The 65395-nt window shown below is 33.0% G+C and overlaps 4 protein-coding genes across 6 annotated transcripts; 2 read left to right on the top strand and 2 right to left on the bottom strand.

Moving 5' to 3' along the window:
* Positions 1 to 7018: 7018 nt before the first annotated feature.
* Positions 7019 to 19902, top strand: LOC110091921 (SURP and G-patch domain-containing protein 1-like protein). Of its 2 annotated transcripts, none has more exons than XM_028694624.1 (10): positions 7019 to 7173; positions 7405 to 7884; positions 8310 to 8436; positions 9306 to 9412; positions 9525 to 9683; positions 17240 to 17374; positions 17593 to 17772; positions 18559 to 18737; positions 18884 to 18933; positions 19726 to 19902. In XM_028694624.1, the coding sequence occupies exons 2-9, from the start codon at positions 7485 to 7487 to the stop codon at positions 18908 to 18910; spliced, it is 1314 nt and encodes a 437-aa protein (XP_028550457.1). In that variant the 5' UTR covers positions 7019 to 7173; positions 7405 to 7484; the 3' UTR covers positions 18911 to 18933; positions 19726 to 19902. The 2 variants fall into 2 exon arrangements, with proteins under 2 accessions (XP_028550457.1, XP_020671887.1); XM_020816228.2 differs by lacking the exon at positions 19726 to 19902 and adding an exon at positions 19625 to 19657.
* A 2276-nt stretch (positions 19903 to 22178) lies between these two features.
* LOC110091919 (OTU domain-containing protein At3g57810) lies at positions 22179 to 34907 on the bottom strand. 2 transcript variants are annotated; one of them, XM_020816226.2, is made up of 7 exons: positions 34716 to 34907; positions 30834 to 31534; positions 30604 to 30725; positions 30424 to 30464; positions 30141 to 30239; positions 22866 to 23016; positions 22179 to 22410 (listed from the first exon to the last, which is right to left on the bottom strand). In XM_020816226.2, exons 2-7 carry the CDS (start codon positions 31300 to 31302, stop codon positions 22402 to 22404), a joined length of 891 nt encoding a protein of 296 aa, XP_020671885.1. In that variant the 5' UTR covers positions 31303 to 31534; positions 34716 to 34907; the 3' UTR covers positions 22179 to 22401. The 2 variants fall into 2 exon arrangements, with proteins under 2 accessions (XP_020671885.1, XP_020671884.1); XM_020816225.2 differs by lacking the exon at positions 22179 to 22410 and having other exon boundaries at positions 22588 to 23016.
* A 5785-nt stretch (positions 34908 to 40692) lies between these two features.
* LOC110091924 (zinc finger protein WIP2) lies at positions 40693 to 47026 on the bottom strand. The gene is made up of 2 exons (XM_020816232.2): positions 46378 to 47026; positions 40693 to 41366 (listed from the first exon to the last, which is right to left on the bottom strand). Exons 1-2 carry the CDS (start codon positions 46906 to 46908, stop codon positions 40953 to 40955), a joined length of 945 nt encoding a protein of 314 aa, XP_020671891.1. The 5' UTR covers positions 46909 to 47026; the 3' UTR covers positions 40693 to 40952.
* A 17182-nt stretch (positions 47027 to 64208) lies between these two features.
* Positions 64209 to 65358, top strand: LOC110091923. Its single transcript, XM_020816231.2, has one exon. It carries the CDS (start codon positions 64437 to 64439, stop codon positions 64917 to 64919), a length of 483 nt encoding a protein of 160 aa, XP_020671890.1. The 5' UTR covers positions 64209 to 64436; the 3' UTR covers positions 64920 to 65358.
* The last annotated feature ends 37 nt before the right edge of the window (positions 65359 to 65395 follow it).

Here is a 65395-nt window from a genome sequence, read left to right as displayed (position 1 = left end):
GGCTTCAACTTAAATGAGCGTATTCATGAACTATTTCGTAGAGACAATCCAAGTTTTTTGTAGTTTAAAATAAAGATAACTATGATGAAGGATCAATGGCCCAATAATTAGAGAAGAAAAATGATTCTTTAAACTTATGAATCTAAATCCCATATTTTACATGTTATCCCTTAGCTTTCTAAGAGTAGGGAAAAAAAATGAAAATTGAATACACTGAAATTATATTAGGCAAGCCATTTGGCATATTTAAGATAGCAATCCTAATTAAACAAGAGCATAAAATAGATTAACAATATTTAATCGTGATTGGGCAGACTCAATGGAATAGAACCTTAAATTTGAAGTCGCAACTAATGCCCAAAAATACTTTGCAACTTCATATCTAAAGCCACTAATATAATTAATACACTACCTACCATTTAATGAAGTACGCTAGAAAACAATGATAAATCTTAGCCGATCCTAAAGTAATCAAAGCCAAAACAACAAAAATAAGAATAAGAGAAACAATACTAATAGAATCGAGCCATTTTGGTGACTTCAAAGAAGCTAACCTTCAATTTCTTTTCAAGAATCTCATCATCAACATTATACCAGTAGGTTACTGCTTATAGTCTCCTAAACAAAGATTTGGAATGAAGAGTTAGAGCATGCTCTCTACTTGATTCACTTCATTGCAGAGAAAAAATGAAAATTCAAATAAAGAGATGAAATCAACTTAACAAAAAGAGCGGTATCATGTTGAGATACAAAACCAAACAAGAAAAAAAAAAACGTTTAAAATAAAACGAAGAGTAATTTCATAGCAGAGCAAAAACCAATATAAGATTCAAGTAAGCTAATTACCTCTTATTTGATTTTGGAAAGATTACCCTTTCTCATTTAGCTGAAGAACCATCACCCTAATTGGCACTGATATCAGCTGGACATGTCTGTGACGAAGCAATCTATAATCATGAAAACCAAACAATTAATAGCAAAAAAATTCTTATTAATCTTCAAGAAGCGAATCACAAATGCAAACAAAATAAAACATCAAGATTGCTTACAACATTCAATGTGACTAAGTTGAAGGCCAACAATGCTGAAGAGCCCTTAGTTTCATTTCTTTGTTCATCAAGCCAAGTAACTCATGATTTATGAGCAGAAAATTTTTGGTGGCTGGATAAAAAAATAAAGGCATCAATAAAGAAGATATGACAATGAAAAAAAAGATGAATTTTATATATGAATTAATACAAATTAAAGATCTCAAACAATATTTATTGAATTGTGGATCTTGTCTTAATAATGTGAAAGGGAACCACTTTTGCATTGTAAATAATATAAAATAAACTTTTTATTTGATTATCATAAGGAATATTGATTTTTTTTGCTTTTCAACACGATTACTTCTAAATGGAAGGTCGAGAAGAATAACTCCAGTCTCCAAATGTGTGGAATTTGAAAAGGCGTGACTTTAAAAATGAAAAAATAGTGCTTACATTCGTTATTTTTGGTCTTTGAATCAGGAAGTTAATTGTCTGCATATTATGATTCATAAAAAAGAAGCTAGCGACCTACAATATTTAGACAAAGAACCTCGTGAAAGGGTTGAAAGATCATTTCTTTCACAGCAACCATCTAAAGCTCGTTCATGCAAGACTAAAGAAAAACGAAGAAGGAGAAGAAGCTCATTTAACGACTATTTCAAACATTGCCTTAATGCAAAGCAGAAGAAGAACAAAAAAGCAAAGCCCGAGCTCTCCCATGACTTCCGATACGACAAGATCGAATAATATATGTTAGCGACTCTTTTAGAACTCCTCCTACGAAGTGAGCTCATCTTTCGAGGATTCCGATCTGAAAGTAGTGAAGAGCTTATTTAGCGAATCTTTGAGACCGAAGCTAAAAAACATAATGGAAAGAGAAATAAATGGGACGGTGGGGGAATTCGAAGAGACAATGTGAAAACTTATATTTATTAAAAAAATTGAAGGGCCCCGATTGGTTGAGGAAGAATAACTCCGTAGAAGAAATGGAAAGGTGAAGGATTTAACGCATTGTGAATAAATTTAAGAGAAAGTGTTTAGTTTTTTTTAAAGCAAAACGTTGGGTCATTTAATAACCGAGACAAACCTTTAGTATATTGAAATGAAAATGCGCGTTTGGAGATTTTTTTTTAATTTATAAGTATTATTTTTTTGAATTATTAATTATTTATAATATAATAGATGATCAAGATGATTTAAGAAAAATAAAATGAATAGTTAAGATTTGCTTGGAAGGAAACTCAAGCCTCTTTTATAATAGTAGTATAGATTTTGAATAATTTTGCTAACATTAGTATCAATGTCACAATTAAATCAGTCAATAATAACATTTATCTCAAAAGTTTCAATGAGAGTTTTAGCATGAAGCCAAGGATCATATAGGAAGGATAAGTTATTATCAGTAACACTTAATGTGATCAATGAATTCATTTTTCTAGAAACTTGACATATAAATTTCATAAAATAAGTGACAATGTTTTTAGGCTTGACCCAAATAGAGTAATTATTTCCATTTAGCCAATTAGCAAAGAAAGTATTCTGATTATATAACCTCCAAATAAACTTGCATTTGCTCAAAAATGAAGATTATTAGTACAAGGAATGTCAAGTTCTCCATATAAGCAATTGATTTAGTGCTGTTACTCCAAGATATAATCCTCAATTTTTGTCATTACCATTATTATATAAAAAGTTACTCATATAGCTAGAAATTCTAAATAACATATATGGAGAGGGTATTAAATCTAAATCAATAGTGAAGATAGTTCTAGATAAAAGATAAAATCAACTGTAACATACTTGTAAAAGAAAGAAAACATTGTTTCCACCTACTAAGCTAGTTATTAAGCTTATTCATAACCATAGAACGATCGTTGGAATTAAGTTTAGAGTTATAGACAGTGTGCAAATATAATACTGAGGTAGGTTCTTAGGTTAAAAGCCAATGATGCTGCAAGTCTAGTCTTTGGAATTCATGTTAACGAAAATAAATGATTGATTTGATAGCATTAATATGAAGAACAGAAGACTCTTTGAAGATATCTAGGATATAAGGAGGTAGTTAATAGTTGTTGGATCTACTTTGCCAAATATGAAAAAATGTTCATCAACATATATAAGATGGGAAATAGAAGTATTCCACCCTTTATAACTTTTAAATATTTATATCTCATAACATTTTTTCATTAATCTAGAAAATTGTCCATGCCAATAGTAAAGCGAAAAGGAGATATATGACATACTCAGTGTAGCCTATTAATGAAAGAGAAGTACACTCTAAGTTTGTCATTGATGACAATAGGAAAATATATTGAAAGTGCAAGCTTTGATCCAATCAATGAACTTGAGGAGACATTCATATTTATATAACCTGTTATAATGAAACGTTCAATTGATCTTTTTAAAAGCCTTTTTATGTCAAATTTAGCGCAAAAATAGTTTGGAGCATTTTTAAGTTTGATGTTGTGCATCAGATTATTAGCTACGATAATATTATCAATAATATCATTACCATATATAAAATCAGACTTAGCATGATGAATTAGCTTATAAAAGAGAGGGTTTAAACTACCATCAAGAAGTTTTACAATGACTTTATAAATAGTGTTGCAAGGAGAGATAGACCTATAGTTATCAATGTTTTTATTATGAGAGTTTTTAGGGATCAAACTAATTGTAGAATGTTTTATCCTCCTAGGCAAAGTAGTTGCGTAAAGAAATTAAAAACAACATTTGTCTAAAAGTGACTAGTAATCTCATTAGCGTCTTTGAAGAATTCAAGTGTAAAACTAGCAGGCCGAAGAAATATATTAGAATCAATACTAAATAGACCAATACTAAATAATGCATTCTTAATCTCATCATTAGTGAATTGAGCTAGGAGATAATGATTATTATCTCCTCATTGAAAACAATGGAAAATAAGAAACAACAACATTATAAATTATATTATGAGAGCAAAGTTGATTGGCATTGAATTTATATTTCTTTGTTGCAATTCTTATTAGTTTGTTATTTTATCCTTTGTTAAAGGAATTTTAAGATGTAATTCTTAATAGTTTGGTGATTTCTTCTTTGGTAAAGGAATTTTAAATCATTGTCCCCTTGCTTAAGCCAAAAGCTTTGGGCTCTTTGTTTGATCCATCAACTTTCACAGCTGGTAACCTCAATAAGAGCTTATTGATTTATGATGATTTTATCAAATTTATTTCTATTAAACAAATGAGATTAGCATGAGAATCATTAATAATATTACCGTAGTGAGTGATTCTTATATCACCATTAACCCCTTTACTATTTCAAGATGTTATGTCAGTATTATGCATAAGGTATTCATATTTGAGTATCTTATTTACTCCTAACCTTGCTTTTCTTGGAAGTAGAGGGGATGGCTTTTTGAGCCTATTACAAGGTATCAAAGGTAGAGATAGAAGGGTCTAGGATGTTAGATGAGTTGATGTGGAGCTATTTAGAACTAGACAACAACATACACATAGCTTGGTTTGGGGGATGAAGTATGGATTTGGATGTGGAATAGTGATGGTTGGCACCATTTTGGTGTAGAGCATTAGTAGTGTTTAAAGAGGAGGACAAATCTATTAAGTGACTTAATTTAGGTGAAATGGGTGAATAAGAAGATTCATTACTACATGCAACATTTGAAGGAGGCTTATTAAGGTCTGGTTCATCAGTTTGTGCTTGAGGTATTTATGAGGTAGGATAAAAGTTGACTACTTTAGTAGTTATATTTTGTTTGGGGTTGATGCGATAAACTCTTCTAATATTCATTGGTTGTGTAGTTTCCATAACTTTTTTTGGACAATTGGCAGCTTTATGGGCAACAATGTTATATTTACTTGTGGAGGGAGATTCTATTCATAAACTGTAGACAATAGTTGTATTTCTTTGTCTTTTATAGATACGGTGATAAAACTAGGGAAAAGATAGGTGTTGAAATGTGGATAGAAACCCTAGTGAAAAGTAAGCCTTGTCCTTTTTATAATGAGAGAGCCAAAGATTAAGGGTATGCTAGTTTTGCTTGTTATTTTTGATATAACTTTCTTTAACCAACTACACAATGGTAGGTTAGGAATTTTAACCTATATAGGTACTTCCGTAAAATCTTCTTTTAGTTTTAGGGGAGAAAAATCTGACATCGATGGCTTGAAAATAAATGGAATACTATTGATAAATCAAGGACCACTAGATAGAACTATATCGATGTCTTCTGCCCATGAAAATTTAAATAGAGAAAACTCATTTTCAAGAGAGAGTAGTTTGAAGTTAACTTTTAATCTTTTAATTATACTCAATGTAGTTAAGAAGTTACCATAAAATGGTTGGCATTTGATGGTGTTTCCCACAAAGGAAAGGGTCTAGGATTTTGCTCTTTCCTCCACCTCATCAAAAATGAAATCTCATCATCTAAAGAATTGATGAAGTTAAGGGAGAATGAGGAATTGCTCGACACATTGGCAATAAGAAGGCTTTCTAATTAAGGGTTTGAGGTGAGAGAAAGAGATGTATGTGGTCTTTGAGTCCAAAATTGGGCGAATTATTACGCCCGGTGACCGGACGTCCGGACACCCAATCCAAAAGCGTCACGTCACCTTAATACACTGAGTCCCAACATATTTTGTTGATGTGACACATCTAAATTGGTGTCCGGACGAATCCGGACACCGAACGTAATAATTTGCCCAAAAATTGATGGTGGAACTATCGAGAGAGGTGAAAACACCAAATTATTCATACTAAACTTTTTAGCTCCCGTAAAGCAAAGAGCATGAGCTCTGTGATGCGAGAAACCCTTGCATAGCTTGCAAAAGGTTTCAAAAGCAACATATATATGATTTCTAGGATATTCGCTTGCTTTCTCTTTAGATGTGACTATGAAATATTTCAAAAAATTATATATTTCAATTCGTACGACTTACTATAATGAATATAAATAGATTTCTCATATAAAAATTGTCTTATTCGATCAATTTATGTGCTCTCTCTAAGCTCTATATTTGAAAAAAATATTTAGAGTTTTTTATGTAATTTGTATGATAAATTTTATTATGCAATAGTACATAATAAAATATTTTTTATTATAAGTTTATAGTAAACTATTATGCATTTCATTAATATTTGTTATCTTTAATTATGCATTTTATATTTATATATTTAGTGTCTTGTTTATTTTTTAAAATACATATCTTATTAATGAAATAAAAGTAATATTATTATTATTATTTTTTTTTATGAAAATAATTCAGGCATCCCTTTTCCCCACAGAAAATTTAGCCATTTCCCTTAGGGGTGTCAATTATTGACACGATCCAACAACCCAACCCAAAAAATTAGGGTTTGATTCGACCCGTTTAACAAATGGGTCGGGTTTTGGTCTCAATTTTCAACTCGTTTAAAAAACGTATCGGGTTCGGGTTAACCTGATAATCCGAAATTGACCCGTCTGCCAACCCGCCTCACGTATTCGCAATTTTGCATCCACGTTGGCACTACACTGTCTGCACCGAAGCCACCAATCGCGCCACACTTGACCTCGTTGTAGTCACCTAGTTGGCGCTACAACAAGCCCTATAACCCTGGTTATCAGGTCGCCTACGACATCTTAGCAGAGGTTCAAGGACACTCTTGTAGGCGCGCAGCTCTTGCTGACTCGCTCGAACCGCGCCAGAATCCTAATCTCCAGAATCCAGATCTAACTTTACGGGTTGATGGGGCGGGTCAGATCAACTAGATAATCAGGGCGGGTCAGATCAACTAGATATTCAGCGCGGATCAGATTGTAAATCTTAACCCATTTAGCTAAACAGATCAGATTCGATTCAACCCATTTACGTCCAAATTAACTCAAATTGAATCCGAACTTAACCAGTTGATCCGAATTGACAACCCTAATTTTCCTAGCCTTCGTGCGTGTTTATTGTTCCGCAGGTCACCGGAACGCTAATTCTCCGTTATATAAATAAATCCAAATACTATCCCTTTTTTTTAGTTGCAGTCATCTTCCTCGCGTACTTGTTCGGGTTTTTAGCAGTTCGTTCCAACTCTCGTGATCAACTCGAGCAACAAAGTCCTATCGAATCAAGTCAAGGACTGGGTTTTGTTTCTGACCTTTTCGTTCCTCCAGGTATGGCCAAGTTTTGCGTTTCCTAATCGATTTCCTCCCCGTCTAGGGTTTCCTTCTGACGTTCAGGCGTTTCATGTCGGAAACCTCGTTTTATTCCGTTTTCTTCTCTGAAAAATGTTATCGGATGCGTCTGGGATTTCTATGAATCTAATAAATTAATTGTACCCTGATTACCTTTGTTACTCGAGTGATTCGATTTGTTATTTTCTGATCGGAGCTTAAAGAATGCAGTCCGTTGAACAAAAACAAGCCTCCAGATTTGGCTTCTGCCTGATTTGGTTTCTCCAAGCGAGCATTGGACGAAGTCTACAATGGGGAAAGGAGCAAATCCAGATCTTTTTGTCAACGATGGCTCCTTCATGGAAAAATTTAAACAGCTACAGCAAGATAACCATGAGAAGGAGTTTTCTGAAGAGTCCAAATCTGGCACGACCACCAACTCGACCCTCTCCATAAAGCCTATCGCTATTCCGAACAAGAGACCGCTGGAAATTAAATCTACTGATATAAAGAAGCCCAGTCCTTCTGGATCCAGTGGGAAGTTAGCTTTCAGTTTGAAGCAGAAATCTAAGATTGTGTCTGCTCCTGTTAAACTAGCCGAAGATGAAGAAGATGACCGAGGGGAGTCAGAGGCTGGAATTTCTGAGCCTGCAAAGAGGCATAAACCGGGGCTGTTGAATGCTTCCAAGTCAAAACCAGAGAATGGGGATGGTAATGATTTCTTGTTTATGTATTCTCATAACTTGAGAAATATGGTTTTTTTTTTGGCAACTATCTATTTCCTGCTACCTTTCTAATCAGATGTGCTGGTTTCCTTTTCTTAAGTCGAGATTGAAACATCCCCCTCATTCGTTAAAGAATGATTGGCATGAAATTGTAAATTTTGGACATATCACTGCAGGAATGTCTTTTCAGAAGCTAATTGAGCTTTTTACGATAATATGGAAACAACATAGTATATAAATACTAGAACCTTGAAAGTGTTCTCATTAATGCAGCTTATATCTTATGTGTCCATCGACCTTGGTGGGAGATGTTGATTGAAAGATTTGGAAAATGTGGCACGCCTGCTACAACAGTAATTTGCATTGCCATGCTCATACTTTGGTATTAATCATTCTTTAAGTGACATGCAGCACCAGTTCCTCCTAGTGATCCTACAGTGAAGAATGCCGCGGACAAATTAGCTTGCTTTGTTGCCAAAAATGGAAGGTACTTTGAGGATGTTACACGGCAGAAGAATCCTGGAGATACCCCGTTTAAGTATGAATGCTCTTTATTTGCATAAAATTTCATTTAGAATTAGCATTTTCTATCAAAATTTCTGCTTAATAATGGCATAAAACTTTGTCTTATTTATTTTTTAGCCGATTGTTTTGTATGACTAAGGTTAATTTTTAGTTCTTTCCCTTGTAATGTATAAGATTTGAGGTTTCTGCATTGCACGGCCAAAGGACATCATTTTGGACATGAAATTTCATATAACCACATATGACATTTTTATTAACTTCTTTGGGATAAATTTGTGTGTCGTATTCACTTTCCTTGTGGAGTCATCTATTTTATTTTCTATGACCATCACTAATTTAGGTGCTTTGCAACCTCCAACCTTGAGCTGCTTCTTTAGAAGATTGTTTTTTTTTAATGATAATACATCATTGGAAATATTTCTAGTTCATATGCACAAATTTATGTATGCTTCCAGGTCCAAGTTGTGAATGATCTTACCTTGCGGTGAGGTTGGCTTGATTCTGTCATGTCTGGTTTATGGAGGGATTGATTAAAGCCATTCTTGGCTCATTGATTTCATTTGAATGCTCAATAGGAGCCAAAAAAATGATTTTGTTTTTTATTTTTGTTTGTCATTCTGATAACCGCAAGCAAGCTCACTATATTTTTTGCATGCTTCATATGTGCATGTGATCTATATGCTTGCGTACACACATACCAGTTTGTTTACATTCATGCGTACATACCTTTTTTTTTTCAATTATGAGCTTGATCTGATCCAGGGTTCTGTTAATCTTAGCTTGATTTGGGCCAAAAGTGAAATTGACAGTCCTATATACAGTTATGCTCATCTATATTTCTAAATGTATTGGGTTTTGTAACATTTATTCTTTTGCCCATAGGTTTCTATTTGACACAAGCTGTTCAGACTACAAATACTATGAGTTTCAGCTTCTTGAAGAGGAAAAGATCCAAGGAAAGTCAAATGATTCTCAAACATCACATCATGGTTAGCCAGCCCCTTAAATTTGTATGAAATTTTAAATGCATTATTTTTCCTCATAAAATTGAAAAACGTCTTCTGGCAACTTCTTTTTATGTCTTGCTGTTTTTATTAACAGAAAGCAGTGGTGTTGCTGCAAGTTCTAAAACACCAAATACTTCTCAGAGGACTCCTATACAGAAAAATTCGAATTTCCAGACTCCAGCATCAGCTTTATATGGTGTTGATGAGGACACAAAAACTTATGCTGCATCCATGGGGAAAACCTCCTCACATGGTATTGTTAATTCTGTCTACTATGTACTATGCTAAGACCAAGTCACTTGCTTCTGTTGGTTGTTTCTTAGTCTCCATATGGTGGATCTATTCTTTTTGGTTTGCAGTCTCTCATGGCTTGCCAAAATATCTTGTGGAGTATACTTATTTAGAGGCTGTTTGGCTGCATGTAATATAAGAATGCAGTGTAAGAGTGCTTTCTTTTTGCATTAAGCTGTTTGATTGAATGTGAGGTAAATTTATACTGGATCTATTTTTCTTGCTTGGTTGGATGAACAACGAAAAGTCAGGTTCTCCAGTGAAATGATGGGGTCAAACTTTGGATGCAGATAGGGAAAAGACTAAGGCTTTAATTTGCACATTAATTATTTAATCTTTTGTATAATCACTACGAATGCTTTTACTGGAATATTTTAAAGCTAAAGCCGATGCCATCTATTCCAAATTTGAGTCTCTAATCATAAACATAGGGGCACATTAAAGGTTTAAATCTACAAATTTTCTACAACTGAAAGAATACCCAAATCAATAGTAAAATTCTTCTGATAACACACTTGTAAGCCTCAACCTCTTAACCAAATCACAAAACAACCATGGATTCACTGAAACCTATCTAAAAAACCCCTAAAATGAAATCAAATACAACAAATACAAAGTTATTACCAATTTATACATATTTAAACAAAAACTGTTGGATATACTCTGAAGATTAAAACCCAAGCCACGTAGGATACTTTGTTTTAGAGGTGAACATTAAAGATAGGTTTGATATGAAAAAGAAAAAAAAGGACCAGAAGCATCTTGCATCTCATGGCATGGTAGAGAAGTTCTTTTACAGATCAGCTCTTTTATCTGAGTGCCTGGAAGAGCTTGAAGATATTATAATCAAAATCTTAAGCAGGAGCAAGGGACAGTGCAGTTGGAGTTGGTAGAGCTGTAAGTGAAAAACATGAACACGAGAATTGTTGCAGTTGTGAAGCATCGTCTTTCAGAATGGCCTTTAAATTGGCCCTAGAGTTGCTGCAGCCTCTTGATGAAAGGGAAAGGAGATATGTTGGAGAAAGTAAAAAAGAGGTTACATGATCATTTCTTTTTTGTTGTAAGATAGCGCCCATTTGGATGCAACTACTTTACCATAAGCTAGGCGTGATTTGGCCGTAGCTACTTTACTAAAAAAGTTGAGAGTTTGAGGTTTCTAGAATGCATTATAATTTTATTGTAGCTATTTTTTTTATTAAAACACATTTAGAAAAGTTAATTTATTTAAATGTATTTTAAAAAATAATAATTTATCCTCATTTATATCAAATCAATGAACTCCAGAATGGTACAAATTACATGGTGTGTTGAAACTTCAAGGGTGCTTTCCTTGTTTGAAGTTTGGTAGCTTCTTTCTCAATAAGATACCCATGTAGTTTCTTCCAGGTCTACCTTGATGCTCTTCATTTTATTATCTTATTTTTATTGAGACAAGATGAGGACACACAAACCAATTCAACTAATTGTTAACTGTTTTTACAATTATCCCAGCAGTCTCCAGAGAATGAGTTGCTCTGAGAAAGTTCTTCATATTTATTTTCTTCTCCTTTAAACACTTTTTTTTTTAAATTTCACATGCATGATGTGTGTTCGATTCTCCTTTTTGTTGGCTGGATGGGTAGGAGTTCTGATCTTTAATTAGCTTAGATTAGCTTTCAGTTAAAAGAATAATCAAATCATTTAGTTTTTCTATCATTTAGTCTATATATCTCTTATGTTGTACCTTAGTTGTTTTACTCTAAAAGTTTTGCTAAAGGGTATTGAGAAAAGTATTAATTCTATAGGTTTTTTATGAGAGATGTATAATAGGCTAGGCATTACAGAAGAAGAAAAAAAAGGTAGAAGTGATTTAGAAAGTTTGATCAAATTAGGTGCATTAGGAATGAATATAAGAAAATCTTTGTTAAAGATGAATATATCAAGATAAGTTGGAAGTATTACATTGAGAAATTATTAAGTGAGGGTTTTGGTGAAGAAATCATTTTTAAATAGTATAATGAATAGAAGAATGGGGTATATTATATATTTGATTAAAACAAAGGTGAAATTAGCTCTTAAGAAGATGCATAAGTATAAAGTATTAAATCTATATGAGATAGCTATTCAGATTTGGACAATTGTTGTGATATTGTTTAAGTTAGTTTGACCCACCACAAAAATTTTAATCGAATTTTGAGGACAAAATGCTTGTCAAAATATTTGGGAATCAACATTTTGGTGTTAATATTTAAAAATAAAGGAGATGTTCATGATTTTTGTTATTATAGAGAAATAAAATTTATAAGTCATATTATTAAGTTGTAGAAGAGTAATAAGACATGTACTTAGAAAAAACTATATTGGTATTAGAGAATTAATTTGGTTTCTGAAAAATCACTATAAATGCTATTTTTTGTGTTATGAAAATTAATGTAGGAGTACAGAGAGTAGAGAAATGTATCTTCATATTGTTTTGGGAAGGCATATCTTCAAATATCATGAAAATTAATTTGATGCACATTAAAGAAAAAAAGAATATATTTGAAGTGTTTGTTGAAGTTATTAAAGATATTGATAGGAAACACTTGAGTTCCCAAGTGTTTCTCACCAAAACTGAAGTTGATCCGATGGAAACTGCTGCCCACAGCAGAAATACAGCAGAAATCTGCTGTTTACAGCAGAAAAACAGCAAATTGACAATGAAATCTGATTGAAAACTTTAAGTTGGTTGTGGAGTGACAAAGTTTTTTCCAATTATAGTAGAATAATAGGTAGTTTCAACATTAAGTTCATTTTTTAATGTTGGTTATGCGATGCATTGGCATAAGTTTTTTGCATATGTTTGTTCTAATAAATGGGGCATTTGTTGAAATAAATGGTGTTATGACTTGAGATGGGAGGAGTAGCTTCTATTGATGATAAGGTAATGGGTAATAAGCTTAGATGATTTTTGACATTTTTACAACAAAAAGTAGAAAATATACTTATAAAATGGGTGGTAAATTTGGTGTCAAGGGAATAGGATGGATAGGCTTTAGGCCAAATGTATTATGGATACAAATCTTACCAAAAGAAATTGTGCAAAATAGGTTCAACATCTCATGCAGTACTTATTAAGAACAAATGGGGAATGAGGATTTATATAGGGGAGCCCAAATACTTAGGATAATTGCTAATGATGATTGTGATAATTTGTGAGGGAGACATAGTTTAAGACGATGAGAAGTTGTTCACCAATATGATTGGAGAAACTATCATACGCTGAATTCAAGAAGGAGATCAGCAGAGACTATTCTAAAATTTACTATTTCTTACAGAAGAACTACCATTATATGAAGTCTTCCAGATTTTTTTTCTGTTCGTTGATGTTTGTTTGAGAGGATAAGAATCACCAAAATTGAATGTCATAAATCAAGTTAAAAGCGTATGAATTTGTATCAAATTTATTTATTGTCAGCCCCATCAGTAGGATGGGTTGGTGAACTAATCATTTAATTATGCTAATGTTAGCTAACAACAACACTACCAAGCCTTTATCCCACTGTGGGGTTAGCTATTTGAATCATGTTTTTCCATTGTGTAATGTTAAGAGTCAAATTCTCATTTAAATTTAATAAAAAAAAGATCATTTTTAATATTTTCTAGCCAAGATTTTTTAGGTTTTTCTCTACTTTTCTTAACATATGCAAAATCTAATACATTTACTCTCCTAACTCAGACGGTCGAGTTTTATGCGTCTAAATCATCTAAGGCGACTCTTTTTAATCTTATATGCCATTAATGCTACTTCAACCCTTTCACGTACATACTCGTTTTGCATTTGTCTCTAAGAGTGAAGCCACTCATCTACTTGAGCATTCTCATCTCTATGACACTTAACTTTATGCTTCTCTTTTAATGGCTAACTTTCTATGTCATAAAGCATTGCAAGTCTCACCGCCATCTTATAGAATTTTCCTTTAAGTTTGAGGGGTACTTTTCTATCACACAACATACCTGGTGCATTCTTCCACTTCAACTGTCCAACTTGAATTATACTAATAATATCCCCATCAATTTCACCATCACTTTGAACAATAGATCCAAGATATCTAAAATGTATACTCTTATTAATGACTTGATCACTTAAAGTCACAATCCCCCACTATATTTATTGCTACTAAAAATACACTTCATGTATTTGGTTTTAGACCCTACTCAAATGAAAACTTTTGGACTCTAAGTTTGATCTCCATAATTCTAAGTTATTTCAAGCCCCTCTCTAGTTTTATCTACATGAAGAATATCACAGAAAAAAAAAAAACATACTTTGGATACCCCAGAGATTATCCTCTTGTAAATGTTCAGTAAGAACATCCGTGACCAAAACAAGAAGATATGGGGTTAAAGATAATCTTTGATGTAACTAATTGAAATAGGAAAATACTTGGTCAAACCACCTTGTGTTTGAACACAATTAATAGCTACTATATACATATATCTTTAATGACTTGAATTTAAGCATTATTAACTCATTTATCTTCTAGAACTCTCCAGAGCACATCTCTTGGAATTTTATCATATGTTTTATCTAAATCAATAAATATCATATGTAGATCCTCTTTATTCTCTCTATTCTTTTCTATTAAAACTCTTAATAAATTTATAGTGTCCATAGTAGACCTACCTGGCATAAATCCAAATTGATTTTGAGAATCCTTAGTATCATGTCGTAACCTATGCTCAATAACTCTCTTCCATAGTTTTAAAGTATGACACATTAACTTAATTCCTCTATAATTCACACACTCTTGTGCATCACTTTTATTCTTAAAAATTAAAATCAACTTACTTTTTTTCCACTCATTTGACATTTATAAGCCAAGAAATTCTTTAATCCTCTAAGTATTTCCACACCTCCATTGGATTATCATAAGGTATAACTGTTTTTCCTCGCTTCATTTTTTTTAAGACTTCACTAACTTCAGTTTTACTAATATGACAATAAAAATAACAATATCTATCTTCATTTAGGGTGTTAATGTCATTAAAAAGTTAATTGTATTATCACAATCTTCATTGAAAGCTTATCAAAATATCTTATCCATATTTGTTGAATATCATCTTCTAATAAAATTACTTTTTGATCTTCATCCTTAATGAATTTCATTTGAATTAAATTCTTCACTTTCCCTATCTCTTTCTTTGGCTAGCTTTTCTTAGTATTCAATTTATTATATAAATAATTAAAATCTAAATTCTTTACATTGAATATTGCTTTCTTAGATTCTTTGCGGGTCTTTTTATATCTTTCACAATTTACAGGCTTTTATATCAAATCAATTTTTATAACAAAACTTCTTCTTTTTTAATATTTTATTGCACATATTGATTTCACCACCAACTGTTTTTACTATTGGAGGCTTTTCCTTATGATATTCCAAGCACATTATTTGCAACATTCTTAATATCACTAGTTTTTTTCTTCACATTGCATTAGCTTCCTCATGCACAATTAAAATCTTTAGAAAACTGAAGGTCACTCTAACAAATATTTTTGTTAGTATTCTTTAAAGCCCTTCATTTAATCCTAAGACAACATTTTATTTTATTTTTTATATTCCGCCCCTTCATTTAATGTCTAAAACTAGTAAGCGATGTTGTGTTCATAAATTTTCACTCAGAATAATTTTACAATTTTTACAACATAAATGATATTATTTTCTTATAAGAAAATAATCAATTTAAGTTTTATTATATTCATTTTTATAAGTGATGCGGTGTTCCTCTCTTTTCTTAAATAAGATATTAATAATCATAAAATCATAAACTAGAGTAAAATCTAATATGTTCCTACCAACTTCATTAGTCGCTCCAAACTTATAGCCACCATGAATGTTTTTAAAATTTTTTACCACTCCACCAACATGATCATTTAAATTTTTTCCAATAAAAACTTTCTCTAAGAGATATCTTTTGTATTAATTCTTTTAAGTTATTCTAAAATTTTAATTTTGAGCATATATCCAAATCTTCCTGAGGAGCTTAAGCACTTATAATGTTAATATCTTAGCATTAGTAATAATCTTTGAAGCCATAATGGCATAATTTTATCTCCAATTATATTAATTTCTACATTATTATCTTTCAAACTCTTTTTTATAATCGCACATACTTCATTTCTAGTATGACTCTTACCTGAAAAGCATAGATTAAATCCTAAACTATCAATCTCCTTAGCCATTTTCAACTCATTTAATTTTTTGAATGTATAGAATATTTATCTTTCTATGAATTATAATATTTATTAATTTGTTTGCAAGATAATTTATATTCCAATTTCTTATCCTAATCCTAATTTCATGAACTAGCTTCTTTGCCTACGTCCCCACGTCCGTCCATAATGTGGGAACCCTTGCCTATTTAACACTGCACATGGGCATCGCTGCAGCGGCCCTTGCACACTTCTCGTAGTATTCAGGTCATACAATGTGTTGTTTCTAGGAAACATCTTAGCATTAACATAATGTATTAAATGATTCATGTTATGATTATTTGACAAGTTTTATGTTGGTTGTCAACTATTTAATGCATCCCCTCCACTTTTCTCATCCAGAATTTGGGACCTGACAACAACAATATTAAATTTCTACATGTGACTAATGCTAATGCTAGCCAATATGCTTAAATTTCTATTTGTTTTTTTGTGCGAACTTTTTGCATTATTGAATTTTCAAATTTAATTGCCGTTCTTCCCTTGGTATTATGGCCTTGTGAGTTGTGACTAAGGCTTCAGTTCATACAACTTTTCGTCTGTGGAACTTGTCCTTGTGTAGTTTTGGTTTATATGAAAATATGCTTAAAAATCAACATTTTGAGCATTTGCGTTCTTTTATGACATGAGCATTCGGATCAATTTACGGAGCGACTCATAATTCTATGTGCAAGTATGATAGATATTATTTTATTCAACACAACAAAAGTGCATAGTTAGCAGATTTGTACATATGCTTGTTGCTACCCTATCTAAGGTGGATTGGTGATTCAACACTGGTTAATTCAACCAATGCTAGCTAAATGATATATTATGTGATTTCTATGTTTGGTGTCGAGTTAATATATTCCTGTTTCATACTTCTAATGACCATGACCACAATGCATGCTGCCATGGTCTAAACATCCATTGGCCATTGTTGATCCGCTTCTAATATTGTTATAACAGAGTGCTTATGAGTTTCTACAGTTCTTACGCTTATGAGTCTCTACAGTTGTAATCCTGTTATAACAGAATGCTTATGAGTCTCTACAATTCTTATGCTTGCTATTCTGTTTCTTTCTAATTCTGTTATTTTTCCTTTCTTTTGTTTTCCATGAAAAACCAACTTTTCCTGGCACTCTATGAAAAGTTATATTGTTCAAACTGATGTATCTGTGGCTTCTATCAACTTTGCACTAAGTTGGAAATTGATAGACCGATCATTATATATTTTTTGAATGTTAAAGCAACATGCTTAATTGATAATCTGCATCTAGAAATTTAATCTGAATTTTCCCTTGCAGGTGAATCTAGCGGGCCTCCATCGTCAGATCCCATTGCAGTGATGGAGTACTACATGAAAAAAGCTGCTCAGGAAGAGCGGAAGAGGCAACCACGATATTCAAAAGATGAAATGCCACCACCTGCATCTCTTCAAGGTCTTTATCTTTCGCTATCTCTGTTTTCTGTCACTATTCTGAACTATATTTATGATATGTTTTTAGTGAAAGAACGACCAATGCTTATTCTGAAATCACGGAGCCGTACTTATGCTATTTGTTTGTACAATTTATCCTCCATCTTAAGTGTTCTATGGTTATTGGGATTTGCTAGTATAATATTGGATCTGTATCATTTTATGTTTGTTTCCCTGCAGCTTCTTCCAGAAAGGGGCATCATATGGGTGACTTCATCCCACAAGAAGAATTGGAGAAGTTCTTTGCTAGTTGCAATGATGCTGTTGCCCAGAAAACTTCTCTAGAAACTGCAGCGAGGTCCAGAATCCAATCCGACAATGTTGGGCATAAACTTTTATCTAAAATGGGATGGAAGGAAGGTAAGGCTGTTACACAGTTCATTGGATCTTAATATTTGAATCAGCTCACATGTGCCACTTTAGACCCCTTATTGTGTATGTTTCTCGGTGAATACTTTACTCTGGGGGTGTAAGTGAGTTAAGCCCATTTGAGCTCGGCTCAATAAATGCCTTGTGAGTTAAGTTTGATGAGCTAATGAGCCAACTTTGAGTTAGCCTCAACTTGACTTGTTAGTTTGTGAGCTTGCAAGCCATTATATATCCCTTATTATGTATGTTTCTTAGTGAATACTTTACTCTAGGGGTGTAAATGAGTTATAAGCTTACTTGAGCTAGGCTCAATAAATGGCTTAGAGCTCGATGAGCTAATGAGCCACGTTTGAGCAAGCCTCGACTCGACTCAACTCAACTCGTTAGCTCATGAGCTAGCTTTTTTAAAAAATATAACTATAAAATATATTAGAATTTAGGAGTTCAAATATAAAGCTATTAAAAATATTCTAAAATAACATCTCACTTTATTTCAAAGTTTTAGGAATCATAATCCATTTCTCTTTTATTATAAAAAAAGCTAGCTCAAACTTTAAATTAAGCTCGAGTTCAAATTTGATTATTTAATCAAGCTCCTAGGGGTGGCTCATGCTCGGCTCAACTCATTTACACCCCTAGTTGTGGACATTTTTTTATTTTTTTGCACACGAGCTATTTTATGAATTTTCTAATAAATGTTCTTTCATGAAGTTTATTGATATGAAACAATTCAGTAGGTTTCATGCCTATTTATATAGTAATATATGTTTATTTTAGGCGAGGGACTTGGCAGTGCTAAGGCAGGTCGTGCAGATCCTGTTATGGCTGGGAATGTAAAACTGAATAATCTGGGGGTCGGTGCTGAGAACCCAGGCGAGGTTACACCTGAGGATGACATCTATGAACAGTATAAGAAAAGGATGATGCTTGGTTATAAATACAGGCCAAATCCTCTGGTATTGTCTACCACCCACTCTTGCTTCTATTTATTTATTGGGATTATACTGGAAGAACATCTCCCTTGTACAACATGTACTGGGAGAACATATCTGTTTACCATTTTCAAAGTGCAATAGCTCATGGAGATTTGCTACTTTTGCAGAACAATCCTCGGAAGTCATATTACTAAGTGGAAATGGTGTTCCTCAGCAGGTACAGCATATCCTATGATGCTGGGTATATAAGTTGAACCCAATGCCATGCAATGTTATTTTTTTGAGATTTTTAAAAAAAAAAAAAAAAAAAACCGAGTCCTTGCTTCCAAATAGTTTTGTTGTGTTTCTGCTTTTTGAAATAGGATGGACTATTCTGTTAATATATATATATATATATATATCTCGTTAGAGTGAAATTATTTTGTATGGATATGGATGCTGTCGTCCGGAGGCAAATTAGAGTGCGCCACGTCACTCCTTTGTTGTATACCATGGCTATGTACCCGATGTATACTAGTTGATGTGGCACGCTTTAATTCGCCTGAGGATGAGATTTGACGTCCGCACAGAATAATTTCTCCTCGTTAGAACCGTGCATCTTGTTTTTAGTTTTCCTGAACGAAACTAAAAGAGTACTATAAAAAAGTATTGGGAAGTGCATTTGGATAAGGGCCTAAATTGATCGAACATGTTTGACCAAGAAAATTTTCATAGATTTTTTTTTCTCTTGCTAGAACTTTTTGCTCAGATTGCTGTATTGTTTATTGTTGGATTGGCTGCTTACATGACTAAATGGTTGGATGATAACCATTAAATCTCGGAAACTTCTTAGCTGAACTGTATGCAAGTGGATTTTTGTCCAAGCTTTTGCAAAGCTTTGCTGGAAATTACATTATTTTTTTTTTCAGGTATGCGTTCTTAGTGATAAATTTATGCATTTTTTTCTTCATAGGGAACTTGCCCGGCCCGTTTCTCTGTGAGCTAGCAGCTGAATATTACTGATATCCAGAACTCTTTCGATCCGGCTGTCTCGAGCAGATGAAGTGCTTCTGCACTGAAGCTTTATTTCGTACTGATTATTTGACCTGCATCTCTTATAAGAATCTTAGCAATCTTTATTTGTTTTAGGGGGAAAAAATCTTGCGTATTCGGAAAGCTAATCAAAGGTCTTAATTCTTCCGAATCAGTTCTCTAGCAAGCAAACGATTTTAGCTTCCTACAGTTAATATTTTTTGCTTCCTACAGTTTTCTTTTTTTTTTTTTTTTTTTAGCGATTTTGTATAGGGGAATGCTTCTGTGGGTCTTATACTACATAAATTGTGGATTTCATATTTATTGCGAGCCTCCAGCAGATCTATTGGCACTAGAGATGTTCTTGATCCACTTATCCTTATCTATCATCGCTCATTCTTGGTACTAAAAAAAAACTTTAGGGCTGCAGTCAAAGTTCTCAATCAACAGATAGTTTTCATAATGCGGACTTTGAATCTAGTTTTCAAATGAGTGAGCATAATTCTCATTTTTAAAAATAAATTTTGGTTTACCAGTATTTGTTAGTCTATTGTGCCCAAATTTTTTATAAAGTAGATGTGTTAATGTTTTCATTAATTGAGATAATTTAATAGCAGTTAATGCATAAGTTTATATGTATATAAGGCCTTTGAAATTAATATTATAGGAGTTAAACGATTCAATTATTTGTTTAATTTGTCTTTTTTGTTTCGAAGTGAGGTAGTTTAAAATTTAATAAGCATAAAAAGTTAAATCCAAGCTGTAACGGTAGTTACTAACAGAGCTCTATATTGGGTGCTCATATTCACACCTATTCATGTACTCACCCACATGTGTGGGTATGGGTATGCCCATACTCAACATCAGAGCACAAATCGAATTACATTACTAATTACCATATGCATGTAGTATATTATAGTAATCCTTATTACGCAGTGCGCAATACGAAATCTCGTCGTGATCACGATAAATTTTGATATGTGGCTTGAAAGTTTGCAGTCAGAGAAAATGACAAAAACCTCAAGGCCATTAATTCATGGCACACTGCATTTAAGAATTGTGAAAAGTGGGTGGGTGTGGGTGGATATGATATCCCGAAAGTCACCAAAGGTGGGCATGGGTGGGCAAAGCCCGCTAGCTCAGAGCGTGGTACCCAATGGGTACCGAACCAAGGGTACCCAACCAAGACCCTGTCTAAGGAACTTTTATTACATCCAGTGAACGTACGCTCCTCTACGTTCGGTTTTAGACCAAAACAGTGCAATACCGAGGTTTTGGTCTAAAACCGAACGTAGAGGAGCGTACTTTCACCGGATAAAATAAAAGTTCCTGTCTAAGGCTCTAGTTACTAACTTCTGTATTTCTGTGCGGCTGCTGTTAAGGATGGGAAAGCAGTTTTATTTTCATGAAAAATAATTAGTTAAAAATATTAGGGAGATTTATGTACATAAACTATAAAATTATTATTATTAAAACATTTTCATTGAAAGTAATAAGTAAAAATATTAGGGAGATTTACATGCATAAACTATAAATTTATTATTATTAACATATTTAATATGTCAATTAATTAATTAATTATATAATACGTAAATTTAAAAATAAAAATAAAAAATACAGTTTAAATTGTTCTTACAAATTTCATTCTTTTAATCATTTTATTATAATAATTGCTTATAATATAAAAAATACTTGAAACATATTATTAGAATTTAATCTTTTAAATACAAAATTGTTAAGAATATTAAAAATTATATTCCAGTTTCTTGGATTATGTAATTCTTTATTATTATTCTTTTAGATTTCATTCTTTTTTTTTTTTCATTTTATTATAATTGCTTAAATCATATTCATTTTCTCTTTTTCATAATGAACAAACCGACTCTTGAGCTCGCTCGAACTCATAGAATAAAGTTCATGCCCGAACTCAATTAATTAATCAGATTCAAGCTCAAGCCAGATGTACCTCGAGCTCGACTAGTTTACACTCCTAGGTGCAACCATTTTGTGTATTCGCATTGAAGATGTATGCAAGTTGGGGCATGATCTCATTGGGAAGTCTTCTTGTTGAGAAAGGTGCGGACGGACAACACGCAACTTCCTCTCGTAAGTAATTAGTGATCCAAGAAGATTGTTATTAGAGTAAATATTTAAATCTTTAGATTTTGTAATTATAGTTATTTTAGCATCATATGCAGTAGGTAAATAATAAATAATCTTAATTTCTTATATACTAATTTTAATAACATTTGCATTCAAGTAGTGTATCCTATTATTGCATTAACCACAGAGGTCCATACTGACTTATCTGATTAATTCTATCCTCTTTGGATGAAAAGAATTGAATACAGCGATTCTAAAAATAGTTTTATCGATTAAATTCCAATCATTGAAAGGGAATTGGATAATTAGGATAAACCACCTCTATAATTGCCATGATAACAATAAACAAATGGAAGAACTAGGATTTTAATAAAAGGTTAAAAGTTTTATCCAAAATTCAAGGGGCAAGTTTTTTATAATATATAGAATTATAAAATAAATTTTAATATTATATATAATTATACATAATTTTCTCAAATCTAATGAAATAGTCACCCTCAACTCCCTTAGTTCAGCCATTGACTTCATAGTATCTAGACTGCCGCATTCAACTCGTCCTCTTAGATCATCTTCAATCGACCTGCAAATAGATATTTGACGTCCGCCTCAAGCTCCACGCAAACACAATTTACAGTAGTATTTTCACAATGTGAACAGTATCACGCCAATATTAGCGTTGAACTGTACACGAAAATATTTTTTTTATACATGAAATGACATAAGCAGAGAAACGCAAACAATTCTGGGTTTGTAACTCCAAAAGAACTGAGATATATCATAAAATCAATAGAAAATTTAGGCATTGCATAAAAAAATTCATGGAATAATTCAATCTTCATTTTTGAGAGGAAAAAAAAAAAAAAATCCATAAGAAGAGATCAAATTGAACATTGTGATACTTATTCTGACCTTGGAACTCTATATTAAACTCATTACAGTCTGTGCAGCCGATGTGTTTGATCACAGGTTTGGAGTGAAAAATTTAGGGTTTTGAATCTCCGGAGAGTATTTAAACTAAAGTTTTGAATTTGTTACCTTTCTTCGTGGAATTTGGAGTGCATCGTAATGGCCAAAGCCATGATAAAGAACTCGAATTGGATCCTCCTTCCCATATTCTTGGCCATACTCAGCAATGGCTATCAGGCCACCTGCTTCAGCATCATCAATATAGACTGTGATTGGCATCCTACAAGAAAAAAACTTTATTCAGTGTAATTTTATTTTATTCCAGTAAAGTGCTACTTGAGGTGATAAATTCATTCAGTGTAATTTGATTTTATTTTTAACTTTTATCCATATAACTTTGTAGTTTTTATCCTGTTCCCTCAATATTCTTCTATATTTTGTCTTATTGGTGCAAATTTTACCTCTGATATACATATTAAAGGCATATAAATCTATTTTTCATTATCCTAAACTTAAATAGGTACCAATACTCAAGTCTCCCTTCAATAATCAGTTCATAATATATCCTCATTAATTTTGCCACATATCATTTGAGCATTCACATTTTGCCACATATCATTAGTGAGTCTTTATCGCCGACACTCTTAACGGATTTAATTATAGTTTTTTTATTTTCTTTTAAGTCTAACAAATAATCTTTTATAATATAGTACTCCAAAGGCAATTCTTAATGGCATTATATCCCTATCTATATCTTGAGTTATATTGTATAATTTCATGTAGTTAATGATTGCCAGAAAACAATCTAAAATAAATTTATGCCATTTTTGCAAGTTTTGGCTAAGGTAAAAAGTTGGCACATGTAATATATCTTCAATTGTTAGCCAAAAGTAAAAACTAGCCTCATAATAAAAATTGCATCAAGAGATCTTCCAACAAAATACGAATTAAATACCACATATACCTGCATTTTAGTTGTGGATGCAAATCTTAAGTATAATTACAAAATTATTGTTCTTTAGGAATATTAATATATAATTTTTCTTTGGACATATTTCATGGAGAATATCACCCAAGCTTTATCTAGTATAATACTTATTCTTTTCTATCTAATGAGGTGAACCCTTTAGGTGAGGGAAACCAATTGGTGCAAGTAAAATTTCAAATATGCTATCAAAGCCATGATTTTAAGTTCTGTCTTGTTAGTTGAGATCATCTTTAGCAAACCAAGAATGCTCGTTTGAGAGATCGTCGATTACCAAATCACTGCATCTTGCTGATTTGCAAAGGATGCGTTTCCTAATTAGTACCAATTATAATATGAAATTGCTAGTTACACCACAGAAGATCACTCCATAAAAGATTCTTTCTCTAGATTTTAAAACTTATATTTTGAATTAGTTTACATGATTTATGTAAAGGTATGTATGGAATAGCTTTCAATAGTTCATGATGTCCAAGAATAAAGCAATAGCTTTAGAGAACTACTTCGCTATGAGGGAAGTCTTCCTACAAATTATCTCTCAACAGCATAAAATAAATGATAGTGCAGCTGAGTATGCAACCCACATGAAAGGCAAACGATATGAAACATGTAAGAAGCTGTAGTTCTAAGGGCTACAAAAAATTGATATCAACAACGAAAAAAAATTTCAACTATTGTAATAAACTTGAGGAAATTATTAAAAAATGTCATACTCAATCTTAGAATCAACAAACAAATTTTAAAAAAGCAACAGTTGCTGATCATGCTGTTGGTTTAGCAAATATGGATAGATCATGTCTTACTCATGAAATGGTTAAGTAAATGATCATTAAAGTCCCATCTTCCTTAAGGCTAGAAGGTATGAATGTACTATCTCATTTATCTTGGCTCGTAATTCTGGCGCATCCAATCATATGACCGGTACCTCAGATCTTCTTCATAATATTCGACCATATATCAACAATTGAGATTAGTAATTATAGTTAATTATCCATTAAAACTATTAAGGATATTAATTATGTCATGAAATATGTCCTTCATCACCAATACTTTCTAATAATCTGATCTCAGTAAAAAAAAAGATTGATAAGTATTATATTCAATTTTATTGGGATGATTGCATTTTATAGGATCAGGTGATGGAGAAAATCTAATGAAGAGGATGAAAATTGGATGACTATTTCCCTTTCATCTAGGAATGTTTCATTGCCTTGTATTATAGTAAATCAAAATAACAACCCATATCACAAATGATTAGGTTTTATCCAAATTATACTGCTTTATCTCATTAAATAAACAATGGTTTGTTGGGTAACAAAAATAGATTTTCTTGACAAATTTTTTTTTACTACTCAACATACAAAATTGGTAAAAGCTAGAGCCTTCCTATTCCATCCCATGATAGTTAAAAAACCACAAAAATCACATGATAGTTGTGCTGAAAACTGTTTTAACTTAATTAACAGTGATATATGTGATATTACTCCCGTTATATTGCAAGGAAATTATTAGTACTTTGAAACATTCATTGAATATTACAATGAATATACTTGGATTTATTTTCTTCATAAAAAATCTAAACATTCATTATCTTTCAGAATATTACAGTTATAGCCTATGTTGAAACTCAATTTAGTCCTACATCAAAGTATTAAGATCTGACTTCAAGGGTGAATATATGTCACTTGAATTTCATGATGTTTTTTCAAAAAAGAGGAATTTCTTCTTAGCGATCATGTCCCCATAAACCTCAACAAAATTATGTTGTTCAACGTAGAAATCACCACCTCCTATTTATTTTGGGGTTTAGTGCTAAATTATTCAGTTCTACCTAAGTTTTAGGTTGAGCATTGAGTAAGACAATTTCTTTAATTAATAAATTATCTTTTCGTGCCTTGGAGTTTGACTCTCCTTATTATAATCTCTTTCATAAGCATCCAACTTAACATTATATGCATGCATTTGATTGTGTGTGCTTTGTTCTTCTATTAGCCCATGAACTTCATAAACTCTTTGTTGGGTTTATTGAATGTGCATTTATGGGTTATGACGCTTCGAGCGAAGGCTAAATGTTTTATGATCTATGCTCCAAAATATTTGGCCCCTTCGAGCCTTTGCTAGAGATGCATGTTATTCCTAATTTTGATGAATTAAATTCTAGTCCTAAAAGATTCAAATCAAGAAAATATTCAATTTTATCACTTTCGGTGTCAAACTTACCCTTTGAGCTTGTGCAAATTGATCCGCCACTTGAGCCTGCTAACTAGAATTCAGTCAATGCACCTAAACAGTCTTCCAAAACCTCTAATTCTTCAAATTATGGTTTTCACACGACGTTGGCTTTGATTCCCATTCCTTTATGTTACTCAAAGGTCAATAAAGATGATGGTTGGAAGGATGCTATCGCTAAAGAACTTCGATCTCTCTAAGAAAATTATACATGAAATATAGCTCAATGCCCTTAAAATGTTAAAGTTGAAAATGGTTTTTACCCGATAAAGCATTACGCTGATGGCAGTTCGGATCACTATCAGGCACGTTTAGTTGTCCTTTGAAACAAACTAGAATATAACTTGATTGTGAAGAAATTTTTGTTCTTGTAGCCAAAATAACTATAATACAAATGATTTTCTCAATTGGTATTTTATAAGGATGGCCAATCTAGAAAATAGATGTTAAAAATACATATCTTCGTGGGGATCTCATCTAGATGTAAATAATTCTTTCATATGGCATTTTTTCCTTTTCTCATTTAGACGCATGCAAGTTAAAGTGCTCCTTATATGATTTCAAACAATCCCCCTATGCATGGTTGAACAAATTTCACTCAACCCTATTTCATGTATCATTTGAACAAAACTAATACAAATCATCATAAAAAAAATTAATATAAATCATCATTATTCTTTGTAATGCATTAGTGTTATTGCTCTTCTCCTCATTTATGTTAAGGACATTGTTGACCTCCACACATCTGCCAAATCAGCGCGAGTAAAGGGGCTGAAATTGGCCAACTTGAATGACAATCGGCGAGCACAATGCATCACTTGAATGGTCAAATGACCTCCAATCGCCAAATGAACTGTGTTGTTGTGATCGAAGTGTCGAATCTACGTAAGAGGGATCACCTCGCAGTCAAACCGAGCAAGAATAGTCAAAACCGACGACCGAAATCCGAAATTGACACATGACGCTACTCAAATGACATACGATCGCAAAACAGACTTCTCCGTTGTATTCAAAACATATGAGTCACCCACAATCGAGTATAGTTAGGGCTAATGAAGTTTGCGCGGGGAAATCAACACGAATCCCAAGACAACTGCACGCAAATTAAGGCAAAAAAATAATAATAAAAATCTTATTCTCTGCTTCAAATCCCGCTCTCGCTCTCTTTCCTCTGTTCGACTCCCAACAGCAGCCCTTCCGATCCTCCCTCACAGCTCCGACTTGTACCAGCAATCGAAGAAGTCAACTCCTAGATCTCGCCGCACGTCCGACTCAAATCCCCTCAACCTCTGATTCATCCCCTACAAACGAATCTCTTGTAGGTTTCCAACTTCGCATCCTGACTGGACCCATTTCGATCACACGAGATCCTATCCAATCACACCAGTCAAAGCTTCCTCCTCGCAACCATCCGCCTCCTCTTGCTATTTGAATTACTCCACACTCCTGAATCCCACGATCCTGCCGCTATTCGCCACTCATAACTCTATCAAGCCGACTGATCCAAGTTCTTATCCGATCAAACTCAACGCCCAACCAACCTTACCGATCCCAGAACCCGTTTCCCCCCGCTCGTCAAACTCCTCTTCATAGCTAACACTCTCCCTCATTCCCCTTTCAATCTCACGCGAGCTTCCAATCCCGATCCGGACCAGCCGACCTTCTAAAATTATACTCCATGTATTCGGTTTTAGATATACTTAAACGAAAACCTTTAGCTCTAAGGTTGACCTCCGTAATTCAAGTTTACCTTCAACTCCCTCTTTAGTCTTATAAACAAGAAGAATATCATCAGCAAAAAGCATACACCAGGGAACATCCTCTTGTAAATCTCTAATAAGAACATCCATGACTAAAGCAAAAAAAATATGGGCTTAAGGCCGATCTTTGATGTAATCCATCTGAAATTGGAAAATACTTGGTGAAACCACCTTGTATTTGAACAGAAGTAACAACTCCAACATACATATCCCTAATGACTTGAATATAAGCATTATTAAATCTACCTGGCATGAATACAAATTGTGATGTAGAACTACATGCAAAGATCGGAAATTTGCACAAAATAAATTAAGAACAATTTCAGATTTTCGTTAAGTGTTTAAAACAACAACGTAAAACTCATAAATGGTCAATCCCGATTAGGCCAAGCGACACAAGAGACTAAACCACATCAAAACACTTAGAAGAATTAAAACAATGCATAAGTAGTAGTTTGCAACTTAACCAAATTATAACAATGAGGTCTAAGAGCAAAGAAGTAACAATTCCTATGAATACTAATGGATGTCAATAAGTAGGCACAATCTCTTGCTTTGAACAAATTCTCTCAAAGAAATTAGAATTTGAATGTAAATAAGTCAAGGAAGAAAATCACCTTCTCGGAGAGACGACGTAGATCACCACGTACCTTCCAATAGTTGTTCCTTCAACGGCTATTACGGGAGGATGGAATTTCAAGAGATCCGTCAAGGATTTGAATCACTCCGACGAAGGGAAGTTGAGAAGATCCACGAATCTTTGACCATCGGATGTGAAGTTGGAATCAAGCTTCGGATCGATCATACACCTCAACTCAACAAGGAGAAACACCTTAAGAAGGGGAAGGGGCGAGAGAGAGAGAGAGGAGGTGGACGGTGGGGGAGGGAGGCCGGCGGTTTGTAAAAGGGGAAAACGGCTAGGGTTGGGAAGGGGTTAGGTTTGGGTGGACAAGAAATTGTTTTAACAAACAAATTTGAAATTATTTTCAGATTTGAGTAAGATTGGAGGGAAAATAAATGGATTTAAAATTTGAATATCTTGCAATTAATCCCCTTCATGGAGCATTAAAGGAGAGGGACCCATTAATGGAGGCCGGCGGCAAGGAGAGAGGGATTGGGGGTTTTGGGAAGAGGAGTTATGCGTTTCCTAATCCGCTCCGCTTAATAAATGAGGAAAATTTCAAATCCGCTCAAATTCAAATTTGAAATTTGAAATCGCATGAAAACTTTTCAAATTTGGCATCGGACAAAAATGGAAACTTTCACTTTGAATTTCAAAATCTGAAATTCATGGAGGGGCCGGTGATGGGTGGAAGGGAGGGGCGGTGGAAAAAGGGGAGGTCGGCGGTCAAGATGGTGGCCGGCGGGATGATGGGGAGGTGGGGGTTTTGAGAAAGTGGTGTTGTTGAGTTTGGATGGGTGGGGTTATGAGGAGGTGGTTGGTGGTGGATGATGGTCGGAGGTGGGTGTTGGGTAGATGGAAAGGAAGAAAACAAAAGAAAACCAAGAGCCACCGGAGGTGACTGTTGGGTACGACGGGTGGCCTCTCCTAGGCTCCACCAAACTCTCAACTCTCAAGCTCCACACAAAAGCTTCAAGAAGACAAAATGCAAGAAATTTCTTTTAATCATTCATTAACCATCAAAAGTACATGATGAAGGCTATAAATAGCCTAATACAATGACATAAAATAAAAGACTAAAATACCCTCGAGGGGCTACAAGACTCAATCCCTCAAGCAAGGGTAAAAAGGGAAAAAAATGCAGAAATAAAAATACATCAAAATAAAATGACCATACTAAAATCAGAAATACATCGGGTAAATCGTGGCCGTAGATCTACGGCCACGTCGACGATAGACTTTCCAACTGATGTCCCCATCAAATTGATTTTGAGAAACAATAGTATCACGCGTAGCCTATGCTCCATAACTCTCTCCCATAGTTTTAAACTATGACACATCAACTTAATTCCTCTATAATTTGCAAAATCTTGTTCATCACCTTTATTCTTAAAGATAGGAATCAACACACTCATTCTCCACACATTTGACATCTTTTTGGTCTTCAAAATAATATTAAAAATTTTAGTAAGCCAAGAAATTTCTTCTATCTCCTTTATCTCCTAAGCCAAGAAAACTGCACGCTAAAACTGAGTTTTGAAAATGTGATATCATGGCTCCAATAAACTAAGACCTATCACACTGACTTGATTTCTAAAGATATTGGCACGTAATTATGTTAAAACTCGATTTATGCACTAAAAAGTCAAATAAAAAAGGGGTTAACTTGCTGACCTCTTCACCTTTAATCACAAAAAAAGACCAAATTTCAAATCTTTGATTCACTTTCAAATATTTGAGGCGTGGTTATACCATATCAAACTATGCATGGACACTAAAAAACATATGAGGGAGAAAGAGTATCTTACTGGAGAACATGAGACGCCATGAGAAGCTCTGGCTCGCCTCCCCAGACATGTGGCTGTCTAATTTGAGTGACATAATCATCAAAGCTCCCCTCAATAAACCTGATGATTAAACATTTAAGACTCACAGCCAATATGACTTTTACCTTACATATAGGCAATATGTCAAACTAAGAATCAAGCTCATTAATGACCCATGCCATCGAGCAGTCCTAAGAAAGAATTTGTACTGACATAAACAGATGCAAAAGTGGCACATTTGAAGGAAAAAAAAAAAAAACTTTACCATTCTGTCTCTTCTCGTCTCTTGATAAATTCATCAGCAATCTGGTCAATTGTAAGACTAACTATTGTTATCAGAATAAAACTATTATCTAAACAGCATTGTTAGACTATTAACATTGAATATAGCATTCGCTTTAAAGCATAGTTCGGTATCAAAATTTCAACAAGAAGCTAGACATACCAAGGTCCTCAATTCATCAGCTAATTCTCGCTGCAGGGTCTCATTAGGTATGGATTTTCCTGCCCGGATGCACGCCCCATGGACCACAGAGCGAAACAGGCATCTACCGTCTCCTGGTATGCCTGATAAAAGCATTGAGTCAGGATAAAACACAAGAAACTGAATGGATTCTAAAACTTACTAGTTGAAATAACTTAAAAGAAAAGCGCTTGCAATAAGTATTTACTAACCAGTTATGGAGTAATCAGTGTACACTTTCTTTCCAGGAGAAGTTCTCTTAGATGAGGATTTATCCCAACCATTTTCAGAAGCTTGTGCATTTACCACTCCAGAAGATGAAAAACTTAAGCATAGTCCAAAGGAGACACCTGCTGCTAATGAGGAATGCCTTGCATTCCAACTGATTTTAGGAATTTTCTGAAAACTGGGCATGGGAAGCCTCAAGCTCATACTTTGATGGCTTGATGTTAATCCTAAATGCAAGTCACGTCTAAGTGAGCATACAAAAGCAGCCAAGTTAAGCGGATGGAGACCTCCAATTTGTTTGGTGAAGGATAGAGCAAAATTAGGAGACTTAGATTCTCGAAATCCATTCGATGGGGAAAGAAAATACTTCCTTAGGGTCAAGTCCATGTGTTTATGGTGGAAATGGCTTAAATGTATGTATAAACTAGAGGAGCTGCATCTCGGTATAGACATTGAAGGAATGAATCCAAATATCTGCTTCACTAAACATAAATCAGGCACAACAATTCTATAATTTGGGCATAAAAATGAGTTTTCCTTCTCTCCGATTAAATTGAAGCTAATTAAACATCTCCCCAACAGCCATACATTCGTCACCAACTCGTATATCGCTGTTCAGTAAAGTTTTATTGTAAGGTGCATATTGCTATGAGCAGCAATACCATTGTGCGGACGGAGCTCTCAACTGCACAGAACAAGTAATTGTTACGCTTTAGACAGCATCGTCTTTATCATAAATATCACACATGCATTATCTATTGTGATGACTTAACAAATACTCAATCAAGCATATGCAAAGAATCAAATGCATGAATAAAAACAATAATATTAATCATTCATACAAATCTACCTAAGGAACACATGTGAAAAACCTCGGTATTGCAAAGAAAAAATCAGCCATGGAAGTTATTTTGATTGTATGAATCCATGATGGATGTATAGCTCTAAGGGAATAATTCATAACCATTGTGATGGGGAGCATCTTAGGGTATAAGATTCCCTAACGTAAATCTAGAATAAGTTACACAAAATCACACACTTACGAATCCGGAACTCAAATTTTTTTTTTTAACTCAATCTTTTGATTCTAGAAGCCATATTGACAGGAACCGAAGGATCCAAAACATAAGAAGCTGCCAATAGTAAGACAAATCCTATAACAAACCGCAACTGTAAGGAAGTCGTTAATAGCAAGTTAAGGAGGTCCTGGAAGGCAACCAGATAAAAAAAGTCACACGACGGAGATGCAATTCACATTTTGCCATAGAAGTGAAGCATCGCAACAAAAGATCTTATGTTTTGGTTGGTACTTGAGGTGCTAAATCAATCGAGCAAGGACTTAACATCACAACTCTATCAGGTAGGGCACATTACCATTCCTTTGAGGTTAGTTTTGACACTCTCGTCAATCACTATTTATGATTTTGATATAATGCATTTCGGCAAATGAGATTGCTCATGGAATGCGTCCTCCTCAATTTGAAGTGACAAAGGTCAACATTGATTGCAAATTGGTAATCACATTAGCAAAAAATCCAATCCATCAGGCAAAGAGCAAGCACATCCACATTCAATATCATTTCTTTCGAGAGTGCATGTGAAAGAAAGAAAGTGGAGTTTATCTACGTGAAGCAAATAGTAAATATCTTCACCAATCACTTGCGGCATATCTTTTTCATAAGTTCGTCTTTTCTAGAAATAAAGGTTGGTAAACAATTAAGTTTAGGGGGGGGGAGAAGGGGAGGATGTTCAAAAATTAAATTCAACTTAATGGTAATATAAGAATTATATGTTGGGAATTAGATGAGAAGTAATTCAATTACCGATGGAAAAAAAAATAATATAAAATAGAAACAAGATAATACACAAAATACACCAATATTTTTATACAAGTTCAACCAATTGATAGAATCTTGATGACAAAATTACAAATTTCACTATGATTTTGATTATGGAGTTTTTATAAGTCCTAATATCTCATATTTGAGTTTATTAGGAATTCTTTGCAGAGCAAAAGTCTAGGTACATAACGCATTCTAAGCATCATGTTTAATTTATGAATGTATTAAAGATAAATCATATCTATATGGAGTATAAAAAGAGTTATGAGCATACTAAAAGTCAATATCGATTTTGAAATTTGACCCTTAAATATTTATATCATAAGTCCTCATTTAAAATTGCATTGTATCTAGAAGTTTTCATGAAGCCTCTATATCTCCATTAATCATTTCTGAATGACAAGGCAAGTTATTTGAACCTAAAACTCCTCCAAATTAGATTTTTATTTCCTTGTTGAATTTCTTGTTAGTCATTCTATTTTTCTTAATTTATATCAAGTATAAATATATCAAATGAACTTCTAGGATAATTACTGATAGCATTTCAACTAATTGCAATCTATATATGGAAAAAACATGTATGTACATTCATTTCTATCTGTGAATGTGATTGATTAATCTTGTGTTTGCTGTGTGTATTAGAAGAGGTGAATGAGAGCAGTTGCAACAGTACATAATAGGTAAGCAGACTAAAAGATTTATATGTACTTCTATAAATCTGTGTCTTTATACATGTTAACTATAGATATGCATGCAATATATGCATGTTCAAACATCAACATTTTCCTCCAAAACATGGGAAATTATCCATTAATTAGTAATATGACGATGCAATAGAATTGCCCATAGCTAAGTTCGATATCCAAAAGCTCATTTGTAAAGTTGAAAGGATGCAAACTGCCACCCTAAGCCCCCTTTTTCCTCCCATCTAATGCACAAATGATTTCAATATTAAAACGCATTGTAAGGAGAAATTATTAGGTTTTGAACTAAATAAAAGCCGCATATAACAATTTGTCATTTGCAAGGCTGCCTCCCAATGGAAGCTTTCCACCAAGATTTCCACAGTAAACATAAAGGGCTTCATCTTTTCAGATCCTTAAGTTAAATCAAACTTTTATAAAGTTGGAGGCATAACCACAGTATAATTGCAACAACAAAAGTGAAGTAAAGATCAAGAGAACACAATCACCACATACTACCTATGGTCATTTGGTTCAATGTTACATAAGTAGCATTAGCACATCGATAATACCACAATCTATCAAATGCAATGTGTTTGATAGTATGGGACCTCACTTAAAACAACATAGTATTATTAATAATAATCAACTATGATTATGATCTTTCTTCTATAATCATTTATTATAACAAATGAAAATTTTTTGGGTAATGATATCCTTATGAAAATTTGGTCAAAATATGTTTTATTATTATTATGTTTGCTATGATGAGTGAAAAATTTTGATTAGCTGTGCATTGTATTTATTTCAAAGCAAATCAAATGGCAATAATACTCATCATGATCAAATTTGGTTAGGGTATTCTGAAGCAAAATGATCTAAAATGCTGATTCTCACCAAATTCTGAAAAGCAACAACAAAGTTCGAGCTAAACAAAGCGTGCCAACTATATGTAAAACAAAATAGTGAAATAGTTGCCCCAAACGAACACTAAATGCTCATAAATTTGACCGATGCATAGAGTTTTATATGTCATTCACGCTATTGCTGTCTAAAAATATCCCCAAATCAACGAATCAAACAGGTTATATATATAATATATTAATAGAACAACATTTAATCAAACTGGCCTGTACAAAACTAAGTATAAATGCAATTACCAGACAACAAAAGGAGATCGAAATGTTTGTTACTTCACAAGAAATAACTACGGCACCCGAGCAAAACAGCCATTAAAGAGCAAACAAATAGTAACTAGAAAGAGAAACCAAAGCATCCTAAGAAGATAAAAGGGGTGTTTTCTTCGAATAGGAAGAAGGCGCTATGGGAAGGACAAGGATACCTTAAACAGACAATCTCAGCGAAGAATTACAGCGAAAACAGTTATGGAATCCAACTTGGAGGAAGAAATCCCGCTTGGCGCAGAGTTCGCTTGCCGCGCCACCGAATAGAAAGGCCGGGATTTTTCGTTTAATTATTTTCGTTGAGATGGTGAAACCTTCTCTTTCTATATGGAACTTCTATATGTGGATGATTCGAATTAAGGCAATTTTTTAAACGAGCGGATTTTAGGGGAGTTTTAGCAAGAGAAGTACGAATACCATAAAATTTTAAAGGGAGTTTTACATATACATCACTTTATTTTATGTTATTTACATATCTAATATTTAAAATATTAATATTACATGACTACCACTCATAGAATAAATTTGAGTGCATTGAATGAAATATTAAAGTTTATAGAATTATATGAATGATATAAATGAATTATATGACTGATATATTTAATACATAGCTAACTCTATATAAATTAAAAAAAAAAAGTTAACAAGTGCATGCACATTATTGTTACATATGTTTTAATAGATATCGACACGAGTTTGGAGTTGTGTTTGTATAGAGAAGCTATATATACATTAATAAAAATTGAGTATAATTTTTCATTTTTATTTAAATTTATTGGATGTGTAGTTCTACTTTCAATTATATATTAAAAATTGTAATTTACTATTACAATTATTATTTTATTGAAAATTTAACATTTACAATTTCAAGAAATTTATATATGTTTACAATTTCTTCAATAAAATTTAAAATGTTAGTACTGGCTTTTAAAATGTATAAATACATTTACATTTCCTAAATAATGAAATTTCAAATTTAAATGTTATTTATTTTCTTTAGAGCTACGTAATAAGGCTAATTTTTAGGTTATAATGTTAAATAATAAAGCTAGCTTTAAGATTGTAGCGCTAAGGAATTAATTTATAAATTTTATACTTTTTATGATTGGGTATGACATAAATTCAGGATTTCTTGCGGGGACTAAGGCATAATAAAATTTAATTATAACAAAATCATTTAAAATACTTTTGATTGAATTTTTTTTGCAAATAAAACTATTTTGTATTACCACTAATCAAACAAATAAATTGCATATAATAGTTAATGTATTATCAATTAATTTGTTAATTCGTTTTTTAGAAATATAAGTCATAAATTCTATGAAAGTATATTTCCATAAACTTTATAAAATTTTGGTATCAATTTACTGTCATATTGGTATTAAAAAATAATAAAATAAATTATAGTTGTTGCGTGCTAGAATATACATGGCGGTAGAGTTTGGAAATTTACGCCCTAGAGTTGTATGAGTATTCAACACACAAGCAGAGAAGTGAACATCAGGATTTTTACGTGGAAAACCCAAAAGAGGGAAAAACCAGGGGGCCTTGCCCAGTTGCAAAGTTTCACTAGAATTTGTTTGAAGTACAAAGGTTGATCCGTCTTACAACTCAAGACGATCAATTTACAATTAACTTCTCACAAAGTTACAAAATTCTGCAAATTCCTGACGTTTTCCGAAAATCCGGCAGAGTTCCGGCGTCTTCAGGCGGCAGGAAGAGCTCCGACGATGGTCGAGGAGGAGCTTCTTCTTTCTCTTCCTTCTCTTCTTCTTCCATTCTTCTTCTCTCTCTTCACTTGAGTCCCATTTGTGTAGAATAAGAGCTCTATTTATAATTTTTCTGGAGTGGCATAGTCCGTAAATAGGCGTGAGATCAAGGGTGAATTGGGAGTGTTTTGAATGGACGGCCGATATCGAATCCTTTGATCATGCACCTTTCGTTGGGATTTTGAAGGCCTTAATGATGTCAGAATTCGACGATCTTAGGCTCTTTGGATTCGTCTCGTCGAGCCGTTCGATTCGAGTATAAGCTTGTCAAAATCAGAGGCCGTTTGGTAACTCAAATTGTGGTTTGAACCTTCCAAGAGCGCTTTGGGTCCTTGATTCGGACTTATTTGGGTCGGATTGGGTTGATCTTGGTGTCTTTGGGTTCGTCTTTCCGAGACACTCAGTTTGACTATAAGCTTGCTGAAATCGGAGTTCGGGTGTTCCCGGAATTAATTTTTAAAGTTTCCGACTAGCTTTTGCCTCGAGATTCGTGCCCGATCAAGCTAATTTTGACACCGTATCAATAGTAATTTAGAAAATTAAGAATACAAACTCTTTTAAAGTAAATGTAAAAAAAAATAGTTTACCAATTTCATCAACAAATTTAATGAAAATAAGAAAATATTTAAAAAATAATTATATACTATTTCTCAAATCTAATTTTAATAATTAATTAGTTAAAATATTGGAATAATCTAAGATATATTCCAAAAAATTTAACTGTGAAAATAAAATTTTTTAATGCCTAAAATTATTTCTTTTACAAATAATACCAATTCCACTAATATATAATTAACAATACTAGTTTAAGCTGTTGGGGAGATGTCTCTTTGAAGTTGTGATCTAAAGCTTCACCATGGGGTAAAAGCTAGAGAAATTAGACACGCAATAAGCTACAAAAATTTAAAGCTTTTTAGTACCTTTTTTCATTCAAAACGGGTATACCATATTTAAATTTTTTAATAAATTGTTGTCACTAAATCTATATATGTTGCGGACTATAATATATATGGCGGTGGAGTTAGAAAATTTTCGTCTGAGCGTTGTACAAATATCTAGCACACAAACATAGGAGAAATAATAACACCAGGATTTTTATATGGAAAACTCTGAAAGAGGAAAAACCACGGGGCCAAGCCCAGTTGAAAGATTTCCACTAGTGTTTGCTTGAAATACAAGACGCTGACTCATCCTTAACATATAAGAACATCATATTTGGAAACCGTTTGGTAACTATAATAATGATTTGAACTTTCCAACAGTGCTTCGGGTGGTTGATTTGAACTCATTTGGGCTCGGACTGAGTCGAATTTGGTGTTGTTGGGTTCGTATTTCCGAGATGCTCAGTTTGACTGTAAGTTTGCTGAAATCGGAGTTTAGGTGATCCCGAATTTAATTTTTGAAGTTTCCGGCTTGATTTTGCCTCGAGATTCGTGCCAGATCAAGATAACTTTTTGAGGATATATCAATATATAAAATATAAATTTAAATATCAATGCGTGCAGCTAAAAAAATATAAGAAAATGAGGATCCAATTGGAGAATCAATTTAAGATTTGCAAGCAAGTTGCTTATTATGTTCAAGGTTATTTTTGTGTTTTTGAATAATGTACAAGATTTAAGTTTTGTAGCTGAAATTATTTACCTCTTGACTGTCGTGTTATCATTTTTTTTTCTTGCATTAAAGATCTTAACAATAAATTAGAGATGAATTAAACTAAATTTCACCAAAAATAGAATATGAAGGTTTATATGTAACTTTAGAGGTTGAGGAATGTTACAAATGTTCTACTGCACGTGTTTACAATCCTTAAAAAAATATTCATTATCACCTTCTCCACAGGCTATCACCTACTCAAAATTCATTTATAGTTCATATTGATCAAGTTAATTGCTGATGATATTCTTGTTGATAGGACTAGAGAGGGAGTTGAAGGTAAACTTGAATTATGGAGGTCAACCTTAGATTGAGTCTAAAGGTTTTCGTTTAAGTAGATCTAAAACGGAATATATGAAGTGTAATTTTAGTAGTAATGGACCTAGAGAGGGGATTGTAACTTTGGTCGATTAAGTCATTATTAATAAGAGTACACGTTTTACATATCTTGGATTTATTGTTCAGAGTGATGGTGAAATAGATGGGGATATTATCAGCAGAATTCAAATTGGATGCTTGAAGTGGAGGAATGCACCGGGCTTATTATGTGATAGAAATGTACATCTCAAACTTAATGAAAAATTCTATAAGATGGTAGTGAGGCCTGCAATGCTTTATGGTGCCGAATGTTGGCCATTAAAAGAGAAGCATAATACTAAGTTAAGTGTGGCAGAGATGAGGATGCTCAGGTGGATAAGTGGCTTTACCCTTAGAGATAGCATATGAAATGAGCATATACGTGAAAAGGTTGGAGTAGCTCTAGTATAAGATAAGATTAGAGAGAGTTGCCTCAGATGGTTTGGTCACATAAAAAGGCGGCCTTCCAATAACCGGGTTATCTAGTTTTTAGAATACTCTTTTAGTTTTATAAATATGAGTGCATTGTAGTAGGAAAGGGAGATTGAATGATATTATCTCCATTAGAAATCTTTGAAAGCTTCTTGTTCTTCTTCCCTGTATTGCGAAAATCCTAAAATCCTTCTTGCAGGTATCATCTTTCGACGATCCACTACATCAAAAGCAATCTCAAACGTAGCCTTAAACCTTCCCCAACTCACTATAGCCCACTTTGGTCAAACTAATTTAGGCTTCATTTGGGGCGGCTTTTTTATTGCTTCTTAAAGCAGCTTTTTAGTACAAAAATTAAAAATTTTGCATTAGAAAGCTACTTTATGAAGCAGTAAGAAAGCCGTCCCAAACGAAGCCTAAGTTAGCATAATACAATGTTGACTAAAGTTTGACCTATAGACACCTTGGCCTATTTGTGCTCCACACGGCCCATTCTAAATAATCTGAACTCTCCTTTATTCATAATCTAATCAGACCCATGATAACTAGGCATTATCCATAGGTTGAACCATTAATTACCCAAACTGTCCTAGTATAACTTTTTGAATGCAATTGGGTTAATTGAGCTAAAATTTATATTTGAATTCTCTTAGATTTGATTCTTAGTGGTCGGAGGAGCCCTAATTTCTCAAGTTGATGCAAATCATACTTTTTTGGACCTATTTGACCAAATTAAGGGTAATTAGGACCACTAAAATCATATTAACACGTAAACCTTTGGAATTCTTTTTTATTAGGCATAGAAGTCTAAGGTTTCATTTGTGATAGCTTTTGGTCACTGCTTTTTCATTGCTTTCAAGAAATTTTTGTACTAAAAAGATGCTTTAGAAAGCAAAAAAACTGTCCCAAACAAAAACTAAATTAAGTCTCACTTGGGTTAGTTGGTGCACCTTGCCTAAGTGAACCCAAGTTAACCCATTTGAAACATATCATAGATCAATTAACAATACCACTAAACTTTTCAATAGTATAATAACTTAAAATAGTAAAAAAACTTACTATTTTTTTTTAAATTGTCAGTAATAATTTTTCTAAATAAAATTTCTAAATAATTCAGAATACTTAACATCACCACTAATAAATATTTGTAGCTAAATTGTATAAATCCTAGCTAACTATCATTTCTAAATACTTTTTAGTTCACTCAAAATACTCAAGATCATCACTAAAATTTATTTCTAACCTTTTTTTTTAATCAACACTAACTATTATTTCTAATCAGTTTTTTAATTCATTTAAGTTCCTAACATATATCAGTCATCACCACTAATAAAATTTTCTAAATAATTTTGTAAAATTACCACTAACAAATTTTAATAAAAAATTTAAAACACTAATATTATCACCAACACTGTTTTCAAATAAAACTTATTTAACATATTTTAATTTAAGTAACATACAACAAAAGCAAAAAAATAAAAATAAAATAAAATTATATATATATATATCTAAAATAAGAAAAATCATTAAAAAATACAATAAAAATTAAGTAAATTAATAGATTTTAAAAAATTAATCTAATTATTTGACAAGAGAAAATGAAAAGTAAATATTAGAACGAGAAAAGAGGACAAGGGTGGGCAATGTTATTCAATAAATAAAATTATTCTAAAAATTATCTTTAAAACATCATAGACAAAAATCTCATCTTAAAAAAAAAAAAAATTCTAATGAATTAAGGTGCCACTGATCTTACCAATGAAATATTGTGTTGGTAATGTTATATATATAATATTCTAAATTGCGTGCAGCCCAAAAACAAAAGGGAATAAACATATCTAAGAGAAAAAAAGGGTTACAGCGTTTAATACATTTTTATTTCAGATCAAATGTGTAAAATAAACGATGAAACAGATAATTATTTGTTAAAAAATACAATATATTTATATAATAATTATGACATTAATCAAACTAATATAAACGATGAGGAGCTAACTCCTGACGCATTTATTTTTCCCAGCAAGTATCTGCTTGCCAAATTTCTAAGGCTGAAAGGCTGTTACATAATTACTGTACGTGGAGATAATTAGGCTTTGAACATAATTATGTTAAGTATCCATACATAGCTAATTAGCTATAGTTCAGAACTACGAGTCGCACATATTTAATCACGTCTCTTAATTAATTAATCTCCTCCTCCTCATCCTCATCAAAACAATGTACTCCACAAGCAGCATGGCCATCACGACCAAAAGCCTTCACATGATCCTTCAGAGATCTCTTATGCTTAAAATCAGATCCACAAGTACAGTACCAAAGCTTCCCACAGTTCTTCTCATGGGTTCTCCAATCTCCTCTAACTGCGAAGGCCTTGCTGCACTTGCGGCACATAAAGGGCTTCAACCCATGCTTTCTTTTGTAGTGTGTTTGGAGAGTTCTGAAGTCCTTCAATGGCTTAGCTCGAGGATGATCTATATTGTTTCTGCAGCCTGGAGAGCAGCAGTAGCATGGAAGCTTCAACATTGCTGTGGGTTGGATTCCACGAAGGGATTGTCTGCCAGTTCTGTATTGTGAACCGTGACCCCACATGTGCATCTGTTGATATGATTTACAGGCAAAAATATATGTTTTTAGACAATTTATGTTGTGTATTTATTGGCTTTGTCAGGGTGATGTGAAGTCAATGAGCAAAATATGAAGCCATAAAAAATACTGTGCAAGATAACAAAGAATGATTCATATATATATGCATACAGCATGTACAATTAATATATTTCTAACGTGTAAATTTTGTTTGTGATGACTTTCTTTTTTATTCTTAAAGCAGTGTTTTAGTATCAAAATTTTAATTTTTTATCTAAAAATTTATTTTAAGAAGCAATAAGAAAGTCATCACAAACGAAGCCTGAGATTGTGTTGTTTCTATTCCTTCGGGTTCTCAATGACTTCCTTTTGGTGCATCTAGCTTTGTGGATTGTGTTATGGTCTTCTGTTTTGATGCCTATTACTCCCTATGTGGATCTCCTTCAAGTCCTCTCAAGATCCAAGAGATCATTTATTGAAAAGCCTCCTAAAGATTTCATTTCGATTGTCATTAAAACTATCTTAAATTTATGCTATTTTTCTTGCTAATGCGGAGATATATATACATCATTTAACTATACTTTTTATGTTTACAACTGTGAAACCCTTTAAACAAATTAAGCTAAACTACTCTTAAACATCAACGCAACTTTTGATATAATGATTGAAATTTCATTAAGAAACTTAAGTTTACAAATGTGAAACCCTTAAGTAAAAGAAGCTAACTTTTAAATATTAAAACATCTTTTGGTATAATGGTTGGAATTTCATTAAGAAACTAAAAAAACGTGCTCATTCTAGATAAATTTAGTGGATCGGAGACCTACTGTGAGGTTACACCAATATGACAAATTAAACCATGAGGCTCTTAAGTCAAAACATACAATATCTCGATAGTTAAAAGTTTGAATTGTTACAACAAATGTTGTTAAATTTTTTTGGTTATCTCCCAATGGAGGAGATTCAAAAGCCTTTACAAAGGATTACTTAAAAAATAATTTTCTGTAAGGTTATTTCTCATTAGACATATTGTATCAATGATTCTTTCATTTGTTTATTTAAATTGCCTCCTTTCAGTGTTAAAGTGGAATGAAGTGCTGCCTAAGTTTAGGTTTTTTATTGCATCTCAAAAATTTTTTTGGTTACCAATGATATCTTTTTTTTCTTTTGCTCCTATCTTTGATAGATAATCCTCTGATAATTGATAATGCTATGCTACTTTATCTCTTCCTTCAACTGCTCGTGTTTTGATGCAAGTAGATTTTATCTTAAGCTTGTTATAGAGATTTTAATTGACTACGAGCAAAATGCATGGTTATTAAAAATCGTTTGTATCTTGAAAACTAGCTATCCTTTTGCCCATTATAATGTTGTGGATCATGATATTTCTTTTTATTTTGGTCATCATGTTTCTTTTTTATTGATGTTGATAAATGGGCATTGTGTATACAATTGTTGATCTTATGGACCTCTCTCTGGCGGACGTATAAAGGATAAGATAGATTTAGGCTTCGTTTTGGATGACTTTTTTATTGCTTCGTAAAACAGCTTTTTAGTTTAAAAAATAAAATTTTTATACTACAAAAATCTATTTTAAGAAGCAGTATGTAAGAAAACTGTCCCAAATGAAGCCTGAGTAATCTCTTGGTCATAGGCTCAAAGCTTGGTGTCCTATTTTTGGTTTTGGCTAACCTTATGGTAATGTCATTATTGCAGATAGTTCTATTGGGATAACTATTCCTTCTACTTCATCGCATTGGCTTGACAAAAAATCTTGGAGGAGATGATCCCATTGCTGATGCGTTAGCAGTGGAATTGTTGTTGAAGTTTCTATAACAATGCATTTGCACATTTACAAGGGGGAGGGGAAGATGATTGAGTTGAAGGAACCTAAAAAAAAAAAATTGAGTGAATTTAATTATAAACTCACACATACTGTATATATTTGATCTTGAACTGAAGACATCTTAGTTGAAAGCCTAAGCTTCAAATCAATAGACTAAGGCTTCAATTGGGAAAACATTCTTACTGTTTTGCTTTTCCGATCATAATCATAATTTCTATTTGGTAATTACTTTTCACTGCTTTAAAAAAAAAATTGTACTAGCTAGGAAGCTTCTCTCTACAAAAGTTACTTTCTTTACGATAGCTTTACAAAGCAGTACAAAAACTATCCCAAATGAAATTTAAGATGGGCTGCATAACTTTTCCGACTTACTCAATAGTTCTATACTTAACTAGCATATTACTTATTTAGTGTCTAGTAATATTCCATAAATAGGAAAAATAAGAAGTCATAAGTTTAGAACTTATTGTGTAGTTAGAAAAAGAAACTAGGGAGGCATTTTTGTTAGGGAGAAAAATCTTATAAGAAATTCATCAAAAAAATGATACTTCTTTGTGTTCCTTCTTAAATAAGATGTTGTAAGAAATTACTAAAGAAAAATTAATGATGCCTTCGACTTCTTTTTAAAATTAAATCTTTTGTGATTGAGTCTAGATTAAAAAAAAATTAATAATAAAATAAAACCTACTAAACATATCTATCCTCGAACATGACTTGTTTTTGAAAGTTTCTAAATCTTAAAAGAAAAAAAAATCACATGATAATCTTATTTTTCAAGATAAAACACGATTTTGAACACACACAATTTAGTTATAATTTTTTAAAAGACAAAATTTTAAAAAGGAGCAGATTAATAATTAAAATTAGGTATAGGAGCAGAGTCAGACAATAATTTAAAATGGAGCAAAATAGGAATTTCATTTTACTTGTTTTAAGAAACCTAAAAAGAAATCACAATATGTTAAAACTGGAAAATAAATTTTAAATAAATTTAACTTATAAATAAAATATACTTTAATAAAAATTTATTGTTGGGTTATTCAGAAAAAGCAAATATTTAAATTTGTCATTTTATTTTAAATATTATATATTCTGTAATAAATTAAAAATTAAAGTGGATTAGATAATATATATATTTAAGTGCTGAGAGAAACTTAAGTAAATTTTTTTTATTTTAATAACTTTTTATGAATAATTTATATTTTTAGGTTAATTAAAAAAATTAATTTCATAATTTTAAATTTGAAAAAATAAAGAATATTAACTATTTTTTGAATTACTATAATCACTGAAGATTTAATGACAAGTAAAATGTGTAATTAAATCTTCAGGACATACTAATACTTCAAAAAATAGTAATTTATTCTTTATATTATTACTAAAATTTAAATTATATTATATTATTTATTTTAAATGTAACCTAAAAATACTACTATTATTCATAAAAGAATAATTTTTAAAAATAAAAATTTTTACTTAAGTTTCTTCTCTTAACGATGCCTTAAAGATTAAGAAAACTAAGCCAAACTTATTTTCAAATAATTACAAAATTTTCTTCATTGTATGATAATATTAAAATAAAGAGATTTAAATAAAATATTAAATTGCCGATTTTTTAGAAATCAAGCAAACAAAATTTTATGACAATAGCTATATTAAATATTAGTGTTTTATAATAAATTATTTTTAATTAAATTGATTTTCTTGAGAGAAATGAAAAATTATTTATTATTTCTATAATAAATAATAAATTATTAATTTTTTCGTATGAAAATAACATTATTTTTACTAAACTGATTTCCTTAAAAATCGAAAAATCAATTTTCTGTTTCTTTTATTTTCTGGTTTCAACAAATCGTGATTTAATTTTTTGGTTTCTTAAACCACATAAAATGAAATTTGGATTTTGCTCCTTTTTAAATTATCATATAATTCTGCTCATATACTTAATTTTAATTATTAATCTGCTCCTTTTTTAGAATTTTATCTATTAAAAATGAATGCAATAGAAAATACCTATAAAATTTTTCAATAAAGAAAAAAAGACCATTTCTCTGACTTTAAAAAGTTTCATTTTATTAAAAATTATAGTTGTGACAATAGTATCAACTCAGTTCTAAATCAGTAAACTTTAAGGAGACTTTTCTTTTTTCTTCCACACACGGCTAGCTGCCTAAAAAATAAGCAATGGCTTGATCGAAAATGATGAGAATGAACTATTCATTAGCTATTTTTCTTCTACCTGCTACTATATAGAAAGCAAGTATCACAAGAATATTCACTGCAACTTTTATTTTCATAAGAGATCTTGACTCTTGAGCAAGAGAGAGAGAGATCATGTAGTGCTGATACAGTGCAAAATACTAGGAAATAATTCTTTCCCTTAAAGATGCCAGACACAATCCAAAAGCAATCAGAGAAGAGGGGTCATTTTCAGAGCACTCACTGTAGCCCTAGAGATTGATGATCAAAAACGAGTACTTGAAAAGCAGTAAAAAGTAACATTATTGTTCTTGTGCTGTTCAACTCCATAAAAGGATAAATCCCTTCTTTAAGCCCAGTCTTGTCGATGTATTTTTATAATATTTTAAATTAAAATTATCATTAGTGGCAATTAACTTAGCAAAAATAAAAAATTTATTGTGCAAATCGTGAGTATCAAAACAAGTGAAATTAGCAGCTCAACATTCTAAAATAAAAAATGCTCTAAATTAGAAGATCTAAGGGGAGATATACTGTGGAGCAATATAATTATAAAAAAATTCAAAAAAAAAAAAAAAAGAACACAGAAGACAAAAAATAATAATTATAAGTACCTGATGCAATGAATATATGACTTTTTTTTGGTGTGAATATGTTTTTACTGGATTTTAATTGTTTGCTGGGTAAAACTTTACTCTGTGCAACTTACAGTTTCCAGATTTATTCCACTACTGATCATTCAAATCATTTAAAATCTATCTTATGAGCTCTACATAGTAAATTGAGCTTCATTTACACAGTATATAAAGTACAAGTAAATATATAAGTTGAATGTATAGTGATTTTGTGGGTGTGAGATGGATCAGAATTAAAAGCCTGGTCAAAATCTATACAGACTCGCCATGGATGTAGGAAAGATAAAATATAATTAATATCCAATTAATGAATAATTAATGCTAAGAAGAAAGGATTTACCTGCAAGTTATTGTATCTATTGAAAGTCTTGAAGCACACAGGGCAGGAGAACTGTGTTGGTCCAATTAGTATCTGAGAAGGAGTAGGGATCCAATATTGTCCTTTGTTAAGCTTCCCTATGAGGGTTTCGGGATACCTTAATAATAGAACTTCTGCTGTTTCATCAACTCCACTCTCTTCTCCTTGCTTCTCTCCTTCTTCTTGAGCTGAAGTTACTGTTGATGAGATGAGATCTGCAGCATTAGGACTTGGAAGTCCTATGTGAAGAGTCACAGTCGCAGACTCAACATCCTCTACTAAGTCCTGATCATTTAATAAGTTCACTACTGTGCTGCTCTTCTTCTCTTCATCTTTCTCATCCTTAAGAAGTGGAAGAGCTTCCATTACGGGAGGTGAGGATGGTGGAGATAGGTGGTTATTGATATCCATGGGGGCTAAAAGAGGGAGATAAGGAGCAGGAAGAGATGGGTATGAGGGGAGGAAGTGATAGTTGAAGTAAGCCATGGAGAAATTTGTGTATGGTTCTACCATGTTTGTACATGAGGGTGTTTTTGGAGAAGAGGGATCTGTTTAGGAAGGTAGGTCATTTTATAAGATAGAGGGTGTAGGGGAGGGAGAGAGATAGATTACCGGAAAGAAAGACCGCAGTTCTCATAGGGATCGTGAGATACATAACATCAACGCTTTTAACATCCTAAAATTTAATTTAAAATTTTTTTTTTCAGATTTTTCATAAAAGTTGTGGCCAATATTGAACATTTTATATGTTAATATTGCATGCTGAATATAATCAATTCATTTGGTGAGTGTAATAATCAAGTTCTCTCCAAAAATCTTAATTTGAAACTAATATTTTGAAAATTGGGCTGGATCGATCGATTTGACTTTGAACTAGTTAGGTTGCCATTTCAGTTAGGTTCAACGGTTGGACTTGATTAATTCGGCTTGATTTAGTTTGAACTACTAGTTTGAACCGAAAATCACTAGTTCAAATTATAACATTTGATATATTGTTGATATAAGATACAACGGTTGAAATTTTACCCTAAAAATAAAAAATATAAATTTACTTAATTTATAATAACATATATTAAAAATCCCACAACCTTATTTTCCTCCCAACCCCAATTTCTATCTCTAGTGGCCTCTCTCTTGCATGTGAAGAGCTAAAGAGGCAAAGACATTGCCTCCCCGTGGCAGTGGGTTGAGAGAAATGCTTCAATACAATAACTATGTGTTTCTTCATATTGTGGATTAACAAATACACCTAGAGTTTCCCCTTCTACTATGATTGATGGCGTCACATCTATTATATATTACTTTTGATGGTATGTCGTTAATTTTCAAAAAGTTTTATTTACTGAATAATGTGTTGAGTATTACCCCAAAAAGCTGGTCGATTGGGCAGAAGCACCTCTACTTGGATTCATTACATTATATGAGACAACATTGATGAGAGCACTTAACTTCTTACCATTCAAAATTTTACATAACGAGGAATGTATGATTGAATCTGATGGATACAAATATCAATATAATGTTAATAACATTGTATATGACTTTTAGATATTTTTATGAGCTTCATGTTTTCCACATATAGTGTCAAAATATTGCGTCCTAAAACATTCACAGCAGTAGAGATTTGCATAGTTTAGCGTCATAGCCTTGTACGAAGATCCAACACATAGATAAATAAAATAGAATGGCGCAACAATCATAAAAGACACCTAAATTTTATGTTGAAAATCCAAAAAGAGGAAAAAAAATCACGGGACTTTGCTCAATTGAAATGATTCCACTAATATTGGTGGTTGAATACAAATGATGCCCTTCCCCTAGGGAAGGTGTTGACTCAATATAATAAATATACATTGTATGGAGCACATTACATAGTTGAAGTTGGGAGGATCTGATAACATGAGAGCTGCTATCAAGAGAATGTTAGCATATTTATTTTTTTGGTAGGACCATAATTAGGCGATGGAGTTCAGAGGGATCTTAGTTGGACGATAAAGACCATAATAACATTAATCGATGGATGTAGGTGGTTGGAGGGACCAAAGTCAAAAGATGACGATGGTTGGAGATGTCATAATCGACATATGATGGTGGTCGGGGGAACCATAGTTGACGGGCGACAGTGAAGGAAAACATGTCAATCGTTGTTAGATGGAGGTCTGACGATGATGATCGGACATAGGTTTAGCAGCAGCAGTCGGCCTAGTGCCACAGATTCATTGGCAGTGGTGCCATGGTGGAGCTCTAAGATTCTTCAAGCTTTAACTCTTCTCTTCTTCCCCTTATAACAAGGGAAGATTGGATGCTATCTCTCCTTAACATATATGTAGCTAGGGATTTTATTTATATTTGACTAATTTATAGGTATTATTATTGTAGTCTAGAATATTTTCGATACTAAAAATAAAGTATGTAACATTATAGATTCGTATGAAAATCCATCATACACTTATTGCAATGGGTTGCAAGTCATCAAAATTTTATGCTGAAGATCCAAAAAGGAAAGAAAAAAAAAAACCACTAGGCCTGAACTAGTTGAAAAGATTTTATAAAGTATGTGGTCAATTACAAATGTGTCCTCCTTTGTAATTGGGGATGGCCTTTATCCATCAGTGTAAACATAAACTATACATAATGATTTTTTTTTTTTATGGAAATTGTAAAATCTTGAGACTTTGGAGCTTTCTTTAAGAGATTAGCTATATATTTGATTATTCTTCTGTAAAGATATGATGGTAACGACTGAGAAGACTAGAGTAAATCTTGGTGTTGACATCGAGAATCAAAGTTAGTATCAATAGTGTATATCAGTCTTATAAGCATTGGCATCAATCAATGTTTGTGGCAATAGCAGGGAGACAAAGCCAACCAATCTTGACATGGCCAGGTGATTGTTTCCAAGGGATCTTAGTTAAGAAATAGTGGTTTAGAGACTATAGTTAGGTGACATTGTTTGAGAGATCGTACTTGAGCAATGCTAGTTTGGAGATCTTACTATTACGCTTTGATCATTGCCACACGATTAGCACCATACAACTGCTACATCTCCATCATTCTCCCTTACATTCACATATTTTAAACTTATATTGCATATTTTGTAATCCCGTCTTCTCCAATTGAGTGGAACATCATACTATCATAATTGACATATCATCAAAAAATTATCTAGATCGAGCACGAATCTCGAAGCAAAATCAAATTGGAAAGTTCTAAAATTAAAATTGGGAACATCCAAACTCCGATTCCAGCAAACTTACATTTGAACTGAGTGTCTCAAAAATATGAACCCAACGACACCAAAATCGACTCAATCCGAGTCCAAATGGATCCAAATCAAGTACCCAAGGCACTATTGGAAAGTTCGAACAACAATTTTACCAAATGGTTTGCAAACATTACATGCTTATACTTGAATCGAGCGGCTCAATGAGATGAATCCAACGATCCTAATTAAGATCACCGAATTCCGACATCACTAAGTCCTTCAAATGTCTGACGAACGGTCCACAATCAAGGGATTCACTATCAGTCGTTCATCCAATCACTCCCCATTTACCCTTGATCTCTCACCTATTTATGGGCCATGTCACTCCAGAAATCTATAAATAGACCCCTCATTTATCTTGAAAAAGGGGGGCTCAAAATAAGAGAGCAAGAGAGAGATCGGAGATCGCTCTTTCCTCCTCGCTCCTCCTCGACCACCGCCGGAGTTTTGCCGGACCACCGCCTAATGTCTTTGCTCCGTCTGACCATCACTTGAGGCCCTCACCTCCACCAGACCACCACTTGAGTTTCGGACTTCTGTCGGACCACCACCTGATGCCCGGACTTCTACCGGACCACCACCTGAGGCCTTGACTTTTGTTTGGCCATTATATGATGCCTAGAGTTCTACCAGAATACCACCCTAATACAATGATCTTTCTGACCCTGATCTCCGGCTAACTACGACTTTTGGACCCCTGTCTCCTGCCGACTATGGTCATTCTGACCTCCATAGCCTACTATAGTCCTTTTGACCTACATCGCCAGACAACGAACTTTCTGACCTAAGTCTCCTGCATACTGTGGTCCTTTCGACCTACACTGTCGGACAATGATCTTTTTGATCCCGGTCTCCTGCCTATTATGATCTTTACGACCTCTATCCTATCAACTATGATCCTGCCAACCAAGCAAACATGTATATGTTGATTATTGTAACTCCCACCATGTAATGCGCTCTATATGATGGTACATTTGTGACATCAAGCCAAGGGCTTCTCCCAAGGAAGGGCCTCATTTGTTATTCAACTACAAATACTAGTGAATTCATTCAAACTGAGCCAGACCCCGTGATTTTTCCTCCTTTTTCAGGGGTTTCAACGTAAAAACTATGGTGTCTCTTATAAATGTTACACCCTCTATCTAATTTACGTGTGTGCTGGATCTTCATACAATGCTAAGACTTTAAACTTTATATTTCTCTACCGCTGTGAATACTCGAGGAAGCAACAATAATCTATCCACATAATGGACCATTTCATTTGGCCAAGTCTTAAACTTTTTTCCCTTCTTATGTTTTTCACGTAAAAATTAAAGTGTACATTCTTTTTTATTATTTCTATATATTGAATCTTCATAAAAATTTAAGAATTAAAAGTTCTCTCTCTTTTGTCACGAATTTTCTTAACACGCAACCATCCTTGCTTATAATTTTTACAATTGCAATAAATAAATAACTTCAAATGGGTAAATATATCATGTAAAGTTTTATATTATAATATACTTTCTTCATATTCGTAAAAAGTAATTAATGTGAAGTTGTTTGATGAGAATTCAAAATTATTTATTCAACGAGCATGGGCCTATAGAGAGAACACTACAAAGTCTAAAACAAACATGTACGCTTTCTATTGACGCCATCAGATTCCAAAACAGTGCTTATTGATAGCTGCGTATCATTGGATTTTGTAGATTTGAATACTTGTGAACTTCAAGAGAACAGTATATGGCTTTGATTGCTTTTTGGCTTATTTATGTGTAGCTGGAAGATGATTGCTTGTATGAGGTGAGCTCATGGTTCACAAGACATTCCCCTTAACCATTTGTTCATTAATTGAATATCCTGTCAAGATTACTTCCTATTTTAATTTCTAAAAGCATATGCCTAGAAACTAGTCCCGTCAACAATTTTTTTGTTGTTGTTAAAGCTCACTTACGAGCTTACGAGTTAGTGTCCAAAAAATAGTAGAAGATCCTTAAGAGGACCTCAGCTCTTTATTGCTAGAACAAGTTACAAAATAATAATAATAAAAAATTATGAGCCGGAGTTCCCCACTAAGCACAAGTACATAACAACTTAATAACATTCTAGGTCGGCCAACAACAAGCTCCCAAAAAGAAATGAAATAGATAATTCCATTCAGCTCAATCTTCAAACCAATAAAAACTAGTCCTGCAAAAAAAGAAGGATAAACTCCAAAAACCTATGAATTAGAACCGCAAAGAAATAGATAAAACAAATTAACCATAGCCAGAACAAAATAGATATATAATTAAAGCATAAAAGACATAAGATGCAACAACTCTCTGAAATGAAAGAACCATCACAGCCAGATGAAGCCACATTCCATAATTTCATAGAGTACTTAATTATGTTAAACGAGATAAGCAGAGGGACCTGGAACCAGTGAAAAAATAGCCCAATGAAAGTCCAGATCATTATGTGAAGAACTCAACCTCAAACATGTTACACCGACTCACCGAGCAACATAGCATGAGAGAAAAAGATAACTTAAAGACATTCCACACGTGATGTGATCATTCTCACACAAACCGGCCAAGCTAGAAAAAAATTTGTTGTTTTTATTGTATGATTACAGATTTTATATATGATCCAATATGTATGTTGTTCATGAAGTTTATAATATATTCAATGATTTTTAATACTAAAATACATCATATATGTATAAATGAGAGAGAGAGAGAGAGAGAGAGAAACTAAGATGAATGATGCATCTTTCCTTACTAAGAACATCAAGTTTTATGAGTTGGTGTAGACTCATCTTATTGAAATATTCATTACGAATGTAAATACACAAAATTTAAGATTCAAATGATCTCACATTTAATTTTGAAAATTTTAAATATAAATAATACATCAAAATTCATCTATAATTAAATATATTTTCCAATAATATTCCAAACATTAAATTAATTTATAAATAGTTAAAATTTATTAGATAGTTTTATCCCATAAAAAGCATATCTTAATCCTTTCTCATTAGACTAAGTACTTCTATTCCATTGAGGCAATCCTAATTAAACCAGACAAATAAGATACTATTTTAGCACGAAATATATATATATTTTTCCAATATAAAGGGTTGGCTTAATTATCCCAACATATTCACCATCTTAATAAATGCACATCCTATAAATGGTTAATTTACGATTTAATGTTCTACAAGACCGTACAAGAAGGAAGTATTCATATTGCAGGTTCGGCCGACACTAAATCCTCCCGACGGATTTCAACGTCATCAACAGATCCATCGGTAGTGACTTCTTTGATTGAGTTGGACAATGTTCGTAGCTTAAGAAAACGATGTTGTTAGTAGATGAATGGCCTTCGCTTGGCGGAAAAATTATTTCATGTGTTCGGAGGTTAATTCGGGCACGTAACGTCATCAAATACATAATGTATTAGATGATGTAGGATGTCCGGATTGATCTCCGGACATGTTTGGACACCACACAGAATAATATCTCCGCTTGGTGATTAGTTCAACATGAGAATTTTATTCCCTTAAAATTTGTTAAGTGATAATAAAAAAAAGGATAATAATGTTATTTTATGATAAGTAATAATAAAGAAGATAAGAATATTATTTTATGCAAATTAAGATTTTATTTGGAGCAACTTTCTTATTGTTTTATCTTTCGGATTACAACTAAAATTTTTATTGTCTACTACTTTTTTGTTATTTAAAAAAAATTGTAATAAAAATTATTTTGTACAACAATTTTTAAGAAAGTTATTTTCTACTTAATAACTCTTATAATTATCTTTATAAAAAACTACTGTGATCTCAAACTGATTCTAAAGAGTTTATTTCGAATGAGTTTATAAAATTAGTTATAAAATTACAATGAGAGAAAAATAACTTAAAAATTGTGGTTCTAAAACCAGATTTTTACTACATAAATTTCTAAAAATAGTTAGAAAACAGTGAGGAAATAATATCCAAATAAAATTATAATTGTTGTTTAAAAAACAAAGCATCAAAAAAACTTTGTCAAAATAAAATTTAAAATAATTTATATTTATATAATGATACTTTATTTGACACAAATATTATCATAAAATTTAAATAAACTGTTTTAATTAATTTAAAAATAAACCTTTTGGGAGATGCTGGTGCATAGTACAAAGCCTAGGTGGAATAATAATGGAATAATAGTACACTAACAAATAAACGTAGACATAGCATATGCGTCGAATTAATTATCCGCATGCAATTTTATTTGTTATTTTCATTTGATGTTCAATGCCTTATTTATTATAATCAGTTAATGGCATGTGAATATATGTTATTAGAGAGAGAAAGTGCAGAAATGATATTGATATTTATCTTTAATTATTAATTAGAAATTTATATGAATAATGTTGAATGCTGTAATAAATTAAATTTTTATTATGTGTGTACGTAGGTTTAATATGAATTTTAATAATTTTTTAGATAAAAAATAATATTTGGGTAGAAGATCGAATGAAAATTTGCCTGTTCTTATTATGTATGCCACACAAAATCTTTATGATTATATCATAATAAGATTTCTTTTTTCCCATTATTATTGACCATTGTTGATAGAAATAATATATTTCATTGATAGAAGCATTTTTTATGGCTTAGAAAAGTTTAGGCAAAGGTCTAAGAGATTTAGGCTTTTCTAAGACAATTTTTTTAATGTTTTGATTTTCAGATTATAACTATAATTTTATTTTGATCACTTTTTTTACTGTTTTTAATAAACTTTTGTGCTAAGAAAGAGCTTTAAAAAATTTGTTTTCTCTGTAACAGCTTTATAATCATCTTTATAAAAAGCTACAGTTTTCCGTTTGGGATGACTTCTTTATTGAAATTTTTATACTAAAACTCTGCCTTAAAAAGTAATAAAAAAGTCGTCACAAATGAAGCTTTAGTGGAAGTCCAATCCTATCATATGTTAAAATTTTGCATATTACACTTAGTATCTGCAATAAATGTGGCATAAAGATAAGGAAAAGATGATACAATACAATGATGGTTAAACAATCAACCAAGCATACCAATGGAAGAAAAAATCATTTTCTTACCTTCCTTCATGGGAGTATAACTTAATGCTTTAGTATTTAGATGTTATTCATATAATATTTATGGTATTTTTATTAAATTTTGATACCTGTTGTGGTTGAGAAATTCAAGGTGGTAGAGTAAAAAGATTTTACATCTTAGTGATGCACCAAAATTTAATGCATGAATAGATGATTAAAATGATGGAGAAACACCTAAATATTTACGTGGAAAATTCTGAAAAGGGAAAACCTAAAATGCCTTACTCAGTTAAAATGATTCCAATATATAATGCTTGAATAGATTACAAAAGTTGACATGTCCTCCAATTCGATGACAATAAGAATACAATGTATTGAAAATTTGACCAAACTTCGGATGAGTACTCTTGATCTTGATTGAATGACAGATGAAAAATCTGATAGCAACATTCGAGGGAATATTTGGCAGAGGTCCAATGATGATTGGGAAGAAGCCTATGATAAGCAAGAGACAGATAAAAATTCAGAGATAATCGGCAGTCAAAAAGAGATCCTATGGAGACCAAAAAATGAGTAGAAGTTTAGCGATGGTCGGAAGTCGGGATCAAAGATCTGGCAGCTACTAACAAACAAGCGAAAGTTTGATGACGGTTGGGAAGAGATCTGGCGACTTTCCATGGCAAGTCAGGAGAAGATCCGCTAGCTGCCAATGAACAAGTGGAAGTCTGATGACGATTGGGAAGAGATCTGGCAACTTTTCATGGCAAGTGACCTCCAAAGTTTTCTCTTTACTTTCTCCTCCCCTTCTTGTGAAAAAAGAGGGTATATTTATAATTTTTTAGGAGTGACATGCCTAGTAAATATGAAGAAGATCAAGGGTAAGTTTAGAGTGTTTCATAGAATATTGACCCATATTGATTCTCTTGATCATATAACATTTATTGATAATCCATATGCCTTATTGATGTCAGAATTGAATGATCTTAGGCTCGTTGGATTAGTCTCGTCGAGCTTCTCAATTTGATTATAAACTTGTCATATTTGGATGTCATTTGGTCATCCAATCAATGCTTTGAAAGTTCTAAGAATATTTTGATCCTTTGATTTGAGCTCATTTGGGCTTGGATTGTACTGAATTTGGTGCTTTGAGTTCATCTCCTTGAGATATTCAATTTGACTATAAGCTTTATAAGCTTGCTGAAATTGAAGTTTGGATGGTCTCAAATTTAATTATAAAAGTTTTCAATTCGATTAACATTGAGATTTGTGCCAGATCAATGTGATTTTTGATGACGTATTAATACCAGTGTAAGGACAGTCTGTATTCTTGTTTCATAATAACAAAGAAAGAAAAAATGATGTTATGTATTATTATGAAAAGTATAATAATGACAAAATTTATGTATCAAATAATTTAGTTATTTCCATCTCAATAAATGCAAGCTAATGTGGCTTCAAAGTCATAATTGACATTTTTTTATTAATGGACCATTTATTTGGTTGTAAAGTAAATGTAGCGCAAAGTAAATGCAGTGTAATATAAATACTTTGATCATGTTTGGTGGACTTTAAAGTGAATACAAGGAATTGTTCTTTCTTGTTTGATTGGAAGAATACAAAGTAAAGTAAAATTACTTGAATCAAAATTCAGTGTACTCACGGTCGCTCGGAATAAGTTGGAAAGAAGCGGATGTAGTGGTCATTGTCTGAATTGAGGCAGAGACGGGCAAATGGGGGAATAGCTGGATGGTCAGACCCTTGTGTGTGGCTGAGGGAGATGGGGCTTTGGCCCTTCTTGTGCGGAATAAAGAGACGAGAGGGGATTCGGCTTCAGCCCTTGGCTTGCGCAACAGAGCAAAAGAAGCAGGAATGACCCAAAGAAGTGACTCCTCAAGTGAAGCAGGTTCTTCTAGTGTGCGAAGCCGAACAAAAATGATGGAGCCTAAGAAGGGACCCCTCAAGTGAAGTAGGATCTTCCTGCGTACGAAGTTGAAAGGCAACATAATAGCTATCCGTGCGTGTGAAGGGATCAAGAACGGAGGCTACGTGACTGAGCATGAACTTCGTGTGCATGCGATCCAACCCGCTGAGCCTCCTGCATATCCGTAGCTAGCCGGATGATCTGACAGAGGCGATGCCTCCTGTTTGTGTGTCTGTGTGTGGAGGAATCGAACGAAGCTAGGCGTTTTGCATGCACCATCCAGGAAGATTGAGTGGCTTCTTGCATGCGAGCTTGAGTTGGACCTAATGCAAGTATAGATGGAAGTGCTCCCTCATAAAACTATGCCTCACGTAAAGCAGGAGGAAGAAACGAAGAAGTATTCCCATGGGATGATCGCTCGCTCTCTCTCTGCAGAATTCTTTTTTCGCTCAATTTGAGTGGGTTACTTTACCCACAAAATGAACTAACACTTGGAATTTCAAATACAATTGGAATTTACTTTACTTTACTCAATCGTCCAACCAAACACCAAAAAGTGAAAAAACAAAGCATTCACAGTACTTGGCATTTTTTTCCTCTACCAAACAACCCCTAAAGAAATTCTTTCGATTACATTGAGGTTTTACGTAACATCAAAAAAAGTTATGAGCATTATAGTGGATATATCATTATTTCTCAAAGTAATTTGTGCATAGCTTATTAATGAACATGACAATCTACAAAATGATATTGATAGGTCAAATGATATATAGAAAGATATTTCCTTCTTTCTTTCTTTGTAATTATGATTCATCTGTTTGTCCACTTAATTGAAGACAATTTTGGGGGCCCAGTTTATTATAATTGAATGTATCCAGCTGAGAGATAACATATATTTATTATGGAAATATTTCTTCAATACATTTAGTAATTTTAAAATTAGGTAATATACATATATTTTCTAGTGTTTAAGAATTATGTTGGCAATAAGACATAATTTGAGAGTTTAATTATATATAGAGCTAGAAAAATTAAACTTTTATACTCAAATTTATTTTTGAATGATAGAATTTGATGTCTAAAAATGCAAGCAACTAACACAGCATCAAAAAATTAAATCGATCATATCATAGTTTATGTGAATCAGAAACTTTCAAGACTAGCTTTAAAACCAACTAAATTTTGATTTTTAAATCCTGTAGTCTAAATGAATGTTTTGATGAGATGAATCTTATGACACAAAATGTGTCTTGATTCGAGTCTAAATAGAACTAAATCAAGCAGTAGAATGACTAGTTAAAAACTTTACAAAATTATTTGAGAGACTAAATGATTTTTGAATCTTGTGAGTTCATACTAAAAATGGCCATCTCGATCATCTCGATAAGATCAATTTGATGAATCCAAGATTACTGAATTACGATATCAATAAGACACTTAAATGCCTAAAAAAAATTATATGATCAAAAGGATCATACAGGGCCGATGGGCTGTTTGAAATTTTGGGCAAAATTAAATTAAATACCATTAAAAAAATTCTATAAATAAGTTACCATTTAACACCTAAGTCAAATCCTAATGTTAACGCCTACTTGCACTGACAAGATCATCACTCGCTAATTTTATTTGTGTGTGTGATCTTTGTATAATGCTAAAAAGATAAAATCTATTTATTGCCATGAACGTTACGCAAAAATATCATAATAAAATTTTGATCATGAAATGAACTGAATATGGATCGACCAAATCGTGAACGGTACGGTTCACACGTTCGATGTCATAATTAACCTTTGGTTCTCATAAATTTTCCAAATTCCAGTGTAAAACGTTTTGAACATTGAACCAAATCAGCCAGAGAGTCACTTCACGACACGACATATCTGATTAGATTAAATTCTTACCCCCTTGACTTTAGCATTTTTCATGAGTAACATCTTTTCCTTGATACATACTCACCCACAGTAAATATGACAATGATGGTTCATTGAAGCTCATCAATAATCTTCCAAAACAAAACAAGTTGTATTTGACTCCATGCACATATAAAACTGAATAGATATAGCTTTAACTTTACCAAACAAAATCTTATCCCCATGTGATATTTTTAAAGAGGGAAATAAGCTCATTTGCTTTCCCTTACTCATTGCTTCAGATCTGAATTGACAGCAGGAAAATGATTGCTTCCATCTGAGAAAAACTCATAGCTGAGCTTGCGTCTCAAACTTTTGCAATGTTTATTTCATTTTGGGATAGAATTGAATACAGCACTTCCTTCGAAGTGAAAGCTGTATGAGATATAAGGATGAGAGAATAAATAAGATGCATTCTCCTGTCGCTTAGCAGCTTCAGTATTTCACATCCTTCCTTATTTTGGCATTCTCCCTCCACCTTTTGTCCTTTTGATTCCTTTCAAGAAATAATATGCTGAGTGCATGAATGATTGTGGGGCACCTAATGTCTAATTTGGCAAGCTAGGACCTCTTGTGCTTGGACTTTAAGGGCTTGGCCCCAAGAGTGTAGGGTAAAAGATTACATGGGGTTTTACTTATATGCAGACCATTCACTAGAAATTAAAAAAATATATATTTATGTCAAAACTTACTGCTGAGGTTTTATGAAACTTTAAGGTTTTGTTTGAGACAGTTTTGTTATTGATTCTTAAAACAGCTTTCTAGTCATTTTTTGTACTAGAAAGCTATTTTAAGAAGCAACAAGAAAATCGTCCCAAACAAAATCTAAACGTAAGTAATTAACGTGAAAGTATATAGTTACGAGGGGTGATATTGTAAATTTGATATTATAATTGTGATTGGTTGATTGAGATTTTTTTTTTAAATTTATTTACCGTTGGTTTATTAATGTTAAAGTTTTAAATAGATCATACCGTGAATAGTGAAACAAAGAAAAAAAGTGATATGTTTTTGTAAGTAGAGTAAACTTGATATTACTTGGGGGTGGTACATGTAAAAGTAACAAGCTTTTTAAACAAATTTGTGATGACTACGGCTCTGAATGAGAATGCTATGAGCATGAGTGGAAAAAGAGGGAAATAAAGGAGTTGAGATGAAAGATGTGATACTTTTAACTTGATGAAATTTTATCTCAGTTAAGAGAGAGAGAGAGATTTATTTCTTAGTTTTGCATAAAGATCTTTTTTTTTTAACATCATATATTAATACCAGAAAAAAAAGTACAAGAGCAAAGAAATAAAACACCCTAAAAAGCTAAAGAAAAAATAAGGGAAATCCAATCCCGAGGGCTCAGTATTCGACTGAGACTACCAGCATCCCAAAAGTCAATCTTAGACCGTCCAATTTGATGAAGAATAACGCGAAGCAGCCAACCCAACTGAGCAAAGGATCTCCACCGAAGGTTGCCAAGAAATTGCCAATTGAGAGACGAGCCCCAGCCACATCATAGCCCGGCCAAAAAACAATAACAATTGGATAAAGCCAAAAGAGCCAACACAAAGTAGCAATAACAGTCGACCAAAATTAATCATCTTCCACGATGGCCCCTACCACGAGAAGCAACAGAAACGGCCGGAGTGTCCCGCAACATAGCAAAAGAATTGCCTGGATCCTCATCACCACTAGACTCAAAAGAGGAACTTGAGTCAGAAACAGACCCTTGAAGCCAATCAAGGTGCACTCGAAGATCCAACCCCGAATTGTCCACCACATTATACACCAACTCATGAGGTACACATATATATAAAAGAAAAAAATGCATGTGATACTAGAATTTTAAATGAAAAACTTGATAAGGGAAAAATCATAGTGCTTAGTCCATTTGACATAATTTAGTACAAATTTGAAACTACATAAACTCACTATTATGTACGATTGTAGAAGGCATATAATTACAAAATTGAAAGCACTTAATCTGAGGGATTAATCTAAGACATAGAATTCAAGTTGGATGGATGAAGTGGAGGAATGCATTGTTGTGTGAAGGAAAAGTACCCCTCAAATTTAAGGGTAAATTTTATAAGTTAGTCGTGAGGCTTGCAATGCTTTATGGCGTAGAATGTTGACCATTAAAAGAGAAGCATAAATTAAGTTAAATGTTGTAGAGACGAGGATGCTTAGGTGGATGAGTGACTTTACTCTTATAGATATAATATGAAACGAGTACATACATGAAAAGGTTAGAGTAGCTCCAGTGACAGCTAAGATCGATTAGAGAGTGTCGCCTTTGCATGATTTGGTCATATAAAATAAAGGCATTCAAATGACCCAATTAGGAGAGTAGATGTATTATATTTAGCTTATGCTAAGAAGGGTATAGGTAGATCTAAAAAGATTTGGTTAGAAAATATTATAAATGATCTTTCTTTATTAGATTTAAATGAGAATTTGAATCTTAGCATGACATGATAGAAAAAAAAATGATTTATATACCCACATAGTGGGATAAAGACTTGATGTTGTTTTTTATTATTGTTATTTGTTGAGTAGATCTTAACACCACTTCTTAAGTCTACTTCTTTAATCCAGCTTGGTATATATTATACCTGAAATAATTAGTAGCACACTAAGTAACCAGACAATATATATACAGTACAGATTAGTAAATGATCCAATTAATAATATTTGAAATTATAAAAATACTCAATCAGGCTCCCAAATTTCAAAACATATTCCAAGTTAGTGACATGAAGACTCCCTTAGATTGAATAGACTGAGGAGTTGTCACCTTCAAAAACAGAACTCATTTTGAGTCCATGGTGTAATAATATGATTGAAGAAGACATATAAAACTTTATAGACTCTAACTCCTAAAAGGGGTTAAACATTGCCCTATGTTATGGATTGCATTTATTTCGCAGGCTCGACTGCATCTCTACCAAGTGTACTGAGCTATTCTTCATAGTCATTGTTATAGGAATCCATAAATTATTTTCTAAAAAGAGATTAAATATTGTTATTGTAGAATGATTACCGTCTTCTTTACAAACTTTAGTGCATTACTACGAGGAGTATTAAACCTTCCTTCATAAATGATGATGTGAGTGCACCCAAGATTTATAATCTCTATGATGGAGGCTCATTAACCCACAAGTATCACAACCATAAGATGACCTAAGACTTCAATATTATTCATAGGTTTATGTTGCTACATGCATGCAATCAACAAAAGTTTGATATTTTAAAGATAGAATATTTATAAATTGTCAGAATTTCAGGTCCTCGGGATGATCTCTTACTTGGATGTTTCATCTTGCAAGCTTGTTTACATGAGTCACTTCATATCTCAATCAAAAGAGATGCATGCACAACTTTTAAGGATCTATGGAACTCTAACCAATTTATCTATGATGACGATTACTTGATATCCTTTAAAAAATAAAAAGCTTATCTCACTTCTACAGTAATCATCAATTTCTCAAAGGCCTAAGATAACTTTTTTTTTTTGGTATCAGGGAGACTTTTCTTGTATCATGTGGTAGATATATAACTAATTATTTTTCTTTAAGTTCAAAAAGAGGAAAAGTGCAACGTCTTATCTATTATTTAATAAAACTCTCAACATAGTTGAGTTAAACTACCATGGTATTAATAATCCAGCACTTTCCATAGTTTAGCTTTCTAATAAATGACACATACTTTCAGTCTCAAAAGCTCCAAGTTGTTATACATTTTCCTCTTCATGAAGATCTACAAACTCAATTTCTATGAAATGTTAATGATGAAAAGTAGGGGTGTCAAAATTGATTTTCGGGTCGGTTTCAGGTCAAAATCAGAATTGACCCGGGTCCAAATGGGTCGACCTAAGCCCGACCCAGTTTTGCAAATGGGTTAGGAATTCGGACCTAGACCCGACTCGTGTGAGTTGCAGGGTTGACCTGACCCGACCCGCAAACTTTAATCCTCTTTCTGATTTCTTCCCAGCATGGGTATGAGCAACTTGGGCGCAAGCGATGCATTTGACAAGGCTGCCGCCAAGAGATTCGCTTGTTGCTGGTAAGAATTTCTCAACTCGGAAGCTGACGAGCACTAAGTTCTGAGAGAGGACACAGGGAGAGAAAGAAAGGTAGAAATATAGGATAAAGAAGTAGAAAATCACTAGGCTTCTTTTTCTTCCCCGCTCAACCACTGTCTCAGGCTCTCGACCTGAAAGAATTGAGTAGCACGCTGCATTGGGGGAATAAGCCGCATGGGTCCGTAGTGTTTGTAAGGTCTGCCTACGATGACTTCTTCAGGAGACAGCCAAGGCTCACGACATCAGATGACCTTTCCAGTGTAGTTTGAGGATTATTGTGAGATCTTCAGCAGAATAAGGTGCGTTGCGGCTAGGTTGCAAGCGTGGGGTTGGGCTGTAGTGTATTGGGTATCCGAGTCATTTAAGTTTTCGGGTCAACTCGAACCCGACTCGTATGACAAACGGGTTGACCAAAACTTAAAATTTTTTGGGTCAGTTCAAATATTGACACCCTAATGAAAACATATTATCTTTAGAAAAAAATAGAGAGGACACATATTCACGAGTTCAAGAATGAGAGAGATTAGAAATATGCTAATGCTCAAATCACTTATATGGATATAGAGAAAAAAATTACAGCACAAAAAATAGCAAGACATTTATGATTGTTCGGCTAAAAGACATATGTCCACTTCCCAGCCAAGTAAGATAGGCATCAAGTATTCTTCTTGAAAAGAGCACAGAAGAGAGAAAATATAGTAGGTAGTTAATACGTTTGAGAGGAACTTTATAAAAGAAGATGTCAAATGAGATGAGAAAAGAAAGAAAATAATAAAAAGAACAGGCTTAAAATTTCATGTAATGACCAAACTTATAGTCATGTAACAATCTTATAGCTTTTTGTGTGTAATCCCTAAAATAAGTTGATGATGGGTATTTATGAGAGTTGAGTGCTTTGAAATTTAAATCAACTATGATAGTTGTTTGAGGATAATGGGATTGTAGAGGCTGGATGCTCCTAGAATAGTAATGATGAACCATGAAGTTGTAATAGACATAGTTAATTCATAACAATGATTATAATTAAATTTCATGGGGTTAATGATAATGATGATTAATATCATATAATTAGAATGACTTTTATTAAAATCAAAATACATATTTTCTCACATAATGATTCTATCTAGCTCACCATAAAAAAATAAATACATTTAGTAAATCATAATTTTGGAGTCTCAAATTAAGCTAATGGTCAAACAATAATAGTAGAAGTCATATAAAAAAATTTTGTAGAATAAATTCATCATTTCATATAATACTCAACACTCAATAAAAATAAAAATAAAATTATGATTCAATAAATTAGGCTTCATTTGGGACGGCTTTCTTACTGCTTCTTAAATCAATTTTTTAGTACAAAAAATAAGCATCATTAAAAAAGTAGTCCAAAATGAAGCCTTAAGCTTCGTTTTGGACATCTTTCTTATTGCTTTTTAAAGCAGCTTTTTATTAAAAAAAAAAATTATTTTTGTACTAAATAGCAGCTTTAATAAGCAATAAGAAAGTCATCTCAAATGAAATTTTAATCTCAAATAATTTGTGCAATAAGAAGTCATGGTATCTCATTTATCTTTGCTTCATAAAACTATAGAAATCTTTGTTAACCTGTATTGTCTGAAGTGTACCTTTTAACTTTAAGCCCACCTTTGCTCTTAGCCTAATGGCCCAAGCCCACCACTTACCGGCTTGCCAAAAGCGAACCGAACTACTAAGCTAAGCCAACCCAAACCAAGAGCAAGCCGCCAACGTTATCTCTTTCTCCCGTCCACGAGATCCAAGCCCTAATCTCCAACGCACTCCAATCACCACCGCGGCACTTGGTTCCAAACGTCGGCGATGACCGGCGATCAGAGAATGCCAACATGGGAGGATCGGATCGAAACCCTAAGCCACATCCTCACCCACCCAACGAAAACCCCCTCACTCCACTCACAGCTCTTCGTCGCCGCCCGATTCCCCTGCTTCCTCCGCTGGGACTATCCTCCCTTCCTCTGCGAATCTGGAGCATCGTTTATCCTCCGGTGGTCCGCCGCCCTTTTCTTCCGTCGGGTAACTGGCCTCGAACGACCAACGGCGTCGTGGCGGAGCAAGTGCCCGTTCCAGCACCCGCCGCCAATGTTGCTCTCCTGCGCGGAGGAACCGGCGCCGGATAGGTGGACGCCGGAGGTGCTGCGAGAGCGGGTTCGGCGGCGATTCCGGCGAGGGCGGTTGGGGTTGAGAGTGCCGACGCTGCTGGTTGTCGCTGTTCCTAATCTTGTGCTCTTGCTATTGCTGTTTCGCGATCCCAACTGGACTCAGTACCGAGAGAAATGGTCATGAAGACGAATAAAAGTTGAGTTAGGATGAATTTTGAATTTTCTTAGTTGCTTGTCAATCAACTTTTATACGGCAGATGCATTTGAGTTTCACAATTAGTATCTCATTATCTCCTCATTGTCGCAAGCCCTCACCCCTCATAATCTCACCTTCCTCAATCTGGTTGTCTTAGAACTCATGTCATCAATCCCGACCACACGCGATATTGTCTTCCTTGTACAACCCAAACCTCATCATCCCAAACTCCATAGATTGCATTGACTTGGACCCCGAGCTCATTTGTGCCAGTGTGCCACTTCATCTTCCTCGCTAGATGCGTCGCCATCCCATCCATGATGGCTACATTTTCTTCGGACCGTTGTCCCTCATGTTACTTTATGCAGAATAATGTATTTCATTTACCGTCAATCAAACATAAAAATATATATATAATTTTGCGAAATTGTTTTATAATTATCAAACATTTCAAAAATTAAATA

Source organism: Dendrobium catenatum, unplaced genomic scaffold (genome assembly GCF_001605985.2).
Source record: "Dendrobium catenatum unplaced genomic scaffold, ASM160598v2 fragScaff_scaffold_518, whole genome shotgun sequence".
Lineage (NCBI taxonomy): Eukaryota > Viridiplantae > Streptophyta > Magnoliopsida > Asparagales > Orchidaceae > Dendrobium > Dendrobium catenatum.
This window is presented reverse-complemented; position numbering and strand designations above follow the sequence as displayed.

Coding starts and splice junctions, on each gene's coding strand:
- LOC110091921 (XM_028694624.1), top strand. CDS start 7,485: ATGGGGAAAGGAGCAAATCCAGATCTTTTTGTCAACGATGGCTCCTTC. Junction 7,885..8,309: donor AAAACCAGAGAATGGGGATG/GTAATGATTTCT, acceptor AGTGACATGCAG/CACCAGTTCCTCCTAGTGAT. Junction 9,413..9,524: donor TTCTCAAACATCACATCATG/GTTAGCCAGCCC, acceptor TTTTATTAACAG/AAAGCAGTGGTGTTGCTGCA.
- LOC110091919 (XM_020816225.2), bottom strand. CDS start 31,302: ATGTCTATACCGAGATGCAGCTCCTCTAGTTTATACATACATTTAAGC. Junction 30,465..30,603: donor CTGATGAATTGAGGACCTTG/GTATGTCTAGCT, acceptor ACAATTGACCAG/ATTGCTGATGAATTTATCAA. Junction 23,017..30,140: donor ATGGCGTCTCATGTTCTCCA/GTAAGATACTCT, acceptor TTTTTCTTGTAG/GATGCCAATCACAGTCTATA.
- LOC110091924 (XM_020816232.2), bottom strand. CDS start 46,908: ATGGTAGAACCATACACAAATTTCTCCATGGCTTACTTCAACTATCAC. Junction 41,367..46,377: donor ATAGATACAATAACTTGCAG/GTAAATCCTTTC, acceptor TCATATCAACAG/ATGCACATGTGGGGTCACGG.
- LOC110091923 (XM_020816231.2), top strand. CDS start 64,437: ATGACCGGCGATCAGAGAATGCCAACATGGGAGGATCGGATCGAAACC.